At 38.3% G+C, this 70,530-nt stretch overlaps 7 protein-coding genes across 8 annotated transcripts; 1 reads left to right on the top strand and 6 right to left on the bottom strand.

Moving 5' to 3' along the window:
• Positions 1-12,621: 12,621 nt before the first annotated feature.
• Positions 12,622-18,759, bottom strand: ist1 (IST1 factor associated with ESCRT-III). Of its 2 annotated transcripts, none has more exons than XM_079244279.1 (10): positions 18,650-18,759; positions 18,018-18,118; positions 17,708-17,888; positions 17,534-17,621; positions 17,326-17,409; positions 17,106-17,216; positions 16,811-17,011; positions 16,266-16,367; positions 14,828-14,873; positions 12,622-14,525 (listed from the first exon to the last, which is right to left on the bottom strand). In XM_079244279.1, exons 2-10 carry the CDS (start codon positions 18,103-18,105, stop codon positions 14,359-14,361), a joined length of 1,068 nt encoding a protein of 355 aa, XP_079100405.1. In that variant the 5' UTR covers positions 18,106-18,118; positions 18,650-18,759; the 3' UTR covers positions 12,622-14,358. The 2 variants fall into 2 exon arrangements, with proteins under 2 accessions (XP_079100405.1, XP_079100406.1); XM_079244280.1 differs by having other exon boundaries at positions 18,018-18,114; positions 18,650-18,729.
• A 533-nt stretch (positions 18,760-19,292) lies between these two features.
• On the bottom strand, positions 19,293-25,824 carry mphosph10 (M-phase phosphoprotein 10 (U3 small nucleolar ribonucleoprotein)). Its single transcript, XM_079238701.1, has 11 exons — positions 25,729-25,824; positions 23,969-24,629; positions 23,698-23,879; positions 23,440-23,605; positions 21,743-21,884; positions 21,526-21,593; positions 21,295-21,432; positions 21,095-21,205; positions 20,889-20,996; positions 20,573-20,803; positions 19,293-19,519 (listed from the first exon to the last, which is right to left on the bottom strand). The coding sequence occupies exons 1-11, from the start codon at positions 25,812-25,814 to the stop codon at positions 19,370-19,372; spliced, it is 2,043 nt and encodes a 680-aa protein (XP_079094827.1). The 5' UTR covers positions 25,815-25,824; the 3' UTR covers positions 19,293-19,369.
• Positions 25,825-25,890: 66 nt separating this feature from the next.
• mcee (methylmalonyl CoA epimerase) lies at positions 25,891-29,967 on the top strand. The gene is made up of 3 exons (XM_079241473.1): positions 25,891-25,934; positions 26,564-26,904; positions 29,604-29,967. Exons 1-3 carry the CDS (start codon positions 25,907-25,909, stop codon positions 29,754-29,756), a joined length of 522 nt encoding a protein of 173 aa, XP_079097599.1. The 5' UTR covers positions 25,891-25,906; the 3' UTR covers positions 29,757-29,967.
• Positions 29,968-32,143: 2,176 nt separating this feature from the next.
• LOC306760310 (ferritin, heavy subunit) lies at positions 32,144-34,988 on the bottom strand. Its single transcript, XM_079246110.1, has 5 exons — positions 34,690-34,988; positions 34,030-34,139; positions 33,398-33,544; positions 32,992-33,117; positions 32,144-32,575 (listed from the first exon to the last, which is right to left on the bottom strand). Exons 2-5 carry the CDS (start codon positions 34,129-34,131, stop codon positions 32,417-32,419), a joined length of 534 nt encoding a protein of 177 aa, XP_079102236.1. The 5' UTR covers positions 34,132-34,139; positions 34,690-34,988; the 3' UTR covers positions 32,144-32,416.
• Positions 34,989-37,120: 2,132 nt separating this feature from the next.
• On the bottom strand, positions 37,121-39,626 carry LOC306774858 (large ribosomal subunit protein P2-like). Its single transcript, XM_079265033.1, has 5 exons — positions 39,554-39,626; positions 38,691-38,814; positions 38,511-38,559; positions 37,857-37,952; positions 37,121-37,523 (listed from the first exon to the last, which is right to left on the bottom strand). Exons 2-5 carry the CDS (start codon positions 38,811-38,813, stop codon positions 37,444-37,446), a joined length of 348 nt encoding a protein of 115 aa, XP_079121159.1. The 5' UTR covers position 38,814; positions 39,554-39,626; the 3' UTR covers positions 37,121-37,443.
• A 6,048-nt stretch (positions 39,627-45,674) lies between these two features.
• Positions 45,675-52,134, bottom strand: lin7c (lin-7 homolog C (C. elegans)). Its single transcript, XM_079243617.1, has 5 exons — positions 52,001-52,134; positions 50,224-50,342; positions 50,053-50,124; positions 49,147-49,356; positions 45,675-47,839 (listed from the first exon to the last, which is right to left on the bottom strand). Exons 1-5 carry the CDS (start codon positions 52,035-52,037, stop codon positions 47,672-47,674), a joined length of 606 nt encoding a protein of 201 aa, XP_079099743.1. The 5' UTR covers positions 52,038-52,134; the 3' UTR covers positions 45,675-47,671.
• A 4,287-nt stretch (positions 52,135-56,421) lies between these two features.
• bdnf (brain-derived neurotrophic factor) lies at positions 56,422-65,928 on the bottom strand (the record flags this gene model as incomplete). The annotated part of the gene is given in 4 exon segments (XM_079245978.1): positions 56,422-57,252; positions 65,719-65,811; positions 65,814-65,868; positions 65,870-65,928. Coding segments are annotated over 4 exon segments (1,038 nt in total).
• Positions 65,929-70,530: the final 4,602 nt, after the last annotated feature.

Here is a 70,530-nt window from a genome sequence, read left to right as displayed (position 1 = left end):
AGAGGTCTCACATAACAAGTCTTTCTGGATGTGTTTTATCATATCCTCATCATGCATGAATTAATAAAAATCAATGCAACATTTTTTAATACAATATTTTACTTCTACAGACATATGCAATTATACTTTTTTGTTTATTAGTGATATTTAGAATTTATCATGATTTATTATTTATTTTAATGTATTCTTTAAAATATTTATGAAATAATTTAAAAATTATAATTATATTATGTAAATTTCTTCTATAAAATATAGCTGTATTATTTTCTTTTCCTATTTATTGCAAAGGCAAACTTGCATAATTACATAATGTTCGATTACATCATATATTTATTTATCCTCCAGTGAGTGGAAACGTATTGGATGACTCACTAACATCCACTGTAGTAATTTATTTACAAAAATACCATCCTCATTCATGAATATGCAAGAAAAAAGCTTGTAAATAGGTGTCCACTTCATGTCCACTGTGCATGAATTTGTATTGCATGTGTTTTTGGAAAGGCTGTGAATTAAAAGATGTTATCATGCTTCAACCCACCATGCAATGTTACTACAGTAGAATTTAGATTGGCTGCTTTAAAAAAGTGTACTCCTCTCATAATTTAGTATTATTTGCAAGCACATAATCTCTTTGCATCGAACTGTTTAGCTTTTTATATATTCTAGAAAACAATCTTCTTAATGTTACTAAACTTAGTTATGTTTTGCAGCACATTCATATTTATCTTCCTGCTGTAATCTTAATTACCAGAGGAAAATTACTCTGCTGACGGACAACCACCCTGCAGCTCTCTACAACTACCTGATCAGTGTCCAAACTGGCCATCGCAAGAATGCTGGGACTTCTGCTAAAGTAAGAATTTCTGCTCACTGACATGATCAAGATTAAATTTACTTCATCATGTTGATGAAACATATCAAAGAATATTTGTTTGCAAAGTCCACCACTTAAAGAAATCTTTCAGAAAGTTTTAGACAATATTTATGTGAAATGTTAAAAAAGGAGATTTCAAATATTAGAAAGTAATTTAAATCCAGTACATGATCTAAATAAATCCTTAGGCTGAAAGAGAGAATTCATTGATCTGTCCATTCCTCTAGAAACTTTAAATATGCAAAGTGCTATACCAAAAGCAACATGATTAGAAAATGGTCATTGTTTAGGCTAAAATAAACTCTTTTTACAATGCAATCAGAGTTGTGGACACCATTTTAATTCCTTACACGCATTAGCTCAAATTTCCACTAGAGGTTGCATAATCTGTAAGCATAAAAGCTGTATCTGCTTGCATTCACACATAATATAACAAGAGGATGACTTAATTCAAAATAGTATGAGAAAATAAAATTACAAAAACTTTAATATAAAAACCAAGAAATTTATTTGTTTTGTTGTTTTTGTTTTTAAACAAGCTGAGCAGCTAAACATTTGTAAGGTTATTATGTTTCATGTTTTTTTTTTTATTTAAGATGCACCAAATATTTTAAGTGGCTGACAGGTGCGGACTGCAGCCAGTTCAGTACTGTCAACTTATGCAGAAACTGCTGTGGCAGTGTGTTGCTAGAGTAAACAGGGATTTCCTTGGAAAATCATGTTTCCCTGGAGCCTGTTTACATTGTTTAGTATTATTCTGTCTCCACATTGTTTCACAGATATGCAGTGAATTGACACTGGTGAAAAAGTGGTAACAATTCGAAAAACTAATGCAATTAAAATGTAATTAAAAAAATTATAATTTCTTAAAGATTAAAGAGTGTTTTTGTTTTATTTTGAGTTAAGTTTTAAATTATTTAGTAACTATTACTTTCTGGTTTTAATTACATTCTGCACAGCATCTATAGTTTTGAAGAAACAAGGCTTTGCATATGTTTTGACATCTTAAAAAGCTACAGTTGTATATTTAATTAATTTTTATAAGCAATCCTCTCAAATTGTTTCAGATCAAATTTTAATATAAATATGACTTAGCACTAAAGATGGATTTAAGGTCATTTTAAGACAGGGCATGTTTATTTGATTCAAACAATTTAACAACAGGGTGATTCAAAGTGCTTCACAGAGACAAAACACTAGAAAATAAGAAAATTAAAACCAATAGAGAAACAGTTCTGAATGAACTGCAGTTGTATAGTAGATTATTATGTAGACCTGTTGCAATAATCAAGCTGACTAAAGATGAAAGCACGGACTAGTTTTTCCAGGTCCTGCTGGAGCTAAATCAGATCTTTTACCCTTGATTTATTTTTAAGATGATCACAAGCTGACTTTGTTTTCAACAGTTAGGTCTGAGTCCATAATTACATCCAGATTTCTGCCCTGGTTTGGTGGTTTTAAGGTTTACAGAGTGAAGCTCTGTAGTGTCCTTTAATCATTTCTCTTGGCTCCAAAGATAATCAGTTCGCCTACAGTTAGCTTACATATTCAATGTCACTAATTATATTTATATATTCCATGTATTTACTTAAAGTAAGAACTGCGTAAGTCGGTCATTCCAGGACTGGTTTATCTATGACATGTGCTCTCCTGCAGGTCTCAATGAAGTTGATTGGATCAGAAGGAGAGAGTCGCGCATATGAACTTACCGACCCTGAAAAGACAGTATTTGAGAGAGGATCAACCGATATGTTCATTCTGGCTGCACCTTTTCCTCTGGGAGAAGTGCGAAACATGCGGCTGCAACATGACTGTTCTGGAGGCCATCCATCATGGTACTCAAAGCTGAGTTTAAGAAAACACATTTTTAACTACATTAGATTAAGACAAGCACTTCCCATAAAAATTGAAAAATTTTCCCATAATGTGTACAGGAAAACAAATTTCTGCATCTGCTAATGTAATATTTGAAGTGGGCATACTCATACTGTAAAGCTATTTGTATATTTTAACTTTTCATGTTGGGCTGCACGGTGGCGCAGTGGTTAGCACTGTGGCCTCACAGCAAGAAGGTTGCTGGTTCGATCCTTGGCTGGTTTGGTCAGTGGCCTTTCTGTGTGGAGTTTGCATGTTCTCCCCATGTGGGTTCTCTCCAGGTACTCCGGCTTCCTCCCACCATCCAAAGACATGCATGATAGGTTAATTGGTCACTCTAAATTGCCCCTAGGCATGAGTGTGGTTGTTCGTCTCTCTTTGTGGCCCTGCAATGGACTGGCAAGCTGTCCAGGCCAGCTGGGATAGGCTCCAGCTTCCCCGCAACCCTGAATTGGAATAAGCGGTTCGGAAACCTCCATACTAATTTTGTACTAAACATATAACTAGTTGGTAAGGCTTAGATTTGGCGTGTAGGGAGGGCAGTTTGACATGTAAAGTCACTTAACCCACGTTCTCACCACTTGTAACTTTTTGTATAGACGTGATGATTCTGTATGACACTTAGATTTAAAATGCTGTTTCTCTAAAGTCCACAGTGATAATAAAGTTGGACTTTAGTCATACAAAACATTTCAAATAAGGTACTTCTACTAATGCAGCATTTAAAGTTAAGGGACAGCAGGTTTGATGTATGAATTTCTTTTATAAAAAGGTATGTTGACAAGGTGACCATACAAGACCTTCAAACTCACCATGTGTGGCACTTCTTCTGCCGCTGCTGGCTGAGTGAAAACCGAGGAGATGGGATGATCAAAAAAACCTTCAATGCTGCTAAGAGCAACGAGGTCACTTGCTTCAGGTTGGAGTTGTGTCCTACAGATGATCCAAACCGTCTCAGCTCTGTGCAAAGCCATGTTAAATAATCACTGTCACTGTGCACTTTTATTTTTCGATCAGGAATATTTTTCAAAGCAGAACATCAACTGGTTTTAGAGATGAGCACATCTGGGTGTCCATTTTGGATCCTCCCTCTCGTAGCCCCTTCACACGTGCACAGAGGGTCTCCTGCTGCATGAGCCTGCTCCTCTGCACCATGGCCATCAACATTGCTTTCTGGAACATTCCTGTGGATGAGACCTCAACGGTGCTCTTCTCATTAGGTGACTGCAGGCTCTTTACTTCAATAGCTTAATGACCTGGTGATGACAGAGCAAAGGCTGAATAAGAGAATCTGCTCTTCATCTCAGTTGTTACTGCTCTGTAGATGTTTGAAGCTAACTGGTGATCATTTTACTACTCATGACTGCTCAGAGGCAGACTGTCTAAGACATGGCGTCATTTGTAAGAAGGTACAATGCCGACCATAATACTTTTTGACACGGATAATTTATTCACAGAAAACATTACCATTATGACTCATTAACAATTAAGTAATTATGCTTATTATAGTATTAACACAAGTTATATGTGTGTTTATGTGAAATGTAAAACCTCTATGAGCTGTTAGAATTTATTTGTTTATTTGTTTAGTGTTGTTTTATATCACGGTAAGTTTTAATGAGCGATCAGTATCTTGCCCTTCAGTATAAAGCGCTCATAGAACTTTTTGTTTGAAGAATCAGACATTTTTGTGAAAGGCAAACTAAAGTAAATGCTAGCTGAATTTTACCACCGAGAAGGCAAAACTTTCAACCCTGTTTTGTGGTTTGAAAAACATCTTTACTGTGGATTTTTACACTGCAAAACTTCTGCATTGGATAGTAGTTGGCACTTTTTTTAACAACAGAGCATCCCATGGCAACATGCAACACGTTCAAAAACAGACCATCATCTTGTGGCAATATGGCTTTGTTTTGTAAACCCATGTGACTGTCAGAGTGAAAAATGACGAGTATCATTAACCACAATGTAGCTTTTGCTCAGTTTTTCACCGACAGATTTAAAATAATTTATGGATGGAAAAATAAAGATGAAAATAGAAGCTTTTAGATGAGCTCATCTAAGTCATATTTAATTCTCCAAACTGGGAGCACTCTGACCACTGATCACTGCAGGTAACACACTGACTGCTCATAACTACAGCACAAAACATTGGATATGTTGTCTCTCAGTAATCAATATTACCATCAACACCCATGCAACTGAAACATTTAAGCTATGAAAATCGCTCTAACAGCTGCAGAAATAGCCGAATGAAACAGGACATGCACTAAAAGAAGATGTACACAAACACCGCCTTGTAACAACTTTTTGTAACATTTTTAGTAAATATGTTTAAAGCATATAGAAAAAAAATACAATTTAAGGCCATGCACAAAATGATGTGCAATAAATATTACTGTCCCTGCTGCTGGTTACAACTGCATGCTGTTTGTTTTCAGTACTCCTGTTGTTGCTGATTTTACAGACAAGCCATGAAATATAAATGTGGTTGGCAGAAATAGCAAACTTTTCCTTTTCTCAAATTTTACCAATCCTATTTTCAGAGGAGCTCATGCGTTATTAAGAGAAGCCAAGCTTCCTGTCAAACTCAATGCTTTTAGGCTAAAAAGCTTATCCGTACTGGTTCTGAATTGTCTGTATTCTGTATCGTCACACTATTCTGCAGTAATGATCAAGCTAACGGACTGATGTTGAAATACTATCCAACATGTGCTTTTATTCTAAATGTAATATAAGTGGAACAGTTAATTCAATTCAATTCAATTCAATTCAACATTATTTGTATAGCGCCACTTCACAAGAATGTTGTCACAGGGCACTTTACATACACGAATCAACATACACATCATTTCAAGTCAATTCATACATATCCTATAATAGAAACCAACTGATTGCATCGAGTCACGACTTCGATCCAATCCCCCATCCTGAGCATGCACGCAGTGGGACAGTGGGAAGGAAAAAACTCCCCCTTTAACAGGAAGAAAACCTCCGACAGAATCCGGCTCAGGGAGGGCAGCCTTCTGCCTCGACTGGTTGGGGAAGTTAAGGAAGCGAAATTAAATTAATATGTCATATTTAATATTCTTGAGCATGAACATGATATTCTGTCACTATATTTTTTTGAAGATGTCATCTCATTGTATGAGTGGCTTTAACATGAACTACAGTCATAGGCAGTACTAATTATTTTAAAACACAGCTACATGTAAGTAGTTTTAGATCATAGCAAGACTGAAATTAAATCTAAATGTTTACTATTATAATCATGGAATAACTTTTGACTTTTTAGTGATTTAATCAATGATCATTGATATTTAGTGGCAGGTGTCAGACTAAAGCTTCAGGAGTGCTTTGACCGTCCTGGTCTTGGAGCTGCTTCACATTAACAACATTGTGTTGTTGGTCATCCGTGTGTCCAGGATCGCTGCAAATCACTTGGCAGGAACTCATGGTGGGAGTACAGAGTGGTCTCCTTATGTTCCCAATCAACATCCTCATCATCACCATCTTCCGAAGCATCCGGCCTCGCGTGAGTTCTTCCAAATCTAAAAAGGACAACCTCGAGGTTAACGTGAAACCCCGTGCATTTACCATTCCAGCTCTTCTCATGGTATGTTTGGTTTGTTTTGGCTTACTTTTTCTGACAGCAGCTGACCGAACAATCTGTATCTTTAATGGTTTTGTTTGCTAATCTTTCTTTCATTCAGGATACAGAGGAGATCATTTCTCTCCTGAAAGGGAGTCTAAGAAATAAAATGTCAGATTCACGGAAGCTGCAGTCCACAGATGACCTTTTGCCTGCCTTGGACAGTATGCACGGCTTGATACAGAATATACAAGGTAGTTTATCTATGTGATAACACCCGTCTTTCAGCAGCCGGTGTGAAGAGTGAGGGTTTGAGTTTAGATATGTTCCTCAGGTGGTAAAAGGAAGTTTGGACGAATAAAACTTGACACTAAATCTGGTAACATGTGAGAACAGAAGGCTGGAGTGATAGTTAAATGTGATGGAAGTGATCCCAGCTTGTTTGTTCTGGTTGGGGGTGCTGATGAGGATGGTCTCAGTCTGAACTAACTAGAAATGTCATTCAGTGACAGATATTGTTGAGACAACTAATAGCTCGGGACAGAGTCAGATGAGTATGAGGAGATATATTTAATTGTGAATGAAAACGGGTGCCGTGGCTTCAGAGGAAATTGTTAAGGAAGAGCATGTAGACTAAAAAGTCTACATCCAGGATTAACCCCTGGAGTTTACCAGAGGTAGCCAATTAGGTGATGTATGTGAGATTTCCCAGTTTAACAAATCCCCACCTCCCAGAGAGATTGGAATGGAAGAAGATTAGGGTCGTCCATGTAACTCTCACCTCTGAGAAGTTCAGACACAGTACTGTAGTTGACCACATCAAAGACGGCACTTAGGTTGAGCAGGATCAGTAGGCTGGGGGAGCTCAAGTCAGCAGCAGGTCACTCAGAACCCCGACCAGGGCAGTCTCTGTGCTGTCAGAGGGTCTGAAGCTAGACTGGAATGTCTCATAGAGATGATACAACTAAAGGTAGTGATGCGGTTGGTTAGCGACAACCTTTTTCCAAAACCTTTGCCAATTTGACGCAATTGTAGAATATGTCAGAGTCCAAATTATGCTTTTTTTTTTTTTTTTAGCACAACTGCATGTTAAGACAAAGTTTTGTCTGACTGTTTCAACCTTGTTTTAGAAAAAGTCAATGAAGCGGTTGTCATCCTGAGTAGAGGGGTCAGTAGTAGATGAGACTTTAGGCTTGAGCATCAGGTTGATGGTTCAGATCAAGACTAGGAGGAGATGTTAGCAGCTCTCCCTCAGTGCTAATGAGAAAGCTGCCTGGTGGTGTTGAAACACCAGCTGGTAAACATTTAGTCCAGTCTTTCACAACCAGCGTTCAATCTTCTGGCCCTCGGATTTTAGTCTTCCGAACTAATACATCATGATGATGGCAAAGAGAAAATGGGGAATATTTTCTACAGACTTTCCTTTCAAAGATGGTATTTCCTGTTATAAGACACTACTAAAAGCTCAGATCAATCTCACTGTTCTATATCATGTAGCAAAGAAACTTTATACGCTAGAATGATTCTTCTCACAGAGAAATGTAACTAAATTCTCCCTGCACATCAATGCATCACAGGTGAAACTGAAAGCGACAACCACTGGGTGTTCTGCAGCAAATTCCTCCTGGCTGGTCTTTGTCACACCCTGATGTGCCTGCAGAAACTGGATGTTAACAGCTTCTCAAACCCACAGTACTACCATCAGGTCCTCAGTCTCACCGAGCTGATGGTTCGCAAGGCTGAGATGGTGTTCACCAGCCACCTGGCCTACTGGTTGTCCAACTCACACACAGCACACACATATCTGTTTAACGCAGAGATATTGCTTTATTCCAGCGCTATCACCTTGAGTGTTATTGCATCTTGGTCTGTCCCTCTGTTTCGTGCAGCCCACCTCCTGTGAGGAGGAAGAAGAAAAGGTCAACAGGTTGTCGGCTGCCATGGTGGTGTGTGTTCCTGGGCTGGTTTCTGTTAGTTTCTATCAGCGGAATATCTACTTACTTCACCCTGCTGTACGGTTTTCAGTATGGCAGAGAGAAGTCCATCAAGTGGGTCATGTCATTGGGCCTCTCCCTCTTTGAGAGCATCTTCATACTGCAGCCTCTCAAGGTGAACACAGGCGGGAAAAACATTCCATGGCTCAAGCTTTAATCTAAAATATTTTTCTTTTCAACATATTTTACAGATAGCCCATATTTTACTTTCAGTAGTTTACAGTTTAAAAGGTTTATGTCTTTCTGGTATATAACATCTATGTGAGATTTTACTCCAACTTGTTTCACCACAGGTGATCGGTGTTGCTGTGTTTTTTGCCATGCTGCTGAAACCTGTGGCTGTGGAGGACACCGAGGAAGTAGAGCAAGTGCTGTTAGGTGAGAAGAACCTCATGCAGGCCATGTCTAGCCAGCATGTGTTGGGTTTTACAGATGTGAAGCTGTTGGTAAGAATGTAGATACTGAGCTCTGGCAAAAATAGATTGTTAGTCAATGTTATTGTGCATTGCAGGTAGCTGCAGGTTTTTTTAGCCTCCACGTTCATCTGTTACTTGTTATATTTTGTGTTGCAGTTTGAACAATATATAACTGTGACGATATTTCTTCTGTTCTTCACAATCCTAGAAGATTGTTTAAAAAATATATTTTAGTATTCCTGATTGCTTTTGGGTGCTCCCTTTATCTGAGCTTTTGTTTGATTAAAGGTCAGTAAAGTAGATGAATAAATGAAAAATAAATAAAACAACTGCTAATGAAAAACTGAATGATAATACTGCCCTGAAATGACTGTATAAAAAAGTGTTTGCAATATGCAATATGTTTTATTGCATTGCAATAATTTTAAAATATCAGTACAACTATTTTAGATCATTTTTAAATTAGACAAAAACCTGTGAACAAAGTAAAATGACTTCCTGGCTGCTAATATTGAAGAGATTACAAAGCTATGAGTCAGGAAAGTGACAGGTTGCTGGTCCAACCAACAACTTACCTCAGTTGAAATATCAGAGTCCCCTTGGGCAAAATATTAAATCATGTATTGGACACCCCTAGATTAGCTAATCATCTTGGATGAAAAGGATGAGCAAAAGTATTCTACATGTTTTATATTCAACTTATTTTACGCATTGTCTTCTAGTGGACATGAATGATTAAACGAGAATACAGTGATCTATGACTGAGAAGAATGTAGCACAGTGGAGTAAAATAGGTGGGCCAGTGGCCCCCTTGCCCCCCTTCTTACAGCATCCTTGCTTTTAGCTTCATAGAGAGAGTTGTCATAAAATATGCAATACTTTACATAACAAGAACCTAAATAAAAATCTAAGGATGGAAGAGTTGACTTTGAACCAACTTAAGATAGACTCTAAATTTAATTTCATGCACAAATTATTCATGTTTTATAAAGCAACCAGGGGTTGCCTTGACATTTTATTTCAGGTTGACTGCTGAGAGCTCTTATGCAATCCCGCTTATCACACAGCAAAAAAATTTTGTTGACTGCTACAGTTTAGCGACCCCATTAGTTTTTACTCATCCCAGTGACTTCTCTTTATCTAATGTGTATCATTAAACTTGCTGCATTATGTTTAAGAAAGCTAAAGTGTTGTTTTACTAAAGTGTCCTCTCCATTTTACAGAGCAAGAAGACAAATGCAGACGGTACACCGGCAGGGCTACACTGTGAGGATGCAACATTTAGCAGGGTATGCTGGGTTCACCTCAGCATCCATGCTGCTGTCAGTCTCATTTGCACTTACTGGAAAATGCACCTGGCTGTTTTCAAATTACTTAATACCTTCAGGTATTTGCATATGAACTGAATATCTGGATGTCTAAATAGTAGTGCGTCAGAATAAAGGAATATTTAAGTAACTCTTATTCAATGTAAATGCGTCACTAAATATCTATATAAATATATATAGCTTCTAGTTTTGAACAGTTGTTATTCATCTGCTGACATGTTGTTTATTTAATGCTGGGTAGCAAAATCAATCAAATTCCTTTACAAATGTTTTTTTTATACTTTTGGCTTAGGTTTGTAAAATAATAAAAATATTTATTATATTTAGGTAGTTTTGAGAAGTAAATGCAATTGTTGATCCAGTTTTATTTCAAATATATTGAGACACACATCGTTAGCATGTCATTATGTAGTTCATTGTCCATTTCTTAACTGTTTTGACTGTGTTTAATTGTTGTCTTATCATTGTGACTGGCATTTAATAGCTCTTCAATTACACACGAAAAACTGGATTTCAGCATGGAAAATGATTGAATCTCTCAGTTCCTGTAGTTTCAGTAAAAACAGTCCAGCTTTATTCTTACATCATTTTGTATATATTAACCACCATCACTGTAATAAATGCTGAAAGTTCATGTTATGCCTTTTGATCATTTATAGCTGCTTCTGTGAGATTCAGTCTGTCCTCCCTGAATGATTTATGTACCAGACCCAGCTACATTCATGTTTCTGCTTTGGGTTTGGGAATACATGCAGTCCCGTAGACACTTTACATTCCTGTGTTAGATATTTTGCGCCAAAATTGTAATCATAAATAACTTATTGATGAGGAGTGCATGATTTGGAATAAAGTTATCTTTGTGGAATTCTTGATTTCCCAAATCAGTCTGTGACTTCTGATAAAAAAAAAAAAGCACCAGCAGAGGATATAAAAAGTATTTTAATGTGACTATGACTGTATGGAGGCATTATATTAACAAAAGTTCAATTATATTAAGAAACCACATAATTGAAAAATAAAAATATATCTACTGCATTTATTTAACATACAACCTCTCAGAAAAGTCAAACTAACTCAATGTGGCAGCACACATGACTGATACTCTGGTTTTTACATCAAAATTAATATAAAAGTAAAGAATAGACTATCTTTTCAAGAATTTCTAATCCCTCCTAAGGAAAAACAGCTCTTTATTTACTTTGCCAGGTTCTGTAAGCCTGACTTGTACAAACTATCCAGTCTCAATTAAGACACAGAAAAACACTTACCGTTTCACTTATCAACTCAGCTCTGTTGTCATGACAGCAAGTGGTAATTTCCTTAACAAATAATGTCCACTAAGAGGAATAATCTGAAATGTCTGAGACACACTTTGTTTCTTTTGATTTGGTTTATACTATTAAATCACATCAACTCAGCCAGCCTTATTTTTTTGCACAGCAACAGATTAGACCCACATTTCCACCCAGATAATGGACTAATTCCCCATCCATTTCTTCCATCACAGCTGACAAAAGAAGCTACTTTCAATGTCACTGACATTTAAGAAAAAAAAAAAAGTTTCTGATTTACTTCTTTGCCTAGCCAAAAAAAAAAAAAAAATCAATCACATTCAAAGATGCTAGCCACAAATCACATTGTGTAACCCAATCAAAAGTTACAAATCCATATAGAGGGTTTTTGATGGTGACTTTATTTCGAAGGTGACATCTTGATTGAGAGCTAGTACAATAAGTCTTAAATGTCCATAAAAGTTCATTTCTTAAATGTGTCACAGTCTAGCCAGCATGAACAGGAAATGAGCTACAGATATGCTATAACAGTTATGTCATGCCTATCTTAAGTCAATGGTGAAAACTGGAAAAAGGCTTTTTTAGTTGATGTTTGCTTTTAAAGATCTTCCAGACATCTTGATCTAATATTCTTTATTTTGCACCCTGACCACAGCTTTGTAAAACTCATAAGGCAGGCTTTTTATCGACCACTCGTAGACATCCCGTTGCTTATACATGATTTGATTTGTAAAGCCTCTATGGATCTGCATATTAATAAGCAGAGAAAGTTTTATTCCGAAAAAAAGTCAAATAAAAAAGTAAATACATAGTAAAACAGTAAATGAAATAAATATTTTCATACAGCCTACCTTTCAGTTATTAAATTCATTTTCATTTATTTCAATGTATTTCTCCAGCCTCAGGTTTCCAGATCGTTTATCTAATTTTCCTAAACTGTAATAACATCTTTAATAATCTTTATTACCACCTGTTACACTCAACACTTCACATTATGTTACCAAAAGTTTACCATCTGCTTTTCTTTTTCTTTTTTTAAAGAACACTGTTTGTTAAATTATAATAAATTATCAGATTTCAAAAATGTCATTTATTCAGGCCTGGAAAATACTAGAAGCAGGTTTCATGTTTCCTGCCTCGGCAAAATGTCGGGTCGTTGTATCACCACTGCCCTCTGCTGGTTCATACCATACATTACTTTCGTATTTCTTGAATACAGATACAAAAAATGCTGAGACATCAATGTCTTCCAGTTCCAAACAGTCTTTTATTAGGTAATTTAGCATATATTGTGGAAAACTCATTGTTTTCCTACAAGACACACCTGTGTGTCTTAAGATACAGTGATGGAACAGTCCAACATAGAAAAGAAAACAAGCAGATCACAGCTCTGTAGTGTTATTTTCCTCTTTGCATCCTCCAACACAAGTTTAATCCCCTTTTAAAAAACAGTTTAAGAAAAAAAAAGGAAAAAAAACTAGTTCTCATACCTCCAGAAACTGCTGAATCATTTTACTCAAGGCCACTATTTACCATGCAAGCAGAGCTGGGTGTGGTTAGGTTACAGAAACGCAAGAAAACAAAAACCTTCTCGCTCCCTGTTTCCACAGGAAACAAACATCTACCCTTACTTACACAACAGACTTTTCTTTGCAACCAATGTACAAATTATATTTCTTTTTTGTTTTAATAGTGAATTTGTCATGGAAAAGCAAATACAGGCTGAAAACAGGTAACGTGACTGCAGTCTTCAATAACAAATGCTTAATCCCATCAGACTGTCAAGGCCTCAGATGAGAGATGAAAGCTAAGGCAAATGCAGCGGTGCGCACAAAGTACGAGACCCACGTGCATGATCACAAGGTACATAACAGGTGGAGGTTTGGTAACTTATGTCTGAAATGAAGTATTTAAAAAAAAGTGAGGATGTTTTGATAAAACTGACAATCAAAAAGGAAAAAAAAAAACTTTATTCTTATTTGAATAGTGTATATAAAACATATTTGTCAAATACTGGACAACCCCTGTCTGCTACACTCATTTTGCTATTCAGTTAATCATTTGTGTAAATAAATCAATCAATTAACCAATCTATACCACCGTGAATGAGTTATTTTTACAAATTCACTTGTTTGTCTCTCTTTACATCGTGTCCCACCACCTGGTAACAAACAAACAATTCCTGGAGGAGTCACCCATACACGTTCTCGAACATAGATGCAACCTTGATGTTTAAAAGCTCAGTGAGCAATGTGTGTGTGTTAGAAAATGTCCATTCCACAGTGACAAAAAACTGCATGACTGCGCAACACACAGGAAATATGGCTTTTACCTGTGTTCATACCTTTATGAAAATCTGAGTTAAGTGTTGGAGCCTCGCCTCTGAGAGAACACGGTGACTGAAGTGTGAATGCCTATGCCATGCTGAAAGCACAGCAGCCTGTCAAGCTGGTTTGACTGGTCTGAGACAGGACTGGGTGACACAGTGGCAAATTTCACAGCAACGTCATCATGTGCAAAGTAGAAAACAAAGTATATCCAGTAAAATGAGTCAAAAGGAAGGTTAAAACCTAAATTTAATCATACAGTTTATCAGACAGACAGATGGGAAAAGTTAAAAACCAGTGTGACTTCAATCGAAAAGGGGTGAACAGGGCTCAGCGACCAATTGATTGTATACAATGTGACACTTAGGAAGAAAAATATGCAAATTAAATGATTTTCTTTCTAACAGAGTTGGTTAGTGAGTGTCCACACCCTCAGTAAGTTGGTCTTATATGAGGTAAGAATATGTTTGTTAAATATCTATGTAAAATTACTTCACTGCAGAAAGGGGGGGGGGGGGGGGGGGGGGGGGGGGTACCAAAACCTGATATAAAGACTTAAATATTTCCCATTTCTCCTTCTCATCTGTGTAAGTTAAGACACAAGCCTCTCTATGTGTATGCGTGTGTATGTGTGAGGTTAGACCGAGTGTAAAACAATTAGGTCTTCTTCTTCAGCTCCTCAAACCTCCGTGTCAAATCATCAAAGTCGATATCATCAGAGGTGGTGGTGTTGCCGCCAAAGGAGGCCGTGGGGAGCGTGTCAGGAACTGAGGGAAGTTCTGGTAGGGCATTGTTGTCAAACATGTGAGATGAAGGACCAGGACCTGAAGAGAAACACAAAATTCATGCTGTCATATATCTGACAGCCAGCACAACAGCTGAAAATAATCAGCTGTGAGCCTCCAACTGGGGTTTGTGCCATCAGCACATTTAACAAGTATGCAATGGAGTCAGAATGAAGAACTACCACATAATAAGTGCTGCTGTGGAAAAGGGCATAATTGAATGATAGTCAATAGATGTACCCTGTTAACTGTCACTTTTCATCAGTTTTTTTTTAAATTATTATTATTATTAACCATATTTATGACGCACTGTATCTTTTAGCTGCTTGTGCAAAACTTACCTACAGCCTGGGAAGGAACAGAGGGTTTGTCAGTAAGGTCATCGATCTGAAACACAAAAAAATGCGTAAAGGTTCATGTCATTTTCATCCTAACATATATGTTATATTTTGTTAGTATTGACAAAGAATGATCAGCTGCGCTAAACGAAGCAGATAAAAAAAACCAACAGAAAAGATTCAAGTGCAGCGGATTATATCAGAAAAACCAGCACAGTCAGGTTGTGGCTTATTTTTAGCAGGAAGAAAGGCTAGCCTCACTGTTCAGATATGTCATTTATCTCTTTACTGTGGTCATGCTCACAGAATCAAATCATGCTCAAGTGGAAGCACTTTTAACCACAATACTGACAGTTATGGTGTGGAAATGTTGGCACAATGACAGTTTTCTTCAGTTTAGTTGTGCGTCTTACATGAAATCAAATGGATGCAACTGAAATGCAGACTTTAAGCTTAAAATTAAAGGAATTTGGTGAAAAAAACATTCACAATTTACCTGGAAATAAAGCGTAGTTGGATAAACTGTGAAAAATATTTCACTTTTTACACTTTGTAGAAATACAAAGTAATGTATGGGACCCAATGACATGACCAAAGAACGGCTTCCCTCTTTGGTGATGCTTTGTAATGCAGCTCTCTGTAGGAGTCATTTATGGGTTGAGAGCGCAGGTGACTGATTTGGTCACTACCAAATTAATTACACCCTTACACTGAATCCCTGATGGTCTGCTGGCTGCACACTCGAGCACCATCCAGTTAGTTGGGCTATATTTGGCTCACTGTAAGCAAACAGTATGTCCATTAAACATACCACAACTCATTGTACCTATTTCTGTCTTTGGTGGTATTATCAATGAACACCATGGAATTCCAATACCTGTTTTCTGTTTTCCACCTAAACTGTTGCTTCTAATGTTTCATTTGTCTCTGCTTGTCTTTGTGACCTAATGACTGAATGTTTATGCACACTGACAGCTTTTTTTAAAACAAAATATCAGTGCATTACAGCATTTGTTTTAAAATCAAATGTCACAAGTGGAATCACCACCACATCTTCTACCTTCTACAGTAACAAAGAAATGAAAAGATGTTATTTTTTTTTGTTTAAGGGCTGTGAATTCCTAAAGCTTTGGAGGTTAATACTCTCAAACTGAAGCTGAAAGTCTGCATTTCAATACCTCTTTTCAACTCATAACTTCAACTTGAAAATATGTTAACAACAAAAAAAAATGTGCCAGAGTCCAAACATATATATGACCTAACGTTATATCCACGAGGATGAAGCAGGCCCACTCAGAGAAACTGAAACAGCGTGGAAGCGAAGCAAAACTACAAGCAAGCCAAATAAACTGTCCTTCCCTGAGTGTCGCCCTGCCCTGTACGTCTGTCCATCTGTGGGAACAGGGGTGGGGGCATGGATGTGATGGGTTCAGTCACTTACAGACTCATATGTGGGTGGAGAAGTGGGGAGTTGAGGAGGCGGTCCTCCTCCCATGGGGTGCTGGAAGCTGTTGTAGTTTCCGACTGGAGTGTTGAAGGGTTCCTGGAGAACAAGAAAAGTTGAGTTTAAGTCTAAGGGAAGATGTTGATGACTCTGTCACTGCATACAGCATGATGTTTTACAAAGTTTAGTTATTTTCTGACCAAATATAATGCTCATATGCCATAATGCCATAATGCCTGCAAGCATAAGTCTGGATAGTAGATATAAATCAGTGTAAAATTTCCCAGGATAGCTGGTAAATGGACTTGCACTTAAATAGCGCCTTTCAAGTCATGCCGAACATTCAAAGTGCTTTACATGTCACAGTCACCCATTCACACACACACACTCATACCCCAAAAGGTTCAGTGTCTTGTCTAAGGACACGTAGGCATGCACGCAGTCAGGGAATCAATGGAGTCAATCCGCCAACCCTCTGGTTGGAAGATGACTGCTCTTCCACCTGAGTTACAGCCACACGCATAGAGTTGAAAACTACTCACTGCTCCTTTAGGAGGTGGATAGTTGAAAGCTGTCGGCATGGGCATGGGCATAGGCATGGGCATAGGCATGGGCATGGGCATAGCCATGGGCATGGCAGCAGCAGGAGCAGTGAAACCTCCACCACCTCCTCCCCCTCCCCCGGACTTTCTGTCATTGTCCACATCAATCAAGTCTGCCTCCTCTCCAGTACACACCTCGGGCTGTCGAGAGACAAAACATATGATGAATAAGTAAATAAACACAGAGCATAACTTTATCCTTGATACTCTGTGACAAAGTAACCTTTAAACATACCCGGACCATGGCGTCAGGTTCATACGGCACATTATAGTTCTTGGCGATCTCTATCAGGTAGCGCTCAACCAAAATCTTGGGAGGGGCCTCTACACTGAGTTTGTGCATCAGCTATAAACATTATCAGATAATTGAACAGATGATATTATGAGTAAGTAGGGGAAAGGTTCATGCAGTTTTAAACAGACTCATGGGCAATTGCTGAGAAAAAACAGCCTACTCTGTCGTTAACTGTGCCAATCTGGTTTGTCCTGCATAGCTTGCCGTACTCCTTGCTGTATTTTGCACATAGCTGTTCAGATACCTGAAAGAATCAGAAGAGATATGAATGTCAAGATCAGTCTGATAGCAACAAATGATCAGAGCTTGTTTAGTGTTATAGACAGAGCTGCTAGATCTATATTATACTGCATTTGGACAAAACTTACTATTTTTAGTTCAGACACTTCTGACTGGAGACGAGGTGCTGCCCAGATGAGAGTAGAAACGGCCTCCTGCAACCCTGGATCTAGTTCCCTAAGAGATTAGGGAATGTGGATAAGAAGTGCAACAAACTCTAAAAGCCTCATATTGATGTACACTGTGTTTGTTTCTCTACTCACTTCATGGACTGAATGAGGCCAAAGCGAGCCAACAGCAGATCACAGTAAAGCTCCAGGATCTCCATGGCTTCCACCAGATAGTCCTCTCTGATGATGTGCTCCACACGGATACGAGCTCGTTCATCTTTACCTGATGACAGGTAATCGGCGATCTCTTTCCTTGCTTTTTGGGCAAGCTCGGCTTTATTTTAAGTTTGTAGATGAGAGTGAGAAAAATCCACATTTCATTACTGTCACCTACAATTGCTTTAAAAAATTAAAACAAACAATGAAACTAATCTCAGGTGTAAGAATAAGAGGCAGGACTCACTTTTCTTTTTCTCTAGGAGTTTGAGTCGGTTTATAACCAGCCGCAGATTGACTCTTAGCCTCTCAGCTTTGAATCCTCCTCCCAGCATGATGGCAAACTATCTGGGAGCAAACAGGATGAGAAGAGCTGACTTCACACGGAAACATAAACCAACTCATGGAAGCCCTAACCCCACCTCCGATCCAATGAGTCACTCCATCATGTGAGCATGACCAGGTCATCCCAAATTAATTACACCACATATTTGACTCCAAACACATAAAACACACATATAAACACAGAAGGCATTGAACGCGACTTCAGCTAACTTCCTGAAACTGCGAATCAGTACTAGCTTTAGCCTGATAACAGCTAACAGGCCAATAATGCTGATTTAAGCGTACATGTCTCATATGCTCACATTTTATTCACTAGTTTGTCCATACTATTAAAGTTAAAAGCATTTGATTACACCAATTGTCAAATTTGACGGCTGGGTAGCTTTGCTTTGATGGACTCTTCTGCTAATGGTTAGCCTCCTAGCTCTGGTTGAACGCTAGCAAAACAAAAACTGATCGATCCAAGACACGAAAATTCGTCGAAAAGTTGGATCATTTAAAGAGAACAGAGGCAGAAAATGTGACAAATATTACCTGTAAATATGAGTCGAGTGCAAACACCAACTTATTTGTGTTTGTGTTCCGTCGCCTAGTTCACTTCCGTGATTATCTGCAGTGACGACATGGGGATTTTACCACAGGGGGCGTGGCCTGGGTGGGAAACAGATGTAGCAGGTGACTCCAGAGCCCCGTTTTACTGCTAAAATATATACTGTTCACATTAGGTTCCCTCTCATTAACAATTAAAAGCCCATAAACTCCCACAACATTACCAATTACTGTCATTAAACAGCTAGTTATGTTAGGTTGACCATTGTGGAGTAACTGTTGTGTTTTTGTTTTTTTGGGATATGGATCCTTCTGGGTCGGAAAATAAAATCAAAAATAAAAATAATAATGATGATGATAATGATAATAATAATAATAATAAGCAATTGTTAGCTGGGATTGAATGCATGGACACATGACGACATCCAGGATTTAAAAAATTAAATATCAGGTGTAAAGACGGTGTAATGACAAGACAACAAAAAGCTTTGAAGCGAGTAACCTATAAATTTGAATAAAGTTTAATGCTGGAGCAATTAACTTTTTTTTCCAGTCATCTCAAAAGTCTTAAAGAAGCCATACATAATGTGTTTACTGCAAAACACACTGACACATCTGTGTACTTGATTCATTTTAATGAAAATCTTTACATCAACTTTAAGGTTTAATACATGGCATCTTAAAAAAACAAACAAAAAACAGGCATTACAGCTTGAGTTTGCTGACAGAAATTTCTTTGTTTTTCTTTTTCTTTGAAGATTGGTCCTTTGCACTTTTGATCTGACTTTTCACCTGATCCTGCAGCTGAGAGAAGAAGGCTTGAGACGACCGTAGAGCTTTGTCCTTTCCCTCGTCCTGAAAACAAAGAACACAATTGGACAAATCACAATAGGAAAATATGTCATATGAAAGTCAACGCTGTTTGTTTGGTATGTAAAGGTGTGGCATGCCTGAATAGTACAAGGAATTCATATGGTTGCATGAAGTAGTCAATGTGCACATCAGCTGATTCAGGGCACAGCAGCGGTTTAACTGTGGACTCAATAATCTTGCTATACTGATTCGTTTCAGCATTGTGGTTAGGAGAGCGAAATGTTTAAAGTCTTGTACTTCCAATCTTGTTACACTAATAGTACAGCATTATTGTGAAGAGGTTTTAATCAAACAGTCAAATGTAAATTAGGTATAAGTAATGTCTGAAAAACATACTTTATACATTAGTTGTGTTAAATTTTTTTGGAATTTGATTGTACAAAGACTACACAAAGGACTACATGAAAAAGTTAAAAAGTCAGCTCCGGCAGAGCAACGTAAGGGATGTCAAGAATGAAAAAGGCTTGTGTGTCTGGACAGAGGTAATGAGCTGAACATGTTCTTCACTGGGTTCAGTTTACCACCAGTCTCCAGTTTTAGAAACTGAACCAGAACAAGGCTGCAGCTTGATACGGTGACACCTCCAGGCTTCTGAAAACATGCTAAAAAAAACTATGTTGGATTCAGTCTGCAAGTTTGGCACAGAGTAGATCTAATAATTCACTTTGTATGTTGAGATAATATTGAACTAATACGTAGTTTATTTAGTTTTCAGTAAATACACTTTAAAATTGGCAGTTTTTTGTTTTGAAACTGAAATCAGTTTCATGCTTTTTTCTCTTTTTGCTGCTAGCCCTTTCCTTACTTGCACTAACTTTGAACCAAGAGTCCCCTCTTGCTCTTTGCTATTTTGAAGGACTGTACACAAGTCTGTGTTGGTTGAATAGCAGAAATCTTTTAGTCCAGACCGCATGAGAGCATTAACAGCAAAGTCGCTTAAGTCAGTGTTCATGTAATCCAACTTTCTTTGTCTTCCAACTTCAGATTATGAATGCAAACTTTTCTTAGGAAAGTGGTCTACTAGAAAACCCTTACCTTCAGTAGTGTGGCTTTGCCTCCTTTCGTGAGTTTCTTCAGGTTTTCTGTGACTTCTGCCTTTGACGGTTTTTTGCTCTCACCAGTTGTGTTGGCCTCTCTAAGTTTCTGTCTCTTTTCTTTTTCTTTGATCTTCAGGCGCTTCACCTTCTTTTTGTGGCGTCTCTCACGCTTTTTGTCTGTTGTTGTCTTCTCAGCATCACCGAGTATATCTCCTGCTTTGTTCTTCTCCTTTAGGAAGAATAAAGTGTTTGAGACAAACTGCAAAACCACATTTTTATATCAAAATGACTGTTTGTATAAAATGATGGTAAACCTTGATTTCTTCTGGCGCGAGCAGCGTAGCATCGCTAACGCTGACTGGTGCCACCTCCTCCATGGTAATGGACGGTAAGTTAGACACAACTTTGACTTCAGGAACAGGCTGTGCAGAAAAAAACAAAAACATGACTGAATGGATCAGCAAATGCCTGCTTTTTTGTCAGAATTCTGACTATCTGGAAACATTCAAGCAGGACTCACTGGTTTTGGTGTGAAGTGGAAGTTGGATAGTGCATCCAACTTTAGAAAGAGTGTATCCATAAGTTTTTGTATTTCAACATGAGCAGGGTTTTCCTCCTCCTCTGTCTTTTGCTGGAAGAAGAAAAATGAAAACTAAATGGATGATGTACATGTCAACACCAACATTTAAAAAAAAAAAAAAAAAAAGTCACAAGTCAAACCTGAATCTGCTTTATGTATTCCTGTTCGTAGATTTCTGCTAGACTCTGCTTGCTCTTCTCATGGTCCAAAGTTAGCCTCTTCTTGTACTCAAAGACCTCCTCTTTAGGCTTCTCTTTACGGACCACGTCGTCAAACGCCTTACATTTAAAAGGAAGTAAAGGGCACTGGGTTATGAGTCTGGAAAATCTTGTATTTCCAAACCATACAACACACAAGCTACAGCGACTAACCTGGTCCTTAATTCTCTGTTTGATGATGTCTTCAAGCTGTAATGTGGTTTCCTCTGTGATGGTGGGAGCTAAAAACACACATTTATTTTCATACAGTTTTAAAGAAATTCTTGCTTTTTCAAAAGCAACCACAAATCTGAAAAGCATAATGCTTATGGGAACAATCGGACACATTTAAAATAAACTGTGCTGATCCAACATTTGAACGCTCTCTTACCCATTCTTGATGTCTGCTCAAACTCAACATCTTCTTCCAGCATGCTGTTCTCAGGACGGGTTTGTGCCGTCACCTCTCCCAGCAGCTGCCACGGCTTCTCTGAAAGAGCAGCTTTCTCTAGCTCCTCGATCTTCTGGGACATCTGTAGGGTGGAAAAAGCAACTGTTGCTACTCCTGAGATAAAAGCTGCCCTGTTTAGGACATTTGGTTAATTGGGATGTAAAAAAAATCCATCTAAAACTGATTCAGATGGTCATAATATACAAAGGTTTCAAATCACAAAAACAAGTGAGCTCTACTTTAACTCATATTTTTACTGCTGAGCCCCTGACAAACTAAAAGTCTGGGTTTTTCTCAGTCTAACAAAGTAAAATTTAGAGTGCATGTTAACCTGACAGTCAAAAACTGAATGTTTACTAAACTAAGGTTTTCAAAGTTGGACAACATCAACCAGATAAGTCAGATTTAACTTCTAAGTAAATATTCAGTCAAAGTCAAACTGGCCTTGATGCTCAATACATCCACATCACAAACTGGGCTTAAAACTGAAGGTAACAGAAGAGTCCAGTAAAGCAAAGAGGAAGCTGTTACAAAACAAACCTGTAAAGAACCACAACTGCTGGCATTAATCTCATTTGTAAATAGTCTAGCATACAGCCCCTGTGAAATGTCCAGTGCTGTCAAGCTGTGTAGTTTATTGCTCACCACAGGAACAATTTATCCCCATTATTTGTTTGTTAAATGTTTTCGTCTTATACCTAACTTAAAATTAAAACTAAAAGTTACAGAACAGAAAGGATCACATTACCGTCTATCCAAGGCTATGGTCACACTGTTGGTAAAAGTGGACCGAATTACTGTTTTATCTAATCAGATTGCTTTCTGATGGTCTAAACAGCACAAACCCTTAACAAAAAAAGAAACCCCCAAACTGGTTACATATGTTTCTCAAAATGACCTCAGTCTGAACACCTGTGTCACATCTCATGCAAGTTTCACGTCATTGAAGCACCATATGATTCAATGATCAATGCAGTGAGAGCACAGAGCAGGTACTCCTGGTTTGGGATCCCTGTTATAGATGCATTCAAATGCATGGAATATGTATCTTATCCCAAACAGTCATGGCTGTTTGGGATAAGATACATATTGCCTAATGTGCTGTAAACAAGGCAAAACTTGGCACTGAGGCACTTTAGCTTGCTACATACTCCACGAAAAGCGAGAACTTTGTTCTTGCTCTCCAGGATGCAAGAACAAGGAAAAAAAGAATCTCCATGAGAAGCTTAGTCTGCAATGGGGTTTTGCACCAGCTGTGTTTGTGTGTTTTAATGCCACATGTTGTAAAAATGTTCATAATTTCTCACCACTTCAATCAGCTGTTTTATTAAAACAATCCATTTTACCTGCAACAGCAAAAGTGCAGATCAGCAACCGTCCACTTCATGTTTTTATGTGTTAACCTTGCCCACCTCATAAGAAAAAAGTTCTGCAAACCTGAGAACTATCTTCAATTACATCCACGAGAACAAGAAAAAAAGTTCTGGCTTCTGGTGGAGTATGTAGCAGGCTTTACTGAGCTTATGAGCAAGTTGGGATGTTATGAGGCTGCTTAATTTTAAGAATGAAATGTTTCATTTGGTTAAAAAGGAAAGGTTATGGCAAATCAATATCAGCATCAGTTTAGAACTGGTTACCTTTTCTTGCCGTTTCTCAAATGAAGACTTCAATTCTGACTTTTCAGAACTTGAGGCTTTTCCTCCAAAAATGTCCTCAATGTCTTCCCCCTCACTGTCTTCATCACCAGAGAGATTAAAGGTCACTTTCTTATGAGATGCTTTAGAGTGACTTCTCTGCTCATCCCTGGCAAAAACAGACACAAACATGCTGGAATCAACCAAACAAGCGTCGCCCACACATGATTACAGATATTTCATAACGTTCATAGCACTTACTCATCATCACCCTCCTCTTCCTCATCAAAATCATCTTCTTCATCATCGATTTTTTCTTCGCCGTCTTCTTGGCTCGCATCCGTGTCATCTTCCTCTCCATCTGACTGCTCACCCATTTCAGCTGGCTCACTATCCACTGCATCAAAGAAGTCCTTGTACTTGAAATCTCTAGAGCTCTTTACCTGTTAAAATAAACAACAGTGAACATGTTACCTGTTTACTGTACCATCTCACTCTAATAATTAATGGAAATGTGTGATCAAATACATACTGTCTTTTTCTTCTGTTTTTTGGAAAAAATCTCATCCAAGTCAAGATCATCATCCTCATCAGAGGGCAAATCCTGAAAATAGTCTACATCATCGTCGTCCCCATCTTCCTTTCCCTCTTGCTTTTCCATAGTGTCAAGAAATGACTCCATCTCTGAAAGCTTGAAAAACTTATCATCGACTTCAGAAGGAACCACCTTTGTTTTGGAACTGGTCTTTCTGCTGTCTTTCTTCTGATTCTCTCGTTTCTCCAGAGAATCCACATCAAAATCAATATCAGAGTCTACCTCTGAGTAATCCTCTGAACCATCGTCTGCCTCCACGGGCTTTTTTTTTGGCCGTCTGTGTGGTTCCTCCTCCTTTCCTTCAAAGTCCTTTTCATTATCTGTTGTTTCTTCATCCTCTTCGTCATTCTCTTCCTCGTCTTCTGACAGTAGAGTTAATGTCTCGTCTGACAAGGCCTCACTGATGACATGATTTAAGTGTTTCAGCACAGCATCATTCTGCAGCTCCAGTTCCTGCCAAATTTGCTCTTCATCAAAGTTTTCCACCACCAGTTGAGGCAGCGGGCTACCTTTAATACCTGGAGGTTCCTGAGACTTGTGGAGGTCATATAGGGTCTTCGTGAGGGAGGTTAACTCAGCTGCCACTCCATCCTGAAGGCTGAAATAAGGAAATAAACAGCTAGTTTCTGGTCACGTGTACCATTAAAAGACAGTTTGGAGTGTTTTTATTTGTATTTTCAGAATTTGTTCAAAAGACACCCATGTATTGACTGCAGATTTTCAGTTTGTAATCTTCAATATAAAGATTTAAGCAATAACCTAGAGTGGTAGTGGAACATAGTATTTTACACAGTAATTGTACAATTTGTTTATTCTTTTAGCTTTTCTAAAAAAAATTAAAAAAATAAAATAAAAAGTTTTTCTAAAAGAATATATATAATATCAAGCAGAAATCTGAAAACCCAAATTCTTCCCACTGATTGCAATAAATTCGTGATCACATTATTAGATATCCATATATTGAGACACACACTGTGATTTCATTCACACATCTCTGTACACTTTTTTTTTTAACTCTTTTTTTTTTTTTTTTTTTTAAATTATTATTATTAATTTAAGTAGTCAATAACTGGTATCCCGTATTGTGAAATAACCTCAGTACAGTTTAAACCACGTGTAGCAGAATGAAGAGCACACATCACGGTTTAGCAGATGAATATGCGTGGAGTCAATCTGTACTTATTCTGTCAAACAATAATCTCGTCATTCACTCAGTCACAGCAGGACACACCGACATATATCGGCTCTAAAATCCAATGAGTCGTGCTGTAGTCCATGAAAGACCTTTGCAGTTGTTGTTCATTTTGCAATGTATGAAACGGCATTACGACAACACGATCCGTTTTATGCTCTATACCTTTTTCTAACATTATACCGACTGTACCTTTTACCTTTATAATCGCATCTTTCACACAAGCAGTTATATCAGCGGATCTCCAACCATAAAGGGCAGTAAAAAAAAAAATCATAGCTACACTTGGTTAAAATATAAATCGTTTAGTTAATCCGTACGTTAAAAACCGCATTCAAATGATTTGGTTTATAGTTGACAACCGCTAGACATACAGTACGCTAACCTGTGCTACCGCTACAGCTCCTGAAGTTAGCATTAGCCGGCGATTAAAAACATACATCTTCTCATGACAAATATGCAACAACACTAAACAAGTTTCACAACAAAAAAAATAAACACTTGCCTTAGAAAGTTCTCTGGCTGTGCTGTGCTGGTATTTACTTTTTTGACACACTCCTCCAACACACTCCATATATCTCTACTGGCCATGTTTCCCTCACATGGGTGACCCTCTGTGTCCCAGGTAAATAGGTTCAACGAGAAACTCGTCCACTGTTGTACTTTGGTTCCGCAGCATAAACATGGCGTCCGCGGTGCTGAAGGTTGCAGGTTAGTTTATATCGATAAATTCACCATAATTTGGATCTACTTTGCTCTTTACTGCTCACATCTATACAGGCGCGTTTGCTAATGTAGTTACTCTTGAACTTTAACGAAAACTTCAACGTTGTTAAATAAAAGTGTCCTCGCGTTACGTCACCAGCGTGTCCATCAGCGTTTGTGTACGCTGCACTTACAGACCATTTGTGGTGTGAAAAGTGTCTATGTTCATTTAAAATAAAGACACAATGGGTTAACTTTAATTTAATTGTAGACATGTTTAAACATAACATGTTAATCTTAATTTATATAGACTATACAGTCAAAAATTAAACTGAACATTTCTCCATTTGTAGAAACACAAACCACTTCTGGCATTCAATAACAGATGTACTCCACTCGCACGCTTCCCATTAAACTAATAGCAGGAAGCAATGCATATATTTAAACCAACATATGGTGTTTTTCTTTCATCTAGCTGAGATTTAGGAGCATCAGAGCTGTCAGCAACTATGTGTAAAATTATTAAAACACCCTCAAAATGAAAACACACCTAGGGTTCATTATGTAACCATGACTGTTCATCTGAAGATTTGAAACAGCTTTCTTCTCTTTTTTTTTTTTTTTCTTTTTCTCAGTTGCAGGCATTTCCAGGTGTTCTCGTGTCACACTCCTGAGGGCACATTCAACAACAGCACCCCTTCATCAGGGCATTCCCAGATCCCTGTGGCACTTGGGGAAGCTGAACCATATTGCCATTGCTGTGCCAGACATGGAGAAGGCCACAGCTCTGTATCGGGATGTGCTTGGGGCCACAGTGAGTGAGAAAGTGCCCCTGCCAGAGCATGGTGTTTACACAGTATTTGTGGAGCTCGGCAACACTAAGCTGGAGCTGCTCTATCCTCTGGGGGAGAAGAGCCCCATCACTGGCTTCTTACAGAAAAACAAGTCCGGAGGGATGCACCACATTTGTATTGAGGTAAGACTAGGCTGACAGCATTCAGTTTACAAAAAACAGACATTATGTAGTAAACTTTTTTTAGTATTGAATAACACAAACACGGGGGTCTGGGGGACAATTCCAATGCAGGCTCCAATCTCAGGCCATATTTACCTTATGGCAGGAAGAAACAAACTTTCCCACACTGACCGCCCCCTCATCGAATGTCAACTGGGGGTCAATTAGATGAGGAACGTTTGCCAACTGCCAATATAACACAAGCAGAGGAAGAGCAAAAAGACGAAAATAAAGAAAACATTTGACACTGTACACAAGCATATAACTGTCACCCAAATTAAAAGAAAACTGGGACCTTATCACGTTGTGCAATAGATTTATTATAAAATCATTAGACGTATCACGTTATAACTTAGTGCATTTAATAAAAAAAAAAAAAAAACTTGTAAGATTGTAATGTGATATACAATTATTATTGTTACAATAAAACTATCATTTAATAAAATAAGGTCCCCTTTTTCATGTGGGTGACAGTGCTACACTTCCATAACACTGAACACAATGAAAATAAAACCGCAATAAGAGGAACCCCATGATGGGAACTAAAACACCCAAGACCCAAACAAAAAAAATTTTTAACTGCTGTGTTGTCATTAGTAAAAACATAAAATAGACTAAACATTCAGCTAAAGATTTTAAGTCTAACTGTTCAAGTACACATACAATGTGTCTGTCATATGCAGTTATTAGTTTTTCTGTATTAAAATAGCTAACCATGCTAAAAGCATTCAAAGGGATATTATGTATTGAAAAGCATGTTTCCTTATGATCAGTGCACTAAATGTTATTTAAAACTTGATCTGGACGACAGTACAGTGGTTAACACACCGTTTGCCTACGTTGTCAGTGTTTTTATTTAAAAAAATATTCTATGCAGTTCAGTAATGCAGCCTGACAGTGGAGCCTACACTGGAACTGTCCTCATAGTGGAGCTCTGCACTAAGTTTGTCTTGTTGGACACCTTTGCAGTCAGACAAGATATGTTATGAAAGCAATCATGCCGAAAGTGATGACTTGTCAAAGGGACTCAGTCATGCAACTATGATGAAGGCTCTGCCTCAAGAATGTGCAAGTGAGCCAACATGCATAGCAGGCATTCTTCCATGTAATGCCAGGAAATACAGGTGTCACTAAAAGCTACGAAACTGTCTGAATGGAAAAATCCATCCTTCTTTCAAGGTTTTTTTCTTGATTGATTACTATTGTTCTTTTAGCGTATTTTGGGGAAAAAAAAAAAAAAGTACATTTGCAGTGTTTAACCATTTCATGTTATTTAATATTTAGTTTTGAAAACATATCCTGCCTTTCTTCTGAAGACAAGCCAAGAGAATCTGCTACAAAAATGTTTTGTTTTCTAAAGCATCCAGGTGAAATAATTTACAAAAATAAATGTTTACTTTTCTAAGTTATTAATTGACTACATGTTTGTATAAAAGACTGTTTGTGAGAAAAATAGAAAATTACCATAAAACTGAATTTCACAATTAAAATATTTCCTGTAGTGTTGTATTAAGTCACATGACTCATACACATATGAGCGCATTATGGGGTTTAATTGCTCAAGCACACTTCAACATACTGGGAATTAAACCCCGCCTCCTTCGCCACATCCACCCCCACATTTCAGTTTTAATCTGAATCCCATCTTTTCCCTTCCCTTCCAGGGAAAACTTCCATTTTTAAGCCTGTTGTCAGAAAGTTTGGAGTATTTTTCAGTTCCTTAGTTCAGTATTTCCATTATGTTTTGTAAATCTGTGGAACAAATTGTTGATATAGAACAGTTTGTTGTCATTCTTTATGATTTGCTCACATATAAACTAGCAGCCTCTGCCTTATTATACCTTTATATCAGAGATATGTTTATTCATTTATACATGAAATTTATAAAAAGATGAATGTTGACTTCAGGAGGAACAAGAATAAACAAAGCACTGTTTCCATCCTGGGAGAGGAGGTGGAGGTGGTGGAGGAATACAAGTACCTTGGAGTTCAGCTGGACAACAAACTAGACTGGAAATGCAACACTGAATACATCTATAGGAAAGGTCAGAGCAGACTGTTCTTCTTAAGGAAGCTGAGATCTTTTAACGTCTGCACCAAGATGTTGCATATCTTCTATAAGTCTGTTGTGGAGAGTGCAGTCAGCTTTGCAGCCATCTGCTGGGGTAGTAGCATCAGAACCAGAGACTTGAAGAGATTCAACAAACTGATCAAGAAAGCTGCTTCTGTGCTTGGAGTAACTCTGGAGCCGCTGGAGCTGATTGTCCAAAGAAGAATGCTGCACAAGCTGATGAAGATGATGGAGGATTCTTCACACCCTCTCCACAACACAGTGATGAAACAACAAAGTGTGTTCAGTGAGAGGCTTCTTCAGGTCCGATGTAAGACTGAAAGATACAGAAGATCATTCCTGCCAGCAGCCATCAGCCTCCAGAACAAGACATCCTCTAATTAACAATTATCTACTGCAGTATTGAATTCCCATTTGGGGATTAATAAAGTATTTTTCATTTATTCATTCATGTGTGCATATTTGTTCAGAATAACTGAGCAATTTTTGTACACTTATCTTTTTTTATTCTTATTTTCCAGCTTTTACGCAGAGTATAGTGAGGTATGCAACAGGAAGACTACTGACACAATTCTCCTCTTGGTTGCAGGTAGACGACATTAATGCTGCGGTTGCCGACCTCAAAGCAAAGAACATCAGAACTCTGTCAGCAGAGCCTCGGATAGGCGCTCACGGGAAGCCGGTTATGTTTCTTCATCCAAAAGACTGTGACGGTGTGCTGGTGGAGCTCGAAGAAGCATGACCGTCTCTGTCTGCCTGCAACAGCAAAAGCCGTTTATTTACATCTGTTTTTTTTCACAAACACCTTGATAATCATCGTGATGACAATGCTGGTTATTCCTCACAGCACTTCTCCTTTCAGTAACCGTGTTTTGGACTTCCCTGTTTTGTCTGGAATCAGTGACAGTTTCGTGTGAGTTTGAGAGTTTCTATAAAGAATAATCTCAATCATTGAGCAACTCGTCACAAAGTCTGCTTTTGTTTGAGGTTGGAAAAAATCAACCCATTGCTGTCCTTCAGCATTACACTACACTACACGATCGTAGAAAAAGGCAGGTTTATCCTACAACAAAAAACAGGTTTAAGCTTATTTGAGGAATTTAAAAGCAGTGGTTGATTTACTCTGACAACTTTTTTGTGACGATAGTGAAGTGTAATCCAGAACACACACGTTACATAAATAAACGTATATATTAATCATTTGACAAGAAGTAGAATCACTGTTTTTGCCTTATTAGTTTATTAGTCTATTGATTAGTACTTGATAAATGGTTCAGAGTTTAACATCAAAAGTAGAAAAAGAAAGAAAGGAAAATGGGTTTCACGAGGTGAATCATAAATAAGCATGTTTTTGGAGAGTAATTATGTTCCACATTGTCAAAGCGGTTTGGTGACACTAGTGCTGATGGTTGTCTTACTTCCAGACAACCACTAGAGGGAGTAACAGGCACTGAGCAGTCACCAGCTGCTTGCTTAACTGGGAAAGTCTGGTGACGCAGGATTACCCTCAAGCATATTATTTAAGCTTCCTGTAACAAAGTTTGTTTTTCTCAAATGGGAAATCCCAGATGTTTCTCTTAATCCTTTTTGTTCCGTATATCTGTTATGTTAAAAAGTAATATTCTAACTGAAGACAGAAAGTTTCATTTCTCTGTTTCATAAATGAAACATGACCAGATAGTGACTGCAAAAGTTAACTTAAGTCCCCTAATCCTGCAGTTATTACAGCTTCTCTAATTATAGCTTATTTAATCATATCTAGGTGTTTATAGGTTGACCCGATATGAAAAGAACTAGGAGCCAGGAGTTTAGGCCATCTTAAAAAAAAAAAAACCTTGAAAAAAAGTGTATTTCAGTGAAATTACTTAGTTACTTATACATTACACAAACCGATTACCCAGTTACATTTGGGTAAAGTTTTGTAAACTGTTGGTGCCCATTCCTACCTTAAAGTGTAATAGTTCATTTATTTTTAGTTTACATAAACACCAGTTTTGCATTTCTTTTTAAAGTGCTATTTTTAGCTATTGAAATCTAAAGAAAAACAAGCAGAAAGACAATATAAATTGTAAAACTGATGAAGTGAAAACAATACAGATACAAATGTATGATGTAAAATGTAAACAATGGTGGAGAGAATAATCCATTAATCCTTGTTTTGCATGAATTCTGATAGTTTACTAGTTTATGTTGGCAAAGTGTTTCAAATTTGAGATGTTAAAAAGATTTCCCAAATGTTAAACTCCTTATTGGTTTAAAAAGTGGTTTGTATGAAGGCAGTGTTTTGACAGATTGACAAATATGTGTAGGTTTACTTTTACAGACAAGTATAATACTTGACAGTAACTGACAATTTTCATGGTTTCACAGTTTTCACTGCGCTTCATGGGGAAGATGAACTATAAAATTCCAATATATCAACCCGTTGAAGTTAAGCGTAGTCTTTTCCAAATGGAGCCACTCCCAATGTTGTCCCAACTTAGGACGAAGTCACAGTACTGAGGAAAAACTAAACCTCATAAATTTGTTGGCAGATTTACATACCAGGACGCCTACACACTTTACAGCTCCGTCTGAAGGAATGAGTCAAGACACCAACCAATTAATTACCAATCACACTAAATGCCAAAGTCACCGGAGATAATTACATTAGTCTGACATCCAAGATGTTTGTTTTGATTCCGTTGTCAGGACGAAGGGAAAAAAAAAAAAAAAAAAAAAAAAAAAACCTATTTAAAATCTGTCCACGGTGAATGGAAAGTTTAGATGGCAACTAAAGCTGTAACTCAAAGATTCACTTTAAATCCAATTTAAAAAAAAGGTAGAGGGCAGCCACAAAACATGCTCATTTTTCTGTAGTAAGCTGCTCATTTTGGATTCATAATTGACATTTTAGAGGTTACAGGCTCTCAGGAAAAAATCTTTATGAATTTAGGGGGAAAAAAGTTGATCGAAGTCCCAAAATATGAATCCTGATTTCTTCAATGCTTTCTAGCAAGACCACCAAGTTCCATTTTCTTTGGTAATGGAAGTGAAACACTGCAGCAATCATCAAAATTCCCAATTTAAGAAACTCTGGACATCTTTTCAAAAAAAAAAAAAAAAAAAAAAACCCACCCACACATCAAATCAGAATCCAGAGGGTTTATTTGGTCAACTCCTGGCATAAAATAGCAAACATGTGATGACAGCTTGAGTAAAGCTACAAAGTGGAAAAAGAAGATATTTAAATGCAACACCTCACAAGAGTCTATAGACATGTGATGAAAATGGTACTTAACATGAATACCATAAGCTTAAATGAGTAGCCAGTATCATGCAGAAAACTTGATCTTGTCAAAACCAAAAGGCAGGAAACAAAATACAAATACAGAAGCTTTTGTAAAAAGGAACTGGACGGATTTAGCTGCTTTCTTTGCCCAGAGTGTGTTTATCAAACAGGTATTCGGCCATCCCATTCTGAGGAGCACCCATGCGGTGCAGGTTGGTCACCCAGTCTCCCAGTTCCTTGATGGACTTCACCTGCTCGTCAAGGTAGTGCGTCTCAACAAAATCACACAGCTGAAAGCAAAAATCAAGAAGGTGGGATCATGAAGTGATTCATTTATTTAAAACAAAAAAAGACACCTCCAGGATGACTGTACTGATGTTATTTTCAACTATTGAAGATGTCTAGCTTAGTTAAATTTTCCTGATTTAGCATAAACCTGAATGCATTTGAAAATAAAATGTAAGCGAGCTGCTGTAGAGACAGTCGCCTTAAAACTCATCTGCTGATCGTTTAAATGCCCTTCAGGCCACATCAAAGTCTGAACATGCTTTCACATACTTCAAAAAGACTACATTTCCAGAATCTGAATTTACAAAAAACGCAAATCTCTGAATATGATAAAAAGTACAAAAAAATTCAGTTCTAAGTCCTTGTGACCAGATAAAGGTGCTTATTAGTTGATGTGCAACTGTAGTTTAATACTCACATGTGGGTCATTGTGATCTGAGAAGAGCTTATGCAAGTCGAGCAGAGACTGGTTCACGCTCTTCTCAAGCTGCAGGGCACATTCGAGAGCCTCAACACCACTTCCCCACTCGTCTCTATCTGGCTTCTGCAAGACAAAACAAGTGAAGACAGTAAGACAATAAAGAGGGGAGCAGGGAGGTCACCAACAAACTGATGCAGACAGGCCTTCAAATCACCTCACACAGACTTAACAGTTTAACGTTTTACTAAAGCTAGGGGGGGTTGTGTCAGGTGTTTACGATAGATAAGCAGCCCATTTGACTCGCCCTCTACATCTGCACAGCCCAACCCATACTGGGTTTATGATACTCTCATACCCAACAAGTTAAAAAGCACAATTTTTACTTATTTTTGAAAACTCATACCCTGATGTCTTGTAGGAAGATCCTGCCCCCCCTCTGGTTCTGCAGTTTCATTAGTTTCTCAGCGTGCTCACGCTCCTCGTGCGACTGACCACGGAAGAACTTGGCAAAGTTGTGCAATGCCTGGTCATCCCGGTCAAAGTAATAACCCTGTAAAGAGAAAAATAGGACCATTGGTATTGCTTAAATTAATGTGTCAACTAGCAGAGACAGAAATGGGAATAAACCATAACTACTTCAATCCCATTCTTGAGAATCTAGCCATGTTGGCAAACTTAATTTTTAATAGAACACTTGAGAAATGGTGGATAATAAGAGTGCTTTTTGCTTAATAACTGTCAAACATATTTATTTGGCACACAAAACCCCTACTCATTCCACAGTTTTGTTTTTTGAAATGGCCACCAAGATCCCCAATGACTAAAAGTGGTTTCAGGACAAAAAACCACAATCAAAATAATTTATCTGTACAAGATAAACTGGTTTACATTGTTCCTCTTTCGCTCACTACTTCCACTTCTCTTGTTAACACCTGGTTCATATCAGGAGTATTTCACATGTTAGCTCACCATGTTGCCACTCCTTTTTTATATTCTATTTTAAGACTTTTCCTCTAATTACCAATAGATTCTCACCATGGACAAGTAGACGTAGGAGGCGTACAGTTCCAAGTTGATCTGCCTGTTGATTGCAGCCTCGCAGTCTTGGTGGAAGTTTTGTCTGACCTGGGAACTCATGATTCTTTCTGAAACAGCCAAAACAAGTTATGATCATTTTCAGAGCATAAAATGAACAAGCATGAAATGTTTCACTTTTTCATCAGATTACTATGGCTTACACTTTTTACACAATTAAATTTAAAAAATGAAATATAAAAAAAAATAAAAAATGTCTACATAAAGTCTAACAAACTATTGTTTAAATCAAAAGCAGCCTTTTCCTCAAGGTTTGGAAAAACAAAACAACGTCATGCAAATGTCAAGAATTGAAAGCTGACCACTCTTACAAAACTCAATTTAATTAAATATTTAGGTTTACAACCGCATAAAAGCAAAAGGGAATAAAAGATGGATGTGCTTGCTGATATTTACAACGCTGAGGCTAAAAAAAAAAAAAAAACAGCGCAAAGGTTGATGAACGCCAACTGCGCCATGGCTGCGACGGTAAGGTGAAAAACAGGATCAGGACAAATAAAACGCAGGCCTCTATTCACATGATGGATGCGACAAGTCCATGTGCTACACGCAAACATCCATACACTGGGTGAAACGCCAAGCTCAAAAGTGTGTGCTTACCTTATTTGAAGGTCAGGTGGTCTTCTGAAGAGGTTGCAGCTGCGCTCGAGTTGTTAGCAAAACAGTTAGCTTTGAGCTGCGCGTGGTTCGGGACGACACACTTAGCTAACGTCTTATCTGAGTCTAAATGTCTTGATGTTATCGATGGAAAGCGAAGTTAATTTTCCCGTCTTACGGTGTTGAAAGACAGTTAAAAGGTTTCCGTTCAAGCACTGTTGAAGCAGGCAACCTTCACCGTCCGCTGTGGAGACAATCAACTATGTGCGTTCTGCTGTAACGTCGACGTTTTATGCAGTTGGTAGTAACCATGACGTCACCATCTGAAGTGGGCGGGGCGATTAAATTGTAGTTCAAATGTGCAACATCATGTCTGGGATACTTTTGAAAAGCCAGTTTCAGGGCCGGATTAAAAGTGCACAGTCCCCTGGGCCCGGAGTGTTAAGGGGCCCCTTCCCCACTGCAACATTGTAAAAATTGTGAATGATAAAGTGTGAGACGACATTTCTAACATCTCTCAGCCAGTGGTACCAGTAGCAACACACTGGACGCTGTGGTGTAACTACCTGGCTTTTATGTACATTTTGTTTCATGTCCAAACTGCTGATGTTTGTCCCACATGGGCCCCAGGTGGGACAAACATGCCCCATACATGTATTCTTTACATGCCCCATACATATACTTATTTTGTTTTAAAGAAAACATTTAATTTGTCAAATTACCTGTATTTACAAACATTTCACGGTAAGAAAAATTTATAACTTCTAACTATTTATAACTACTGTATAACTTCAAATGACAAAATCCATATGCTACGCTAAAGCCAAGGATGACTCAGATTTCACAGATAGCTGCTGTAGTCTGCTGACTCAACTTCAGCACATGGCATAACTCAGGCATTTTTTTTTTTAACAGTGACATTGCAAAATTTTTAAAACCCAGAATTAAGTAAAAGCTATATGGCCATGAGCCACAACATGGCTAACTGGCTTCAAGAAGAATACTAATTATTTTGATGAAAAGTTATGAGTTAAATCCTTATTCTATAATCGCCATAATTTCAAATGACTAACTAGAAAAATACTGCCTAACCGTAAATATATTTTCAGGAAGGCGATTTCATTTGTAGATTGAATGAACAAGGCCTATTTATGTCTTTCCATGTGAAAAATGTCAAGGACTGTGGGACAGCAGGTGTTGTTTTTTTTTTTGTTTGTTTTTTTAAAAATAATAACTCATATTAGAAACATTCTTGAGAAACTTTGGTGCCTTTGTTTACTACTGGTGTTACTTCAACTGTATTGAACATAGTTTTTACAAGTTACTGTGTTGAGTTGTTTTACAGTAAACCTACAGTAAGACACTACTGACCTGGATATTAGTGTACCATCTTTCATCATCATTGGTTTCAACTAAGTGGCACTCAGGTGAAAGGTCAAGGGTATGTAGGTGCTATGGCAGTAAAAGCCATATGTGTACAAGAGGTGAAGAAAATTCAGAAATACCAATTGGAATGGCATGGTATTAAAAGACAAACAAAACAACACACAAAAACACCATCATTCTGTTTCACTGTATTACACTGGACTCAAGGGTCAATACCCTGAAAATCAATTATTTACTGCAGCTTCATAGTACATTGTACAGCTAGTTCCAGCAGGTATTCTAAAGTATGACATACACTGACCTGGGAATATGTTACTGTAAAAATGCTACTTGCAGCATCAAAATCCATCTGTTCAACACTGTCAGAATTCATCACAAGCATTTCCACAAAATCCATGTAATCGGTTTTTCACTTTCCGACAAATTGTCCATCCATCTAAACATTCATTAATTCATTTTCTCAACCACTTGGTCCAATTCTGGGTCACAGGGAAGTTGCAGCCTATCCTTGCAATCATTGAGAGAAAGGCAGGGTAGACCCTGGACAGGTCACCAGTCCATAATAGGGCCAACACAGAGGGACAACCATTCACATTCATTCCTATGGAGTGATCAATTTACCCAACATACATGTTTGGACAGTGGGAGAAGGCCTGAGTACCAGGTGAGATCTTGCGCTAACAGGGAGAAAATGCAAACTCCACAGAGAAAAGTGACTGTTCAAACCTCCCCCAGCCAAGGCCCAAACCAGCAACCTTCTTGCTGTGAGGCTGCAATGCTAACCACTATGCAGCCAGTCTGTAATTAAGCCATCTATCTAAACCTATACAATGAATATACAGTACAGTACATGTTGGTGCTCTTGAATCAGTGTTTATTTAGCCTTTCATTTTATTTTATTTTTTTAGCATATTCCATATCCTATTTATTAAACTCTTAAAATTAAATCTTTTCAGTTTTAATCCACTGATCTTCTGAGACAGCATGACGTTGCACAAAAAGTTTGCCACAGACAAGCCGTAAATAATACAGGTGTTGGTGCATCAGGTGTCTCTGACAGTGATCAGTGTCTACTGGTTCTGATTGAACATCTTGTTTATTAAAAAGACAATATTGCCATCTAATGATCTTCAGGTATAATTACATGAAACATGATATTGTGCTGAGATGTCTAACAGACACACCCCATTAAGTCAACTATGAATTAGTTTTTCACATTACTCCATATCCACTGGGTGCATACAACTAACTTCAGTTTCCTGAAAAAAAATTTTAAATGGAGAACCTTGATATATCGCAGTTTAAAATAAATTTTGCACAATACAGATTTTTTTTTTTTTTTTACAAACTTTATTCAGTATCTGAAAAAGTTTAGTCGAAGAGTCCGAATCCCATGTCGTCATCAGACTCTTCAGACTCCTCTTTCTTCTCTTCCTTCTTCTCCTCAGCAGCTGCAGAACAGAGGGCACAATCATTTTCTGCATATGAATACACAACTATTTCAGTTTGTTCTTTTATATAATATTTAATTATTCTGAGCTAATCCTTAGAAATTAGCAAACAAAATTTCTACATTACCCTAGCAAATATGACATTATATATATTATCTTGTACCCTTTAACCAGTCTGAGGTTAAAAATATGTCAATCTGTGTCCTTCAATTCTATTAAGAATGAACTAATTTAGCAGTATGTCATCTTAAAAACATATGATACATATGGACAGGCACTGTGTGCCAAATGTCACTGATGGTGACAAACAAGGTGCTAAACTGAAATGCTCACCTGCAGCAGGAGCTGCAGCTCCGCCAGAGCCTGCAGCTCCAGAGCTGGCAACAGCTACGGCACCACCTGCTGGCATACTGGCCAGCTTACCGTAACCTGAAGAGACAGATTGGCAAATATTAAATCAAATGGAAAGCATGACAGCACAGATACCAGATAGGTCATACACACTTAAAAGAACCAAAATTTAGTTTAGTATCTTACTCAAGGACTCTTTGACATAGCAAGTAGGACAATCAGGGATAGATGAGCAGCCCTCATAATAAAGAAAGGTGCCTTTTGCTACAGCTTTCCCCAAATGTTATTTATGTTCTAATACAAAAGTTGTATTTGATCTTAACCATCACACCTACACAAAATTTAGAATAACCTGTAAAAAAAAAAAAGCATGATTTGGAATAAATGAGGAACATGCAGCGCAAAAATAAAAAACTGAATGTAGGGTAAAAGAAAGAAAATACAAATTCCAGACAGGATCCGTACACAGTGAAATTAAGACGCATAAATCAAGAGAAAAATAAACAGAAAGATTCTGAACAAGTTGAAAACACATTCAAATATAAGGTTTGAGATAAAAATCAGACGTCTAAATTAAACCCATTGACAAACACCCAAACAATGAAAATATCTAAAGACCAAACAAAACAGACTCACCACTGGCAATCACTTCTTCTACATTCTTGCCTTTGAGCTCTGAGATTACCTGTAAAAAAGAAAAAGAAAATCAAACCAAACAAAAAAAAACACACACACACACACATTAACAGACGGACTGCATCCAGCCCCTATTTCAGGAACAGGGAGAAAATTAGGAACAGAAAAATGAGCGCTCACCTTTTCCAGGCGCCCGTCATCAGACTCAATTCCAACGCTCTCCAGGATCTTCTTGATGTCCTTGGCCTCAGGGTTTGCACTGCCACCCAGGGCAGCGAGCAGGTAAGCAGCAACGTAACGCATTCTGAATGTTTCACCAGGAAAGAGTGAAAAAGTGAATGTCCAACTTTTATATGGATATAAACACACAGAGCGATTAATATATACTTTGACCTGTTCCCAGCCTGCCTGTCCCCCTTCCAAACACATAACGTGAATAGTTAGCACCCCCCCCCCCCCCCCCCCCAACTTTATTTATAATAGATCATCAATTATTTACATGTTAGGCATGATTAATTATACTCGTATGCCAAATCCATCATTAGTTTAATACAACTCGCTGGCGTTGAATGATGTGCAGTCATATATTTTTACAACACATGCTAGAGCTGCTTAACGACTTGTATTATAACACTAAATTATGTGTGTGTATGTAACTAAGCCTGTACAATTCAGCCGGATGCTAATCTCTTGTAAGTACAGATGGCCTAGCATTCAAAGCTGAGCATCATCTATAACAATGGCATCTTTTAGCGTCCACAATACGTTTATTTCTGCTAAGATTTCATTCTGATACATAGATTAAAAAAGGGACAATTGAGTAAATACAACGGAATAGGAACCATGTGGTTGCGTGCTCTTCGTACCCGGACTATCTGCTAACCGAGCCACGGCTAAGCTAACAGTAAACGGCAGTTATAACACCAAAATACCACTCCATGAAAATCTGGGTTAACAAGGTTTGGAAGTTAATTTTTTCTTTTGTTTGTGTGACTATTTTTCAGGTTGCTACTGTTTTAATTTTGTTATAAATGGGCACTCACTTGAGCTAAGACAGGCGAACGCGTGTTCACTTCGAGGTTGGCACCGACAGAAAGGAATTTACGTCATTTGACGGGAGCGGAAGAAACGTCTTCTTCTTCGTGAAGTATAAATTGTTAACTGAAAACCGTAGCGACAACTACTGTACAGGAGCGTGTTGCATCGTCACGTTTACTTATCTTAAACTTTATTTTGTTTATTAAATCGTACTTTATTTGCTAGTAATGAAACATATATGTTGGTTAGTGTACATGAGCTAGTATGATAAAAAAAAGAGGGGTGTTTGTCATTTTTTTTAGATTAAAAAAAGGTAACATAGTGGCAGAACAAATTGAGTTTGTAAAATGCATCATCAAAATCCTGCTTGATGAAAAATAGTTATTACAATCTAAATTAATTTGAGTGTTCCCTCTGGGGTTGCAGGGTTTTTTTTTTTTCTGCAAAAACATATTTACTTGGGTTTCATCAAGTAATCTGGGAAACTTTGGAGTAGGTTCTTTTGTGAGGCACAGGAACTACTCTGCAGTGAACTGGCACAGACCGACCTGAACACTATCTAATTGATTGCTTATTTCTCAAAGGAGCAGTATACACTAGTTCATGACAGTATTATTTCATTTTTTTTTTCAATTTAGTTCTGAATGGGAAAGTGGATTGGTTTTAGACTTTCTACCTTCTAAAAAACTTCTCATATGCATATTTCTGCTGGGAAATGGTTAATAAGTTGTTCCAGTTCCTCTATAGCTTCTTCCTAAAGGTCAGAGTTCTTGTTATAAAATTATTTGCCACAAATAAAATTATATAACAGGTTTGGAAGTATCTTTTTTCTAGTGTTTATCATTAAAACGTAGTGCCAAGAAAAGAAATCTAGGATTTTCCATAAAATGAAAGGCAATTTTCTGAAAACCCTGCCATTTTAATTTATTCAAGGCTTATTTTTACTCAGTATTTCTATTCTTTAATAGGCCTTACCTCATCATGGGTCAGCATGAAATGCTAGTTATCTCACTCATAAAATCCTTGAACATTTTCCCATCAAAAACCTGTGCTTTTGTTACGCTACAGTAACTTACTCACCTCTCAATAATTCCAGCATGTTCTTGTCTGGCAAAACTCAGATCATCATTTTGGCCTTTCATTTTTTTGAAAAATCTATAAATGTTCTTCCCAAATCATATCTACTAGGGATGAAATGTATATCAACCTGAACAAATTTCTTCTTCCTTGTCTGTAGCTCCTGCTGCCGATTTGACTCCTGGTCCATTTAGGCCTCCTGCTTCTTCTTCAGCCTCTGATGCAGCTGAGTTTGCTCCAGGATGTGATTGATTCTGGCTGCCAGAAAAGACAAAGTGAACCATCCACACAGTGCAAGTCTGCAACGGATGGCATCGACGTCATGAGAAACTAGCAGCTGCGCTGAGGTCTCAAGCTGTAGAGTGAACAACCAGCTATAATGAATCTCTGTCACGTGCACTGCTTGGTTCCAGGCAAACAGCCTTGATCTGCCCCTGAGCCTATTTCACAGAGTTCCTCTCTGACATTCAGTGCATGTAGACTGCCTTTTTAAAGTATAGTTACATAAAGTGTGAAAACCTTAAGATGTTTCAAACATAGACAAAAGCAGCAGATTTAACCAAATTTTAATTGTTTTTTCACAAAACTAACTATTGCCTGAAGATGAATAAAATTCAACAAACTGGTCTGGTATGAATATTTTTTTTTCTGTGTGTAATGAAACTAGACATAAAGATGCATTTTACTTTTTCATTCATTCATTCATTCATTCATTCATTCACTCACTCAGTCTAATGAAAAACAACTTTTGGTAATACTCTGATTTACTTAGATGCACTGGTTTAGGTATCTCCCCGGCATTAATGACTCCTACCACAGAGGGATTGTTTAAACTGACCCATTAATAGTATTATTGATTAAACTTTCGGCTAAGTTAAAAACTTTCCCAGTCACTTTGACATAAAAAAAAAAAACCTCAAAACATTTACATAACTGAAATTGTGAGGTACAAAGCAAGAAAGCTTTTTTTTTTCTTTCTTTTTTTTTCAATTTAAGAGCGAGTGTTGAAAGAGGAGCAGTGAGGTTGACCTGCTTCAAGAACAAACTGTGATATTTTACAGAAAAGAAGCTTCAGTAGTTTAGATTTTAAGTTCATTACTGGTGTTTCTTATTCAACAAGAAGCCAGTATTACCCATTGTGAGCATTGTTTGATACTTAGGTTTACAGACAACAAGACACACACTGTTATCATTGCTCTGATCATAAAGTCAGATCACAGTTGTCTACTTAATAAAAGCAATTTGGTTAAAAAGATACCCAAACAATGTGTTCAAATTCATAAATGTAAGCATGATTTATTGAGCTTCTAGTCCAACTACTGGTATATTTATTCAACATCACAACATTTTACATTCCACGTCAACGCAACACAGTAAATTAGACAACAAATCAGACAAAACAAAATAACATCACAACATCTACAGGCATTAATATTAAATATTCACTGTCTAAAACGTCTGAAAATATTATAAAAAATTTAACAAATGTTCCAAGTTTGGTATTGGTCCTATACAGAAAAGAACAATCATTTCAGAGCTCAGAGAAGCAGCGCTGATCCCAGACAGTTGATCCGTCCTGCATCACAGCTGCTTTCCACACATGCTGAGCTGAAACGTGTCTGGTACACAGTCAAAATGGAAGTACCAACCATTCCTGTAACTGTTTTTTTAGGAAATTCACTTATAAAAATTGAGAAAAATATCAAAAGAAAACCTTATAAAAAATTATTCTATTGACCATTCTGATTCATGGACAAGAAAAACAGGTAAAAAGCTGACGAGTGCTCATTTAACATTCAGTGGAAACTGCAGTATCACTACCTAGTCTTATTACATTTTCTTCCTGATTTTCTATTCATGTTTGTTGGAAACGAAGTGAGCAAACTACTGTTTGATAAAGCACAAATAAGGGACACACTATTATTTTAAGACTTTTTGTACACCACTCTGCCTCCACGCAGCCATGAATTGGTCTCTTACTGAACTGATCACTTAGAAATGCTCATAAAAGCCTACATAAAAATTTGGATCTCTTTAGCATCATGACTCATGTGAGTCATAACGAACTTACAAAATAATCAAATATACTTGTTGGGAAGTATAACAATGTTTAAATGTCAATGTATTTTTTAAGTTTGCATAATTATTTTACTTTACAGCCAAATTATTGTTTGATTACAGGAGAGAAAGGCATAGACATATACTAAAATAGTTGATTATATGCTGCTTATTAATGTTCTGTTGCGCGCTGCAATGCAGAGTTGCTCCTTGTTCCACAATCTTCCTGACTATCATTAGATCAAAAAAAGCTAATCTCACAAGAATTTCTTCACTACACCTCCTTGTCATGAGTATGAAGATGTTATGCTAAAAAGCTTTGCAGATGTCATCTAGCTTGCATGTGTCTGAGCATGGCAGTCTAAAATAGCATGTTGTTTAGCCAGGATTGATGTTGTCTTTTTTTTTTTTTTAGTAAGATTCTGTATTAAAATGGCAAGTAGTTTGCACCAATACGTACCACTTCAAAAGTGTGTAAATTGCTTTGCATAGATAATCAATTTGCATTGAGTGTGTTTTCACTTTTCATTTTATTCCACAATTTAGCCATTTTTTCTGTAAGATACACATTGGTAATAGCATGCCCAATAAACAGAACTGTGCCATGTATTCATGTAATGTTTTTTTTTAAAAGTTACAGATAATTAACTAAAATTTAAGCACACTTTCCACAGAGTCGAATGATGACAATCCTGCTGGTGAACCTGATATTCGAAGTATGTGAGTGACATGAATATGCATGTAGTCTACCATAAAAGTTCCTCACTTTACTTCAGTGAGCAGATATTTTACATCCAGGTACCGTGGGAAGATAATAGCATTCAGCGTGGTTACATAAAAAATTGAGCTATAATTAGAGTATACACACACAGGGGGGGTTTAGTAAGTTTCTGACTTAAGTATGCTCAATTCTATGATGCAGTGGACTCAGTAAAAGGCCTTTGATTCTCTTGGTGTGAGATCATCATGTATCTAAGTGAAGCCAAATGAACCGCACAGGCGTTGTCTCTGAGTTACCTGAAAGGTGATTTTTATCAGACAATGCTGCCATTATAAATAAAAAGGAGAAAAATAGGATTTTATTAGAACACAATGGTAGCGTTGTCTGACAGTCTAAATGAGCCGTTACTCAGCATTATCAGGGTGTTGTAGAACGGTTTAAAGAGCTTTCACTTTGCAAGATTTTGGCCAGTCTAACATGTTTAAATGCATTTTAAACATTTTAAAAGTCAGATTTTTTTTCTGATACTTCCCTCTAACTTTGTTAAGCAAAATTTTTGACCAATGCATGGCCAATGCTATGACAGGCATATTACTAAGTGATGCGTTTTAATGTAAGTCACTGAAATCATAAAAATACACTTCCATATATCCCCAGTCTAGTGTGTATCACTAAAAATGTGCTAAATTTAAGAGTCTCTGTTTAAAAACTATGTAAGTAGGCTTAATGTCATGTCTATTTTGGCATCACATGAAAATAAAATGAGGAATGAAGAAAAGATACCAGAGATGTAGTGGCGCATTTAATGATATAATTATTTGTTACTATGCTGTGACAAAACTTGAATGCACTTTTTCCATTCAAAGGGATTAATTTCTGAAGAAATCATCAAGAAAACAAGTTCGGACTGAAGATAACATGAACATAAAATGACTTTCTCCAATGTTTAATCTTTATTTACTTTATGATACAGTATAATCATTTTAGTACCTCAATGACGGAAAATGATCCTGAGACTGGACTATAGGTATGATTTTGTCAGCCTACAACCAGTTTTATATATGAAACACATGTAACCTAACCCCACAAATAAAAGAACAAAATATAAGAAAAACACACTACATTTGTGACTTAATCTCTGGAAATAAGATTTGTTTAGAAGATATTTTGCTGCTCACACAGTCAAACACTGGATGGCGGGGACTTCAAACATACATTCCATAATCTAAAAACATTTTCCTTCACCAGACAAGCAGGGAAAATCTCTAAATGCTCACCTATGTACATGATTTCAAAGTAAGACTAGCAGACTTGTATGTTGAATGCAAATGTGGATTACTCCGAGAGTTGGATTTAAGTCTCAACTGGGAAATGTTTATCTAAGACAAATAACTTACGACATAAAATATTATCTAATCATATTATGATTATTAATATGATACTATGATGATTATTGATATGTCACCCAGACATGCATCATTGTGTAGGGATATAAAAGTAAACACAAGTGTCAATGTGTTCACAAAATTGGAAATTACTGTGACCACTATAACATGAATCTGCTCAAACAACACACCAGAGCAAACCTGATAGTTTGGTAGCATTCAGAAATGAAATACTACAATTTTAACACAAGTACCACGTGTTTGATGAAAATTAGGATTTTAATGGTGCAATGACATTTGTTTATAATGAAGAGGGAAATAGTGATATCACAGATCAGGTGGTTTAAACTATTGCTCAAACTTATTTAGGTATGCTTTAATGAATCATTTCGGAAGTAAACAGATATTTAAATTTATAAACATCTTATTTTAGCACCCGTGTAGTCTTGTTCTAGTCCTTTAAAAATACAACTGATCAGCAGGATAAAAAAAAAAAAATGAAGTGACTATTTTAAGACACGTATTTGTTTTGAAAAAATATGCAGATATACATGAATGACATGCCTAAGCAAGGGATTTACAGCATAGCCATATAAACACTACTCTGTAAATTTGTGTAGAAGACTTTACACAGTAGCCCATTTGTAGTAATATCTGCAATTTCATCCCAGTGTGAACTTTCAGTGAACGTGATGAAAGTTCACATTGAGCATCATTGTAGCCCACCTTACTTGTTGACATAATCAGATTGTTTCATATTACCAGATTTAACTTCATTGCCAAAAACTGAATTTTCATTAAAGCATTGTACCTGGTAAAAAAAAAAAAAAAAAAAAAAAAAAAAAAAAGGGACATTCAGGACAGTTCTACTTTACACTGTCACATGAGGCTTACATACAGTAAGTCAATGTCCTTTGGGCTTTCTGAATTCAGGTCAGGGTAAAAATAAATATTCAGAAACCTACTTAAATTATTAATTTGGCTGTGTTCAAATCATCTCAATAAAAACTTAATAAAGTCTTTTAATTTCTTGCTCAAGATCATGACTGACCGGGGCTGGAAGCTTCTTAAAGTTTTGTTTCTTTATCTCTTATCAAGAAAAGTAATAAATGTCCACGTGGATACAAGTTATTGGGAGGTGCGAGCAGTCCGCCAAGGTCCAGAAAAAACAAAATGTCAAAGCCTCTGTTAGTGTTACATCCCATACATTGAGACAATCATCCATAAAGAGGCCTCAGTCCCAAGTCAACCCCTTCAAGCTTGACTACATTTTGCAACAGATCCACTACAGGAAGGTGTCAGGGTCAGACGAGATAAAAATGGGAGCTGTCTGTCCACTTCATCAACAGGTACATTTGAAAAAAATCAGCTCTACACTAATGATCAACGTTAGTTGTGGCTGCATCTCGCTCTCGGGCTGTTTTGCAGCCAAACAGTTTGACGGCAACAAAAATACAGAGTTTACTTTAGAATCAGCATGAAACCAAACCATCAACTACACAGTCGAAACTACAACATGGTCTGGTTTCCAAACTGCAGTATGGAGCCAAACACACATTAAATGTTTTGTCTATTCCTTGATAGTAGATGAAGTAGTATAACATAAACATCTGGAAATGACAGAAGTAATGATCTAAACCCTAAGTGGACTGTGATTAAAGGTCAAGTCCATGCCAGGAGACCTAAAGGAGACCTAAACTGTACCAAGACAGCTAAGAAGAGCGACAAAATATCCAATCAGACTTCAGCTTGTTTATGGATGACAGACATTTAAGCAAATATTTACTGTAATGGATTTGTTTTCTTAATCCTGAATTGATTTGAGAAAGACAAAGACCCAATAAAAACATATTCAAGTTGTGGATTAATGTATGTAAACATCACACAAAAACAATAAAGTAAAAAATAAAACTAAACAAAAAAAAACAAAAAACTGTATGTCATCTCATTTAATGCTGAGTGGAGATTTTATGCTTAAGAGGGATCCTTAGTCTGGAAAAAGTTAAAATCAGAGTCTCTCTGGTGGCCCTCATTTCATACTTCTTTTGCTGAGACCCCATTACATCATTTACACTCACAATTAGGCTTTTTATAGCTCTGCGTGATGTTGGAAAACTTAACAGGTAAACTCAGAAGAACCTAAAAATGAGCATATTTATTGTTTGAAAGTTACTTTACAGTCATGCAGCTTCTGACTAAAGTAACATCCTGTTTGTTATTAATTCACATAAATTGTCATCAACTCTTTGAAAGCCTCCCTGTTCTGGACAAGCTTATAGCGAAACAAAAAATAAAATAAGTTTTAAATTTGAACAATTAAACCAGTTTACATTTAACTACCATGTATTTCTAGCAAATCAAAAGAATTTTGTGACAGACATGTGCAAAGCATGAATATTACATGTCACAAGCATTTAATCAACAATACTAGACTTTAAACCATTAAAATAAAACAAGGTTAGTTGACACAGTACATAAGATCAATGTGTTTGCCCTGAGGCACTTGGTAGTGGCTGTAATAAAACTATTAAAACACTACCGTTCTTGTCAAAGGAGTCATACATTTAGTCTCAAAAGTACTCAAAGTTGCATTCAAATTGTCAAATCAAAAGTAATGCACAATGTGTGACTCGCTGACAATCATGACCATTCTAGTGTTCATCTAGAGTTTAGTGTCTGGTACAGTAACAATGGCTAATATTAAAAATGCTACAGAAGAAGTTAGAAGCACAATATACAGTATGTTTACGTGGGAACCACAACTAAAATTGGTCTTATTTTTGTGTTTGGGCAAGGAGATCAGAACGAGATCAGTACAGATGGCCAGAAGGCTAGAGGAGAGGAGATATGGGAGCTGGACATCAACATGAAAAAGCAAAATCCTACTGGGGATAGCTGTTCTGTTGCCGGCGCTTCGCTGACCTCATTTTCTCGAAGCGTGACTCCATTTCCTCAAGGACTTTAGGGGTGTACCTTACTACCAGCTTCACTGTGCCCTGAGCTGCTTTGAGGAGTTCCACAGCTTTCTCATGGTGTTCGCCTTCCACACTCTGGGGAAAAAAAGACACGGTTTGTTTCAAGGCATTAAAAAGTCACATCACTTTTATGGTGTCTATAGTTTTTATACACTAATCCACAGCATCTCCTTCAGTAGTTGCTCAGATCAACACTAGTGACTGAGTCAAAGGTTGTCAGAGAGCATAGGTTTCAGCGAGCATGTCTTAGTGGACGTTAACGGTGACTTTTGAGCTGTACATTGGTTCCCCAGCATCTTAATATCTAAAATAAATGGCATGGCTCTTGGTGCTTTTATACCAATTGTTGATGTGGATGCAGATCTCACTACACTGTTCATGCCCAAGAGACAAATCCCATCAAAAACTCTGAAAAGAAACAGTATCTGGGATGATCTGGTCAAGCCAGGTTCCAGTCAGAGCAAAAATACAGGTACTGCCTACAATCTAGTCCACACAGCAAATCTATTTGACGCTGGTGGGAAAGTGCATTTTTATTTATTTATTGTTTGAAAGTTACTTTACAGTCATGCAGCTTCTGACTAAAGTAACATCCTGTTTGTTATTAATTCACATAAATTGTCATCAACTCTTTGAAAGCCTCCCTGTTCTGGACAAGCTTATAGCGAAACAAAAAATAAAATAAGTTTTAAATTTGAAAAATTAAACCAGTTTACATTTAACTACCATGTATTTCTAGCAAATCAAAAGAATTTTGTGACAGACATGTGCAAAGCATGAATATTACATGTCACAAGCATTTAATCAACAATACTAGACTTTAAACCATCAAAAACTCTGAAAAGAAACAGTATCTGGGATGATCTGGTCAAGCCAGGTTCCAGTCAGAGCAAAAATACAGGTACTGCCTACAATCTAGTCCACACAGCAAATCTATTTGACGCTGGTGGGAAAGTGCATTTTTATTTATTTATTGTTTGTGCATTTTAGTCTGTTTCATGGGCCTCCTTGATAAACTATTTCTCTCCAGAGGAGTGCTACTGGAGACATTATTGTTGATTTCATGTTACATATAACAGAGGCCCTTACTTGTAGATGATTTTGATGTCTACTGAGCATTAGATGCCAGCTTTTGCTTTTTTCTGAGCTTTTGTTGATTATCATAAAACACGAACCTCTTTACCTCTGCCATTTCTTTAAAAAATATTGAGCAATGATCATATTTTAGTTGTTCTGGTTATTTTGAATGCAGCTTTATGTGGACAAACAAGAACTTTCAGTAAGAGTTGGGTACATACCATTAAACTCAGGTGTATTTCATGCAAACTTCTTCAAACTCATCAAATTCTGACGTAAGTCATTAATAAATAAACCGAACGTACCACCCCATTAACAGAGAGAAGCTGGTCCCCCCTTTTCAGCCCTCCATGTCGGTCAGCAATGCCTCCAGGGATGATCCGTGAGATGTAAATAGGTGAGTTTTGCTCCTTGCCACCCATGATATTGAAACCCAGGCCTTCTTCTGTCTTGGGCAGCTCCACGACACGTGGATGCGAGTGTCCTTCACTTGCTGCAAAAGCAGCCACTGTAGCCTGTAGATAAGCAAGATGTCTGAAATTCATCTTAAAAAAGCCAACTCAGTTTGGTTTGTATCAGAGGCTAGATTCACACAGCAGTTTTCAATGATCACTTCCAATTGTTGCACAGTGGTTTATATCATTACCTCTGCTAACTCAGGTATCACACTGTCATCTATCCAGCAAAGCTGTTTTGTCAGCAATTAAACTCAAAAAGTTATGGAAAGATTTTGATGAAATTTTCAGGAAATTTCATAGGAATAAGGAAGAAGTTATTCGCTTTTGGGGGTATATCTAGATAAATGCCTGCATCCAGGAATTTTCTTTAAAGAATTATTTACAGAGATAGAAATAATTTTACCATTAAATATTCTAACTAAAGAAAGATGCCCAAAATTATTGACAACAAAAAGGCACTTGACTTAGCAGAGGAATGCACGCTCTGCTTCAAGCAATTTTTGTTTAAATGTAACCTTCAGTGGAGAATTGCCACATCTGTCTCACTTCAATTACATTAAAGTTGGATGAAATACAACGTGATCGTTCAGACTGAGGTTGTTTTAATAAAAAAATATATTTAGGACTGCATATGAAAGTAGATTTGGGCTTTTCAGACCGTAATAAAGAAAAAAAAAAGATTTATGGGCAAAAACATTGGTTTGGACCATTTTTGCCTGCAGTATGAATTTAGACCAAGTCAGTTGGGCCTACCTTGGCCGTGGCATTGGCTCTCACTTCAGGACTGCTGTTGATGTCCACTGTTTCATACACATGTTCATAAACCTGGAGGTACAGTGACAACACAAAATAAACACACCAAACGCAGAGGCACACCAGAAGAGAAAATAAACTGTAGTCAAGTATTAAAATAAGGCTTCTTACTTCTCTGACAGCATTACAGAATTCACTCTGTAAGACTCTCTGCAGAGCCTGCAGCTTCTGAGGAGGCACTTCTCCTGTCCTCTGAAGCTTATCCAGCAGTTCAATTGCTCGGTTGATATCTATGAACAGGAACATAAGAATATCAGGGTTTCAAATTCACTTCTGCAAAGATGGAAATGTTACAATAAACAACAGCAATGTTGTTATTTCTTAGTCTCAAGACTAAAGAAACCAAAATGATGTTTTATGACACCTCTTTATAAAAGTTAAATGACTGAAATGACTCTGCAATGGACTGGTGATTTGTCCAGAGTGTATTTCACCTCTCGCCCAAAGACTGCTGGGATGGGCTCCAGCTTCCCCACGACCCTTAATCGTACTGAGCGGTATGGAAAATGAATGAATGAATGAATGAATGAATGTAGTATTTTTGGAGGGGATCTTTATAAAATTTTTCTTAAATATCTTGGTTTGGTGAAAAACTGTTGTTCACAATAACATAATTATGATCCACCCAAGTATTGAAAAGTAAGTTTTGCCATTCAAACTTGAAATAAAACATACCAGCCAGAATTGCGCATTTTTATTTAAACTAGTTTGAATCTCTGATTTTTCAGAAGTTTATATCTGGAGATGGTTGTAAAACGTGTTGATGTCTTCTGAAATATAAACACATTTTAAAGTCATCACACTTTCATTTTAAACAACGTTGTTTGACTACTGATGGCTGTGAGAACAGCATAGCATGTTGCAGATGTAATCATTATCACACATGCAACTTCTGATTCATTTAATGAATCTAAATCGTCACTGACTGATGCATGTAAAAATAAATGTAATTTAATGAATTTGGATTATCTTAAGATGAATAATGTTTAGTAGGACAGTACGTTTTTATCTACATTTATTGTTATTTAAAGAGAAAAATAAATGGCTTATTTTGCATTTATAATGAGCGAAGGAAGAAAGTCATTGAACTGTAAACCAGCTATGCAAACAGAGTCATTTCTACTATGTCACTTAGGAAAACAAGCATCCATCTGACATATACACCTAAATTTGACAAGTGCAATCTTTAATTTCTTGTTATACATACACTTAATGGGATGGTTTAAAAAATTGCTGTATTTTGCTCCAATTTATTTCACTTTTGTCAAATAATTAGCACGTCTCTGGTAGCTGGCCGTGTAGCCATGTTTGAAATTACGTAATTACCAAACGCCAGTGTCGTTTTCATCCTTCAGGATATTAAGAAAAATTCCCATGAAAGGCTTTTTCTTTTGTGTGTATGAAGGTGGGGGAGTCCAGGTACAAAGGTGGCAGCAAATTAAAGGACTTTTGTTGTCGTTCCAGTTTAGGCTATTATATTAAGATGCAAGACTTAGGTTGAACAGTCATCTGTAAAAAACACATTTCTTCGATACTAACAGGCTAGCAACGAGGAATACGTGATCACTGTGATACCTCGCTTTATTGATAAACGTGCCCAAACAAAACCAGTTAGACTGGCCAACCACTGTTTTCTGCCACCAATGTTAGCCAGTTAGCTAGTGCGTGAATTAAACAATTAGTCATGAAAGCGAAGGCTTTTAAAGCTTTGTGCTAAATATACGCCACCAGCCATTGACGATCCACGAGGAAAGGTCGACACTACGTTATCCAATCAAACAAGCAAATTGTGTTTTGAAAATGAATCCCCAGTTTTATTCAATAAATAATAACCAAGCTAAGTTATTCTTATCACAACAAATGACGCTAGCTAGCTAATTAACGTTACCTCTTTCCAGTCGCACTGGCTCCCCGAGTGATGCCATTTTAGTAAATTACAAGTTAATATTACTTAAATAGGTATTCCACTACAAAGAATATATAGAAAACTAAATTTGGTAATCCTGACGAAGGTTCCGTGCGCTTAACTGAGACGATAAATCAGATTAGCTAAGTTAGCCCGGCTAGGCTAGCTGCCAGTGTCATGGTGCGTTCAGGTAGACCTCGTAAAGTGGAAAGCTCAGCGATGAAAGAGGAATGTTGGGAGTTGTTATTTTTAGGTTTTTATGCTGTTATTTTCCTGGAATGACTTACTGGAGATTAAATTGTGCCTTATGTGACCTTCTGGTTGAGATGGTACTTGGCTGTGAAATTATTTGACTGGTGGCACAGTGTTAAAAAAATGTGAAGAATTACTGATCTCTGGCAATACAGTTGGAAAACAAAGCAAGTAAAGTTATATTCCTCGATTTTGCATTTTGTTTTAATGATTTATTTGGTTCTTAAAAACCTTAAATAAATAGGAGCATTAATACCAATTTAAATGGAAGCAGAATATAAATATATATTTATGTCAGATTTCATAAACTTCTGAATGTAAAAATCTTTTTTTTTTTTTTTTTTTTTGCGTATGCTGTTTATATTTCCTGAGTTATTTTATATTTTGTCAGCTTTCTTCCTACACATATTCCCGGTTTGAACCAGCTGTGGGCTTTTTGTGTGTAGTTTGGAGGTTTGACACATGCATTGCGTGGTTTCGTGTTATTCAATTTCCCAAAAGATATGTTAGGTTCAGTTGTCTTTCCAAATTGTCCCTAGGCATAAATTGTTGTCTCTTACTTTGTTGGCCCTAGCAACCTGGACAGGTTGCTTGGGTTGACTCCACCCATCTATATCTATATCTATATCTATATCTATATTTCCCAGGGTGAAATTCAGTGTGTTCCAGCAGTTCCTTTTGGAAAAAAAAAAGATAAATAAATTAAATTAAAGATTAATATTAAACAGTCTAAATTCGACTGCAATGAATGACCTTCTGAACATCTCAGTCCTGCATCGAAGAAAGATTAGTCTCTCACTGCAGCTGCTCCTCTGTCCTGCCAGGGTATTATAGAGGGGATGTTTTTTTATTATCCAAAATACCCTGAAGTTTTCTCCTCATCCTCCACCACAGCTCTTACAGGGTCCAGACTTCTGCCTAGGACAGTCCACACGCTATACAAATATAATAAATATAAAGATAACTCTAAAACACATCAGTGCAGCGGATAGTTAATGCCTCTTTTTTTATTATTTGACTGTCTTACATTTAACTTCTTTAGCAATAATCTTTTTGTGTTATCCCCAAATCTAGATTGAATAAGTTTTAAATCAGGATTTACTTTAGAAATGTGTTTGATTTATTTCTGTTAAAAAGGGATATTGAGAGACATTTTCAGGATAGAGGAATATCAATAGAAAAGCTCTATCCAGCTTCCCTAATATAAAACAGACTGGTCCAATAGGAAAACTTAATTTCCAGCTTCAGTCAAACTGTTAAAGTGGGTGGATTCAAAGGTCTTGACCCTAACAACCTCTACAAGAACCTGGAAAGAATGTCAAAAGCTCAGTGAGACTTTCTGCGAAGAGCAGTCTATCGCCATCCACTGGTTTGCTGCAGTCTATCGCCATCCACTGGTTTGCTGCAACACTACATCAGGCTTCATGGCCCATAGATCAGCAGAATGCTGCTGCTGCTGCTGCGCTGCTCTCTGTTGGCTGAAACTTTGGAACATGATTCATTTCTGACCACACCCCAGCTGGTGATGATACACAAACAGTTTGCCTGCGACAGCTGATGAAAAATATCTGCAATGACATTTCTGATTGGTTTTATTGCAAGAGACACAGCTGAACACCAGTGGAGCTGCAAGGTTTTTTTTTTTGTTTTGTTTTGTTTTAGAGACAAAAGCTTAGTTTTTCTCCATAATTATGTTAATCTACTACTCTGGGTCAAAGAAATCTCATATAATACTATAAAATATATTCAACAGAATAATTTACAGTCAAAGAGGACCGTATTGTCCTTTAAAAAGTTTGTCTTCATCTGGGCTCATAGGGAGGAAAAAAGGTGATCCTGCTCCTTTCATATACAGTTTTATCAAAAGTAGCCTGAAGCTCCTACTCATGAATAAAGGGACCTCAGAGTTTATTTTGTTTATAATAAGAATTTCAGTATATTTCATTCATTGTTCATTATAAGGATGTTTTTGGTGACTCTCAATAAAAATTATTCCAACACCATCTTTAGAGGATTTTTTTTTTTTTAAGAGCTGACCAGCTGCTTTTCTTTCTGCGTCAAGCAGTCAGCATGACTAACATATTGTTGATTTTACATGTGTTTTGGGGCTCATGGCAAGAAGCATTTTATCAAATATTCATGTTGGATATTCATGACAACCATGCACTTAAGAATCTGTTGTTTGAATATAGTCCCCCCAACACATGCACACACACACACGCATTATTTTTTTCATTTTACAAAAGTGAAACTCACTGTGTCTTCATTGGGTCTGACGGAAAGATCCTCAGTAATGATGGCAGATCAACTTCTGTTGTCTTCATCCATCCAATATCAGAATATCCAAATGGCTGCTTCTTTAAAAGTCACACTTACCTTCATGTTGGTTAGGAAGCAGCAAAATTAAGTGTTTTTGAATTTATGTGACACAAAGATGACATACTACGGAAGACTTTAACGAAGTATATGTCTTTGTGGAGTGTCATCTCTTTCTTATATGTTGCATTGGAGGAGAAATAGGCTTATCCCACTACAACCTTAAACTATGCCGTCTAGACTCGGCAATCAAAGTATTGTGACATGAAATGATCCAAGTTGTTTGCTGAAGATATTATCAGTGTAAAGCCACAGTAGTTTCTTAACCCAGATCCAGAGAATTGCTTTCCCTTGTGATCATAGTGACTGTGCAGCTGCATAAAATCTGTGATGATTATTCTTTTGAAGGGGATTTAAACATGGGATTACCATGCACTCGCAATGAAATGTTGGGTGTATGTCTTTAATGTACACAAACGTATGGGTGGCTGAATCCATCACTGTCGAAGCCTGGCATGCCTCATGTGTAACCAAGCCTACTTGCACTTGTCCGCACTTGAATGTGTAGGCACATTTCTTGTGATGTTAAGTTCTTGTAATTGTGAAATATGAGATGCACAGCTGGAGAGATCATTAAGTAAATCTCTGAACACCTGGGTTGAACAAAAAAAATCAAGGTACACAAAGTTGGATTCCAGTAAAGTGCTGGAGTGGGAAAGGGTTTGGGAGCATTTTTCCCCCTTTTTCCTTTTCTGTGAACTGCGGCGTTCACACCCACCACATTGTTGTGTTTTTTTTCTTTTCCCCGTGAATAACCTCAGGATTTTCCTGTAGCCTGAAAAGCTATTAAACAATTTGTTGTTTCTGTTTATAATTTGATAAATATCCGTGTCCAAAACAGCAAAGTTTGTGGGCATGCATGTGTGTGTAATGTGCCTGTTTTTCTCCTCACCTGCATGTTGTGAAGTAAAATTAACCTGCCTGAAAATGCACTGTTGAAACTTTATCAACATTGATTTTGTTTTTCAGTTGCCTATAGTCATTTTTATTTCTTCAAATATTTCAGTTTAATATTGCAAACAACTTCACAACATACAAAATGAATAATATTAACCCAGAAACATGTCATGAAATATATATATATATATATATATATATATATATATATATATATATATATATATATATATATATATATATATATATATATATATATATATATATATTCTTTTTAAATATATCTTATCTTCTGGTGGGGATAAAAAAATAAACAGCAAAGCTTTGACAACAGCACCTTGACATAGTATGTAATTCCAACATTACCTTGAGAAGTTTAGAACAGTAAACAGATAAATTACTGGAGAGGATTTTTTTATGCTGATAATGTAAACTGATTTTTTTTTTTTTTTTTCTGGTCAGCATCATATCCTTTCTTTTTTTTAAGTGGAGAATTTCTCAATTCACAATTGAAGCAGCATGCAAGCTTTTGAAGATGGAACTGTCCTCTCTCATTCCTTGCCTGTTTTTTTTTCCCTTCATTTTCTAATTCTTGGCAACGTAAACAAATCACAATGTCTTGAGTAATGTGATATAGTAATTTAAACTGGGCGCAAAGGACTGATCAGATTTTTTTTAATTGTTTACAAGGTCATGAATATGTTCAATAAATAGACTGTAGTATCACTTTTACTGTATAAACTTCATCTTTTTTTACATGCAGTCCATAAAATTTTCATTTGACGGAATAATTTACCCTGTTATGTATATATACAAATAGATATTTTCTCTTTATTCTCTTTTTTAAACTCTTCAATAAAATCTATACATTTTATACACTATCTCCCTCTTTTAATGGTCAATGTGCATACACATGAAGTGTCTATCCTTATAAACCGCCAGCTAATCTTCCTTTTGCTATCCATGGTGAGCGCTCGAACATAGGACTGGGTTGTCCTGCATTGGGAGTTATAATGCCGCTTGTCTATTCCTCTGCAGCCCTCCTTTGTGTACCCCATGGGGTTGCATTTGGTCTCATAAAAGTATTGCTTCAGTTGGCCATTGGGGACCGGGACCTTTTCCATGACGGTAACTGTCTGCCCAGACATGTCTATTGCCGTCTTTTTATCCACAGCTGTCACCCACTGGCTAATACTGTCACACACGCTGAGCTCTCCACGCCGTGAGGGATCTGAGTGTCGCCGCACCCTCATGGACATATTAGCGGCATCCAGATAGTTTTTATATTCCTCCAGAAGAAAAAGCAACGGCGGCTCCAAAGGCACTTGGTTGCTGATCATCACTCGCGAGTTGTACAGGTCGACATCCTTGTTCACCGTGGCGACCACAGACGATGGGCCCCCACCTCCCTGGCCCTTATCGGCCCCCTGTCCCAGCTGCGCCGCCTCTCCCTCCACCTCCAGCAGCTCCTCTATCACCTGCTCAAACGTATCTGTGAGGGAGGGCAGTTCCCCGTGCTGGCCTGGCCCACCGCCACTCTGTGGAGTCCCGTGGCCTCGAGCAGCCGTCGCAGCAGCGCCCAAGTACCCTTCCGTCCGATGGCCCCGCATGCCCGGGGCATCTCTCAGGGGCGCAGCTCTCATGCAACTGAAGTATGAAATAACCATAGTAAGGAACAGGATGGTCATCACTCTTCTAACCTGGTGGAACTGTAAGGGGAAGAGAGAAAGAAAGAGAAGGGGGGGGGGGGGAGACAAGGCAAAACTTTTAGTCAAAGAGCATTTTTTAACAAAGTTAGCCTATTCTTGATCCATAATGCATCGTGTAAGCCTCCCTTCTTAGTCACACCCACTACTCTTTGTTTGCATGCCAAGAAGAGAGCCTGTAGCTTTGGAAAACCCACAACATGTTTTTTATCAAACTGATATTGGCACTGTGTCATCAGTGTTTTCAAACTGTTTGCAAACTGTAATCTATCTGAGGTCTGGCTTAGATTTCTATTTGTTGGCAGCGATGCACAAAAGCTGTGCTGAGCATCACAGAAACAGCATATTACTAAAGATAAGATTACACAAATAGACGCCAAGGCTTTCTGACAGCCTTGCTATTATTCACAAAAAGAAAGGAAATTGTACATTTCCATGTTTTCAGATTTCATAGCTGCATTCATTTGATGTTTTTGTCATATATTAGTCATAAAACGGAAAGTTGGATGCATTTAGAGCTCGGACCATCTCAGAGTCAACTGTGAAGTAACACACCGATGAACTCATCATCAATGGTCTGGGCTGCAAGACAGGTCTGACACTAAACCTTGTGGTCATGAATGTGAACCTGGGCTTTGTTTGTGAGGGACACTGTTTGTTTTCGGCAGGTGGATGGCGAGAGCGCCGCAGGATGAATTAACAGGATGTCACGAGGAGGCTGTACGACAGAAAGATGTGTCATCCTTCCTGCAATGTACCAACCCTGAGGTTATAGAGAGACGCTCACAAGATAAGAAAAATACTGCCGGGGTTTAAATGAATGAAAAAAAAAAAAAAAAAAATCACCACATGGAACCAGGTGTGGCTGAAAATGTTGAACATACATCCTTAATCATTGAACTTGCCAGAGCACACGTGCATCCCTTACCTCTGAGAAGCTCTAAGAGTCACAGCAAATCAATAAACTGGTGAACATCCAGCAGCCCGAGACATAAAAGCAACCATAATGAAAAAAAGAGAAAAAATCTAGATCTTGCTTTCCACAGGGGCTTATTTAAAAATAGCCTGGCTGAGGCTTTGACTGCACTCTGCATGTCCCAACCTGACACAGGAAAACACGGCGAGCAAACACACTCCTGGCTCCACTCAGAATGGACACGAGGACCTTTCCTGTATGGAGGAGCAAAACTCCACCTTACAAACATTTGTTTCATTCTTAATTGGTATCTAGGGTTGTGGCTGCAATTAACCGACACCACGGTGAGTGCCATAGAGATATCTCGTCTAAAAATAGACGTGCTGGGAGTCTCACAGTCTCTATTCAGAATATCACATCCTTCTTCTTAATGAGCCACTCATTCCCCGAGCTCAGTGACGTGCTCCTCCAGAGTGTGTGTGTGCGTTAGAGGGAGTGTGTGAGGAGGGGCTGTGTGCGTGCTTGCAGGGAGATGGGGGATTTTTTTTTTCTCTCACCAATTAAAAACAACAATGAGGGCAGAAGCCAAAAAATGAAGAGCTGATTATCAAATTATCAGGAAGTATTGTTAATAAATCCAATTTCTCCTCTTGAGCAGTGTTTCAGTTCCAAGAACAAGAATTTTCCGTGAGGCTTCCCAGCACAGAAACGCCATGTAGGTTTACGGGATTGAGACCAGTCACGAGCTTTATGTGTAGGATGCATTTACGCTGATATTATTATCAGCATCACGCTCAAATGGTTCCACTTCCACATGAGGGAAATGACGGCAGAAGGCTGATTACTGTTAGGCGTCAAACTTCATGCTGGAAATGGTGCAGACGAAGAGTGCTGCATCTTCCGTAACAGACCACAGGGGTAATATTGCAGTAGCAGGGGGTGGGGAGAGTGCCAGCGTCATTTCGCAGCATAACAACCACAGATGACGTCTCTTCCAGGTCTCCGCAGGGGAGAGGATGGAAGGGAGGAGGTTGCTGGGGGTAATGCCACTCAACGGTGAGCAATTGCATGCCGTTCCCCTGGGTATCCTCTCACCGGGAATGACAGATGATTTTATTTCTATCTCTGTGATTTCCTGTTTCCATTAGGACAATCAATATGGCTTATGCTCTCAATCAACATCCTGTTAAAATGTGATAAAGCCAATGAATCATTTAATTGCTGTGGGACTGGCGGAGAATCTCTGGCTTACAAGAGGTTAAATGTGACAAATATTTGGTTTGGTCTTGTTTCATATACCCAGTGAGCCAAAAATATAATTTGAATTCTACTTCTTAAAAAAAAAAAACATGCTTGATTGTTAATATAATGAGCATTAATAACACAGCAAAATGAGCTGTGTGACAACCGGTTGAGTAAAGTGCAGCTTCCTCCATCCAGATTGATTATTAAAAATTTCAAATGAAATCCAGGTACATACAAAAAAGGTCAGGTTTCATCTAATGCATCTAAATGTGAAGCCCTGAGCACTGAGCTATTAAAATGGAGCAGAGGGAAATAAAGCCTGCAATAACTACTGCTCAAACATGCCTTTATCCATGACAACACACCTCGAGCTTGAAACACCGTGAACAATGGGAGCAGGTGAGTGTGTGGACTCTGGCTACTGTGACATCTTTAGATGACCACCTGTTCACCTGCTTGGAGAGCACGGCTGTATGGCAGGGATGTGTAACTTACCCTTGCATTTATTCTGCCAGGCGGGGATTAAAGTGATAAATGCCTCCTTTGACAGTTGCTGAAAAGTTTCTCTAAAGCATGAAAGGACTAGCAAAAGCTAGTATTATTACACATTCAGTAATGTTTCCCAGCCTCCCCACTCATGTCAGCACACTTTATGGCTTCCCTCTTTACTAACTGCATGCATGGTATGGAAGAAGTCATTACAAAGGAATATAAACACCAGCAGCTGAGATGGAAGAGTGAAGAATCCCTATATAATAGGAATGAGTATAACATTTACTTTCTGCCTCCACCGCTGCTCCCTTTTGGGCATCCGTCTTTTCTTCTTTTTTTTTTTTATTTCTCAAGAACGATAGAGGCCAGAACTATTTATCTAGCAGCATGTTTTGTCATGCTCAACATGTAAAGCCAACAATTCCATCTGTTCACTTTGGGGGAAACTAGAAAAAAGAAAGAAAGAAAGAAAAAAAGAAGCAAATATGATCAAAACGTATACCCTCCTGGGTCGCAATGGAGCTTAAGAAAATTTAGACTAAATTGAGTTGTCTGCAGTAATGGGTTACACATGTGGAAACTTGCTTTCCTGAGATCTGTTTTCAATCTGAAACAGCTTCAGTGTGTTTAGTAATAGATGAGCATCACTGTGGATTATACCTGGCCTCCAAGCCAACCCCAGCTCCTGCCACAGAAAGCCCTGCATTCAAATATCCGCTGAGTGATTTATGCTACCCAAATGAGTTGGTGCCTCCCTCTCTTCCACTCTGTGTGCAGCAGTAGACTATTTGAAGGATACAGTAGCTGCATCGTCAAAGCTGACCCTATGAGGCTCCACAATCGATCCAGTTTTATGTGTTAATGCACATAGCTTCCTGGTGGAAGCTTTATGAAGAAATCCATAATTCATTTTAACCCTTGAACAGTGAAACCCAACCACTGAAACGACACCAGTAGGCTTCTGGCTCAAAATGGACAGCGCTGCAGTTCACATATTTATACGCTAGATGGCGCATGAGACCGTGAAATATTGAGCTGCTTTTCTTTCACCCTGTCTTTCCCTCTAGATGAAGCAGATACATAGATAGATAGATAGATAGATAGATAGATAGATAGATAGATAGATAGATAGATAGATAAAACAAAGTTTGGCGTGAAGTTCCCTTAGACTGAATTTGGACTCAACTTCAAAACAACTTTTTCCAGAAAACACATAATTAATTCAACATTAATCCTTATTGTGTATTACTGTGATGCGTGACAGTGCCCCATTTGCGCCAGTTTCCCCGCTAATTTATTTGTTAGAATCACTTTTCTGCTATGTGGAGTTATTCGGTGCAAGCACACAACACCAAGACCCAACAGCGTTAAGTTGGCCGTAGTTGAGCGTTTAGGTCTCGGGTGTCCTATAAAGTCTTAATGAGTTCATCAAAGTGTTTTTCCTCTACAGGAACAATTATATAAAACAGCATGGAGTTTTTGGCTTTCCACGTTGGAGTGTGTGTGTGTGTGTGTGTGTGTGTGTGTGTGTGTGTGTGTGTGTGTGGGTGGGTGGGTGGGTGGGGGGGGGGGGGGGCTTCATTTTGACAAGCAAATGTAGACAAACACCGCGGAAAAAAGAAGTTTATTTAACTTTTTCAGAACGTTAAGTCGCAGTAAAAATGTTCAAACTCGACCCATTTCCAGACCCTGCTACTTTGTTGCCTACTTAAGAGCGAAAATGGGGGGCTTGGTGCTACTAATAGTTGCTCAGTCTGCTCCAGTAGCTAATGAAACAACAGTCGTTTTTTTTTTTCATGAGATTACATCTCCTGAGCTCGTGCTCTCCACTGGAAACCCAATCAACATAATAACTGCGTTTTTTATTAATGAACGGGTGGATAAGGTTACACATATCCCCTCTCGGGCTGCGGCGCTGTCTGCTCGCAGGATAACTGGACTTGATCTAACTACTTTTAGCCAACCACCCCCCCCCTCCCCTTTCCACCCCCCAACACCACCTCACACACACACACAAACATACACCCCCCCTTCAAGTCGCATCACACAAAACCAAAATGTTTGAAGCAAAATATGTCAAAACAAACACACACATACCTTTTACTGCCCAGTCGTTAAAACAGACCATTCAACAGGACAGTGGTGTCATCTGGGATGTTTTGGACAACTCCCCTAGTAATTTACTTAAGCGGTATTTTCCTCGCTGCACTCTCCCGACAAAAGCTTCAGGGATATCTCTTCAGCTTTGGAGCAAATAGATTAAATTATTGATGCTGGAAATTGCATGGCTGAGGTAATGCACTCCCATGGCTGCGCGGCTCCTTTGGAGATCGTCTGAAAGTGAAGTTGTCGCATGCCGAAACGCCGCCGCCGCAGCAGCACCACGGGATGAGAGACCTCTGGAGCTGAAATGAGGAGCCTCTTTGCAACTACAGTAACTTTACTACACAATGACGCTGCAACATGTGACCTGCCGCAGGCTGACTGGTCGCCACCAAACTCCTGTTTAAACAGCCCAGGCGAGACTATTAATGCGCTTCCAGTGTGCATTACGCGCTTTTGTTGGCTCGCGTACCTTTCAGCCTTCGTCCACACCACAAAGTCTGACAATATACAATGCACAAATGAAGACTCCGCTCTTCCGTGTTTGTTGCTCAGCCTACAGAGGATGCATACTTTAAAAGGTTTTGCGCAACAGCCCGTCTCCAAAGTCATGGCACACACTTTGCGGCATATTTAAGGGGAATCAGATATTCAAAGTAATAAAAAAAAAACAATCATTTATTGTGTAGATCTGTTCAAAGTGTAGAGATTAGGGGGAAAGGGGTGATTTATACATGGGTAATTTGTGGAGTTTTGCCATTGTGTAGTCCATGACATGACACTTTTAATTCTAATAAAACCCAACAATCTATAATAAAGTTTTTATGACTTTGAGTAATTATTATAACTCATATTAATGCTGCAATGCATAATCAAGCAGATCTGCTTCTACTCCCCTCACCTGAAGCAAACTGGGAACAATTCATTCCCTTTCTAAAGCAGGATTCAAATAAAGATGTCAGTGGAGGCCCCATCTTTCAATGGGTGACGAGCGTTTGGAAATTCCACCTCTGATGAATACAAGAGTGAGCATAATGGTGGAATAGCAGCTCATTATCCCTCTTACTTGGCCCTGGTCCAGTGTAAAGATTTATTATGATGCGTTAGCTATAGTGCCATCATGATTCTTTCCCTGCAAGTGCTTATGAGCCAGAGAACTATTGTTTGGCATGCAGCAGTATGGGAGTGGATGCTCACACCTGCTTAATGAGTCACTCCCACCTTCAACACACCCAGGGACATGCCAAGATAGATATAGCCCTCCCCAAAGGCTCACAGGAGGTGAGGGCAAACTCTGGATGACAAAGAGTTGCATCAGCAATCACTGAGCGACATGACTCCAAAGAGGATTTAAAAAAAAGTGCATACTGCACATGGGGGCTGTTCCAAACAAGTAATTCATAAATAAATCACTTGGCATCTCATTAGAGGAGTAAAAACAACAACATGGTGTCTCATTTCTGCAAATGCAGCACAACTAAAGGTGGCATGTCGAGAGAAGTCTTCTGGCTTGCATGTGAGAGGCTGAATTTCTGAATGAAGGTAATAAAACGTCTAATACCTGGGAGTAAAAGGAGTTGTGAGCACCTTTTTGACTCATCCAGTTGAGGATCAAACAGAGGCTTGACAGCATCGGCCTGTTATGAGGCAACCAAGAGTCATTCTGCAAAACCGCCATTTCATCTGAACTGAGGTTTAAGACTTCTTAAGGTGTAAGATTTCTCAACTCTGACTTTGTGAGTTGAAATCGTCTATATCTATGCATGTTCCACCGCAAATTTGTGCAGGTTTCACCAGCTGGGTAGTCCTCTCTTCACATCTTCCCAACCTTTGCTTGTGGAGCAGGAAGAAGAAGAAACAAACACAAGAGCTGACAACGTGGCAAACTTGTATAACCTTTCAAGGCTTCTCTCACCAAAATGCAGCATGATGCTGACAGGTCCACACTACCGAAAGCTTCACTTAACAGGTAGAATTATGCCTCCTTGCGCAAGAGAAGGGCCATGTAACTCAGGCGAAATGACATTTTGTGAAATGTCATTTTCACTGGGGATAAAGGGAGGCGACGAGGGTATTTTGATCAAAGTGGAATTGCATTCCTGCTCAAGGAGCAAACACGTCAACTGAGAAAACATTTTGTACGAGGTTGGATGACGTCAAAGGAGTTGAGAGAATAAGCTGGAGAACAGCTGAAACCCCCCCCCCCCCAAAAAAAAACCTCTCAAACTGCTAAACTCAGTGAATGCCTCCCTTTAATCGGATGCTGGAGTGAGGAGTTAATGTCATCCCTCCTGTGATGACAATAACCTTTAATGTAATCATGAGGCAGCCATAACACACTAGCCTTCTAAGCTATATATGTACCCCTCCCTCCCTCCCTCCACACCCTCCTCCACTGCTTCTATAGGCATAGACTGCAAACCACTCCAGCATGCAGAGTCCCTGTCTGTCCCTCTTCCTGTCCAATCAATATGGTTTGCATGAATGAAAATACTACAGTCTTGACAGTTCAATCTCAAATGGCTGCCATGAATTCATATAACTAAGAGAAAGGGAAAGGGAGGGAGGATGGGAGTGATTTGCCAGTCAAAGGAGGCTGTAGTGAACTAAAACAGTGGCTTAGGCTTGGCTTGATATGACATCCTGCCACCATTTGCAAACTACAGGTTCAGGATAGCTCTATTTTATGTAGATTTAAGTAAACAGACTTCGATTTAGTCTCAAACACTTCGTGTTTCTGACACTCAGGAAGCACAAAAATATGATTTCATACTTGCAGGAGTTGCTTGAATCCACTGGACGTGCTGCGTTTTCACATGCAGAGAAACACTCGTGAATGATGAACACCACCTTTTAAGACACACGCGCGAGCGAGCGCGCGCGCGCTCACAGAGAGCATCAGGATCGTGAATCCTCGTCCCGCAGTGGTCCGACATAAGATGTCTCAACTATATCCACAGTGTATTAATAACTTGTCGTGGGTTTTGTGTCCCCGCGTAGCAGCAATCACGCCTCTGAATGACGAACAACTGATAATTAAAGGTTCGGGATGCGACTGAAAGCGTCGCCTCCTGTCACAACTTGTTTAAACAAGCTTGTTAATTGAATGAAGGTGATGGTGATGAAGATGACTGTGTGATGACTAAAAGCAGTGGCAGCACCGACCGCCGATGTATAGACTACATTTCCGTAATGATTAAGATGATTAATTTTGCTCTAAATATATCGTGACGTTCCGTACAGCTTTGAGCCGAGATTTCCGCCCTAAAAAACAATCAATACCCTATTTGTTATGTGTATGAAACTTTATCTGGGATTAATGACAGCGTTTCAGAAATGAAAAGGTTTGTGGCAAAGCGGGAAAGCACATTCCGACTTTTTTTTTTCTCCTCAGGAAAAAAAAAAAAATCGAAATATATTCTTCCGATATTTCAGCAGAGAAAAAATAAATAAAAACCCGCATTTAGGCCGTGAATAGCATGAGCTGATGGCAATAAAAAAACAAAACAAAAACAAATTAAAATAAGAAACGTCACACAAAGGGCCAATATTTGCATCAGGACAACAAGCAAGAAAAACATCAGCTACATAAAACACCTTGCCCAATATTATTGTTGATTTTATTCATGCGCAGCGCATTTCATTTATTTACATATTTCCGTTGTCAGGCCTACCGAAAGAATTTAATCAGATTTCTTTGCAGTGAAACCTACCATCAGGTTTGTTATTGACGCCCACCCCAACTCTGCAGAGCTGAGAGTGCACAGAGAGAGAGAGAGGGAGAGAGAGAGAGGGGGGGGGGGGGAGATTCTCGGTAAAGATAACACACGCGGAGAAGCACGCACGCAGGCGCGCGCACACGGTCGCACGCCCGCACACAAGCGCACGCAGCCCCATTTATGGACTGATCCGCTGACGTACATTGCAGAAAAGTGCTATAAAAAACCTTCATACATACAAAGTGTGTCGTGCCACCCCACAGACCCCTCCTAACCCGCCTCCGCTCATCCCTCCTCCTCCACCCAACACGCCCACGCCCACACCATAATCCCACGTCTCAGTGGGGGGGAAAAAAATTAAATTAAAAAAAATTCTGCTACATAGCCAGAAAATAAGCATTCAGTTGTGAAAATATGAGATTTATAAACAAATATAGCCGAAAGCCTTGACGCGATGAAAAAGCATAAAAACATCTCATTCGCAGCATCTGTGAACAATAAGGCTAAAATTTTCATCAAAGTGTGGCAATTTTTCTCGATTATATACAAACTAAAATCTTTGCCGTTTTGTTAGATACATTATTCATTGTTCATAATTTGTTCAATGAGCGGTTTTATGGTAAACTGGAGCCTGATGCATGGCTGTCATAGTTGCGTCGCAGCTTTCATTAAATGGGAGTTGGGTTTTTTTTTTTGTGTGAATGTCGAGCAAGCCTTATAAGTAATATGATCTATTTTGGTTTCAGTGTCTCATAAAATGAGGAGTAATAGGCTGTAATATGCAGAAAGCGATTTGCGCACATTACATTGGGTAAAAATGACCGAAAACGCGAGTGGAAAAGTCCCATAATTCAAATGCAATTAGGAATTTACTGGTACATTCATATTTATTTGAAGACGCAGCCTGCATGAGGAATCTTTGATTAAAACAGGACTGCCGGTGGGCGTAGGGGGGGCTTTTCTCTTCTGTTGTTGTGGGTTTTTGCCATACAATTGCCTCGTTTTAAAGCAGAAATTTTAAAATCTTTGACCAAAGAAGAGGAAGAAAAAAATAAGTGAGGGTGGGGGGGGGGTGGGGGTGGGGGGGGGGGGGGGGGGGGGAGTAGATGGGGGATGTAGAGGGGAAAAGAAGTGGGCAAATTGACAATATCCACAGCTTCTGCATCAGTGCGAGACTTTTTTTTTTTTTTGTTTAAGACTACCAATCCTTTCAGTAGAGCAGAGAAATAAAATCCCAGATCAGTTGTGACCGGCGATTTGTCTGTGTTTTAATAGGCTCGATGAGTGATTTTACACGTGCCCTCGTTTTAAAGATTAAAAAGAAAAAACAAAAGAAAATGAAGCGTTGCTTCCTGAACAATTGCATATCATGCCATCTCATCTCTCAGCATAACATTCAGCCATAACATCTGTCAGTGGATGCACTTTGACCACGCCCATCTTTATTGTAATTTTTTTTTTTTTTTTTTTTTTTTTTTTTTTACGCAGAATAATCTGGCAATTTGTATACTGTAAAAGGAGACTCGCGTCAGCAAACCGGGCAAATTACACGAGTCAAAGCGACGGAGAATAAATGTATCTTTCTTTTCTATTCCCTCGTATATTCTCTTTTCTATCCTTTTTATTTATTTATTTTTTATTCACCGGCAGCCTGCGTTTGACAGGTCGACACAGAACCGTGTACGGACAAAAGAGGGGGGTAGGGTAGCAGGTGAAGTGAAAAGCACCTTATGAATGAAACGGTGGAGCGGTCGTAGTAAAAACACAAGTGATTTGGTGGCGATGACGGGAGGGGGTGGAGGGGGGTGATGGGGGGGGGGGGTTAAAGAGTAGGGCTATTTTTGGTCATAACAAAATCCAGAGGGTTTGACATCAAGACAAAACATGAATGCAGCAGACCAAACGTAAAAGATAAAAAAAAAAGCATAAATAGATAGATAGATAGATAGATAGATAGATAGATAGATAGATAGATAGGCTATGTTAGGCAGACAATTTTATGATATTCCCCTGCATCCTGCTCCAGTTCGTGCTAGAAGGATCACTGCAGCGTCTTAAGTACCATATCGGGAGCATGATTAGGCACAACGCAACGATTACGCAAATTATGTTGCAGCAGGCAGTGTTCGGGAACTCCAAAAAATGATTCAAAAAGCTCTCTTTCGGCACGACAACGACTCCCGGATAAAACACAACGAGTCAATGCCATTTTTGAATGTGCTCGCACCAATCATTTTAAAACATGATCTAAATTTTACTGTAAAAAAAAACAAAAAAACAAAAAAAAAAAAACTAAACCCAACCTAACAACATAGAGATGGTTTAGAAGGTATATTGGTCACCTGGATCGGATCTCATTTCGGAGTTCTCTCGGTCAGTGATGTCCACAATTAACACACTGTCAAGGCGAAGGGCTGCATGCTGTAGTTTAAAGCCGAAGTTGATTTGATAAAAGCCAGAAGCCCGTAAGAACGACAGGGGGGGAAAAAAGAAGACTGACATGAAAACAAGGGATTGTGTTCTTACCTTTACAGGGGGGCTGACAACCACAATGTGCGTGGTTAGATCTCCGCGACCAAGACTTGCATGTCCCAAAGTTTAACGCAGTGTGGGGGGGCTTATAGGTACCGAGAATGTGCTGTGCAAAAGACCAGACGCCCTAACATTTCAACTTTCACAGTGCTCTAGAAAAAACACATTTTTAAAGCACAAGCTCTTTTAATGGCAAGCTTTTCCCCTCTTTTTTTTCTTTTCCCCTCTTTAGAATCCCGTTTATTTTCCATTTACAGACCACAGGCTCCTTGAGAATAAGCTTACCAAAAGTTGAAAAAACAATCCCAGGTTTGGCAAAGGGGGGCTGGGAAAAGAGAGAAAGAGAGTTGGCGTCCTCTCGGCGTTTTAGTCCATGCACGACTCCGGTGCCTCTGTCCAACGTGCTGAAAGCATAACACAGCCAGGGTAACTATGAGGGGCCAAGAAAATATCTATACTTTTGTTTGAGTGCCCACTTTAAACTGCTTTTCTCTTTTTTTTCCTCTCTTTAAAAAAAAACAAAAAAAAAAACTATGTTACTTCCCGTCGTCACGTGTATTTTTCCCACCCCTTGCCAAACCAGTCCTGTAAATATTTGATCACATATTGGTCGGACATTTCCTTTTAACAGCACCTGTATGAGAAACGCCGGTTCAATTCAGTGTATGGTCGCCTTAAAAGGCAACACTCTCACGCCAAATTACAACTGCCGACGGCTGATACTGAGCCCTATCGTTCCACATGCTTATGACAAGTGTCTCAGGTAAGTGGCACATGTTGCTTATTTTCTAGAAAAAAACAAAACAAAACAAAAAAACATGAGCAGCAGCACTCAAAAAGAACATACATACATGCATAAAACATAAAGCCCTCATTGCCAACACACAGCCCTCCAAAGCAGTGTACTATAGCCTGCATCACTACAGCCTACATTGCGCGCAGACACAATGTAATATTTCCTTACCCCTCTCACTGAACCGGCATATCCTGAGCAGAAAAATGCCACACAATCTTTTTCACACAAGCTTTGTCAACATCAGCCTCAGCAGACATGGGTCTCAATACTGAGTTTGTCAAGTAGCCTCTGAGTCCAATCCTTCCAGCAATGCGTTGTCAGACTAAACAGCAAGCACGACAATTTACTTGTAATCATCCCTTATTCTGCTGTGTGTTTCCATAGCTACTTACCATTTTTTTTCCCCCCTACGCTGTCCTGGAGACAGAAGTGTCTTTAATATCCACTCACTCCAACAGAAGCTGGTAGGTAATGTGTCTTGTTTGAAGTCATCATATGAGAACTTCTGCTGTGCTCAGTATATCGCCCACCACTTCGCTGACTTATGAATCTAATAACCCTTTACAATGTCGGCGTGCTTAAACTCTCTTAGGCAACACCTTGGTGGCTCTATAGTTAAGACAAATAACAACAATCCTGACTTGTCAGTGAAGCTTGTACAGATATACGTAACACCCTCGCCAGGACAACGCCATTAGTGGTCTTACGTGATTGAAATGAGCGACGGCTGCACAAGTTTTGTTGGGGGGGGGGGGAAGATACGAGTTCCTGGCTGGTGGCTCGTTCACTGCCTCAAATCTTTAAATCCGCATCGAGGAACAATGACGGACATGCAACTTCTGACATATTCACGTGTTTGTTTGTTTTACACCGTAAACTCCCCAATTGGCCAAGGGCCACAGGCCTATTACGCACACGCGATAAGCAGTCGTTTAGATTTCCCCAACACGGACAATACACAGCAGGATGGCTTTACAAAAAAACCCCCAAACATTTATAGCGCTCCTGTGTCTGTTTGTCAAGTTCTCCAGGAACTTGTTGCTGCTCAAAAACACCCTCCCCCCCACCTCCCTTTATTTTTGCTTTCTCGTTTCTTTTCTTTTTTTTTTTTTAATCCCTTTCCCCCTCTTTTGCTGGACCCGACTATTTCATATAAAGGCTACTTATACTTACAGTGTCAAATTCTGCTGGGACTGCTGCGTATTTTTTTTATTTTTTAAATATTTTTCTCCGGACTGATGTAAGACAAAGCTTTTTATTTAAAAAAAAAAAAAAAAAAAAAAAAGAAGTTATTCCACGTCGTCCACAGGTACAATTTCTCCGAAAGAAGCGTCCAAAACGTTTAAAGTCTGGTATGATACTTTTCGACCAAGATTATGAAGATCAAAGGCGAAATCTGTTTTCAGTAAAATTCCATCAGTTGCACTGCCAACATTCAGCCATCTGATTGTTATGCAGTGACGAAGCGCTGTGCTTGC

This window comes from Telmatherina bonti (assembly GCF_933228915.1).
Source record: "Telmatherina bonti genome assembly, chromosome: 1".
NCBI lineage: Eukaryota > Metazoa > Chordata > Actinopteri > Atheriniformes > Telmatherinidae > Telmatherina > Telmatherina bonti.
This window is presented reverse-complemented; position numbering and strand designations above follow the sequence as displayed.

Bases quoted from the DNA above. Each gene is read 5' to 3' on its own strand.
- ist1 (XM_079244279.1), bottom strand. From the start codon at position 18,105: ATGCTGGGAGGAGGATTCAAAGCTGAGAGGCTAAGAGTCAATCTGCGG. The intron at 17,410-17,533 runs GTAAGTTTTGTC...TGATTCTTTCAG, and splicing joins AAGTGTCTGAACTAAAAATA to GTATCTGAACAGCTATGTGC. The intron at 14,874-16,265 runs GTAAGTGACTGA...TTTGTGTTTCAG, and splicing joins CTCCACCCACATATGAGTCT to ATCGATGACCTTACTGACAA.
- mphosph10 (XM_079238701.1), bottom strand. From the start codon at position 25,814: ATGGCCAGTAGAGATATATGGAGTGTGTTGGAGGAGTGTGTCAAAAAA. The intron at 24,630-25,728 runs GCAAGTGTTTAT...TCCTTATTTCAG, and splicing joins CAGCCAGAGAACTTTCTAAG to CCTTCAGGATGGAGTGGCAG. The intron at 20,804-20,888 runs GTTTACCATCAT...TTCTTCCTAAAG, and splicing joins TCGCGCCAGAAGAAATCAAG to GAGAAGAACAAAGCAGGAGA.
- mcee (XM_079241473.1), top strand. From the start codon at position 25,907: ATGGCGTCCGCGGTGCTGAAGGTTGCAG. The intron at 25,935-26,563 runs GTTAGTTTATAT...TCTTTTTCTCAG, and splicing joins CGCGGTGCTGAAGGTTGCAG to TTGCAGGCATTTCCAGGTGT. The intron at 26,905-29,603 runs GTAAGACTAGGC...TCTTGGTTGCAG, and splicing joins TGCACCACATTTGTATTGAG to GTAGACGACATTAATGCTGC.
- LOC306760310 (XM_079246110.1), bottom strand. From the start codon at position 34,131: ATGAGTTCCCAGGTCAGACAAAACTTCCACCAAGACTGCGAGGCTGCA. The intron at 33,118-33,397 runs GTATGAGTTTTC...TTTGTCTTGCAG, and splicing joins TCTTCCTACAAGACATCAGG to AAGCCAGATAGAGACGAGTG. The intron at 32,576-32,991 runs GTGAGTATTAAA...TTTTGCTTTCAG, and splicing joins CAGATCACAATGACCCACAT to CTGTGTGATTTTGTTGAGAC.
- LOC306774858 (XM_079265033.1), bottom strand. From the start codon at position 38,813: ATGCGTTACGTTGCTGCTTACCTGCTCGCTGCCCTGGGTGGCAGTGCA. The intron at 38,560-38,690 runs GTGAGCGCTCAT...TCTTTTTTACAG, and splicing joins ATGACGGGCGCCTGGAAAAG to GTAATCTCAGAGCTCAAAGG. The intron at 37,953-38,510 runs GTGAGTCTGTTT...CTGTCTCTTCAG, and splicing joins AGAAGAAGTGATTGCCAGTG to GTTACGGTAAGCTGGCCAGT.
- lin7c (XM_079243617.1), bottom strand. From the start codon at position 52,037: ATGGCATCACTCGGGGAGCCAGTGCGACTGGAAAGAG. The intron at 49,357-50,052 runs GTAGGCCCAACT...GCTTATCTACAG, and splicing joins GAGCCAATGCCACGGCCAAG to GCTACAGTGGCTGCTTTTGC. The intron at 47,840-49,146 runs GTACGTTCGGTT...TTTTTTCCCCAG, and splicing joins TTCTCTCTGTTAATGGGGTG to AGTGTGGAAGGCGAACACCA.